The 72,089-nt window shown below is 32.9% G+C and overlaps 1 protein-coding gene across 1 annotated transcript; it reads left to right on the top strand.

The window, feature by feature from the left end:
* Positions 1 to 28,172: 28,172 nt before the first annotated feature.
* On the top strand, positions 28,173 to 51,311 carry RGS21 (regulator of G protein signaling 21). The gene is made up of 4 exons (XM_017951185.3): positions 28,173 to 28,183; positions 32,430 to 32,491; positions 37,006 to 37,172; positions 50,559 to 51,311. Exons 1-4 carry the CDS (start codon positions 28,173 to 28,175, stop codon positions 50,760 to 50,762), a joined length of 444 nt encoding a protein of 147 aa, XP_017806674.3. The 3' UTR covers positions 50,763 to 51,311.
* Positions 51,312 to 72,089: the final 20,778 nt, after the last annotated feature.

Genomic DNA, 72,089 nt, shown 5'->3' with positions numbered 1-72,089 from the left:
AAAAGGCTGAGAAGAGATTGTGTTCCTTTTAAATGTGTTTTCTTTTTCCAATAATGATTAAAAATCATATTCTAAATTTTATTTTTATGATCATATGAAATTTAAGTATTAAAACAGTTTCCTTAGCAGTAATAGCTAACATGTGTTAATGTTTACCATCTAGTGATCACTTTGATAAATGCTTAAATGGTATCATTTAATTCTTAATGTAATAGGTATAAGAACCCAATCCTATTTTCTATATATTATCGATAGAAAAATAAAGGTTTTTAAAGGTTAAGTATCTTGCACAAGAGTGTACATAATCTGTAGCAGAACTCAGACTTTGACTAAAGTAGCCAAAGCACATCCCTATTTATCATTCTACATTTTCTCTAAACAATTACCATAAATTGAGAGTTTAAAAAAAACCTGCAATATTACTTTTACTCAGAATTTACCAGTTGCCTATAAAAACATTGGTAACTTAGTTTTAGATTTGAACTGATTCAGAAAAGTAGTATAAAATATGTTTACTTGGATGAGACTACCACTACTCATAGGTTAAAAAAAAAAAATCAGACTTAAAAGTAAGTCATTACCTCTAATCAGAATTAAAATAACTCATTACATCCAATATACATTTCAAAATGAAATCAAAATCATTACAGAGAATGTAAGAGGTAACAGCTATTATTCTATACAGAATGTGTTTTCTATTTTTTTCCCTGAGCTATCTAGTGCCCCATTTTGTTTTTGTTTAGTTTTGCTTAAAGAACTGGCATACTTATACAGTCATGTATCGATTAACAAAAGGGATACATTCTGAGAAATATGTCATTAGGTGATTTCAATGTATGAACATCATGGAATTAACTTACAAACCTAAGTGGCATAACCTACTACACATCTAGGCAATATGGCCTATTGCTCCTAGGCTGTAAGCCTGTACACCATGTTACTGTCCTGAATACTCTAGGCAATTTAACACAAGAAGTACTTGCATATCTAAACATATGTAAACATAGGAAAGGCATAGTAAGATTGGAAAGTATTATAATCTTACAGGATCACCATAATCTATGTGGTTCATTACTGACTATAACATCATTAGGAGGCACAGATCTGTATTAGTGAAAGCTAGTCTGTTACATATGGCCGAATTTATTACACAGTATCAGCATTTCTCTTTGATTTATTAATTCTGAGAAACTGATCAAAATTTATATGTGAATGTTTCTTCTCATGAAGCTTACTTTTCTTCAGTCACCGTGTGTAGCACACGAGGGACATTAAGTATACAGACACTGAGACAAAAAGAAAATAACCTAACTTTCAAAATTGTTTGGGTAAAGCTAACGATTATGCTAAATATTTTCCTTTATAGATGTATCACATTTCAAATACTACATACATAACATATATTTAACAGAGTTTAGTAAAATGTCAAATAAACTACTTAGTAAAACAATATATTTCTTCCTGCAGTAATACTTAAATCATATTACTACATTTGAGGGTATGTGAGTAGTAAAGAGTTAATTATTCGCAGTAAAACCCAAAGGTCAAGAGTTAAAATGTGACAATCTATTGAAGTTTTTGATATGCCAGTGTTACAGCGTAGAAAATAAATAATATTCAATAAATTAATCATTAATGCATCTAGATCAAAAAATACGATGAGCATTAAAGATTATCTCACTGCAACAGCTGATGTTTCATTGATACAGGAAAGGCTCAAATAATCTGGACAGATGAAATGGTTGTATATTTTCCACTTTCACCACTTCAAGTATATCTGTCCAATTTTAGGCCCATTCCTTTAAAAACAAGACCATAGTTTGATAATTTCCCTTCACTATTTGCTTGACTTGATAAAGATGTTGTTTATACATTAAAAGTTATGTCTTGAGTAGCTGAAATCATAAAATAATAGTATGTAGCTTTCAAGTATTTTAAGTGTCTTCCAGATAAGCTTTGAATCATTGAATTAAAGGCTATAATCCAGGCAGATGTGAAACTAAAGACAAATTTCCTATGCAAACATATATACCATATGAAAGTCATGCAAATACTGCCTTGAGAAGAAAAATAAAGGCTTGTTTTATTTTTGTCCCTCAAACTGAGCTACTTTATCAGAGTACAATTGCAAAGTAAAGATTTACATATTTTTGACTGAAAAAATAATTTCCATACCACATGTATGTGACTTCACAATTTGAAGATTTTAGGACACTGACATGAATAGGTACCAGGTCATTAAGAAAAGAGACTCAGATAGTTGGAGTTATTGTTAAATTTATTATAAATTTGATAGAAACACCACCAAAATTCTTCAAATTAAAACTAACTACAATCTAAATATCTTGATTATGGAATGCATTCAATGGTGTTTAGATATTAAACTTAACCTCAAAAATAATGTGGTTATATGAAGATTGTGTAGAAAAGAAAAATATATGGTAGGGAGTATGTTAATATAGAAAAATTACCACCTGAAAAACAATTCATCTGAAAGAAGCGCAGATTCTGTCATCTATCCTGTCAACAAAGAAGAAATCAAGAGAGCAAGGACAGTGATTTCCCCTGCATTGCATTTGTGTGAGTATAAAGAGATTTAAAGTTTATTATATAAATGAACTTGTTACAAAGATTAAATTGATGACATTTAGAGATAAAAATGCCAAATATTAGATCCTATTCATCAAACTGAGCGAGTTTGGAATCATAAAAGGAAAAAATTTTACTAGCTATTCATTTGGTAACATTTGCGCAAAATAATATATTATCACAGACTGTCAGAGAACTGACACTTTGCCAACTAGTCTGATTCAAATTTGTAAAAAAGATGAACAAAGGATATCAGACTCCACAGGAGGGGAGAAAAAAAGACAAGACATAGGATTATAGAACCCATAGAATTTTACAGCTAGGAGAAATGTAAAAAAAATCTATCTCATACTTTTCTTATAGCCTTTTAGAAAAGCAACTAGAACAAGTAATAATAACATCTTTCTCAAGGACACACAGTTAGCAGGTGGCCAATTACCTTACCTGAAAGTAATGAATTATATAAATAAAGAAAATGTAAGAAAGATGTTTTATACAGTATACAAAACACATTAAATATAATATTACTATTTTTATGTCTTTACTTATATATGGTTCAATGACTTGAGTAGAACTTGATAGGATAAAAGCACTACTTCAACAATGTTTAAAGTTTTAAAGATATATTTCAGTTAGTACTTTCACTATTCTTCAAATTTAATTTTTAAAATAATTTAGAAAAATCCATCTTCATACCACCCTGTCTTATTAACTTATAACTGATAATAAGTTCTTTAAAATTAGTTTATATAATTTTAATTTGTAATTTCATAAAATTTTTAGTCAAAATGTGCATTCACAACTCAAGATGAAATGGTATTACCTTGTTTTGACATTTACTAGTACATGTATTATAGTATATGTATAACATATTAGTGGTTTGTACCATGCCCTAAAACTTATAACACCAAATGCTGGCAACCCTTTATCCTGCTTTCTAAAATTATAGTCTAAAATATTAATAAATATTAATATATTCATCATATAATTAATTGCCTTTTTAAGAAATCGATATCCTGTTATTTTTAGACAATGTCAAAATATTGCATTTTCTAAAAAAACCTAGTCATTAAACTTAGAAATGTCAAGTACACCTGCGAATTTGTTAAGGGGACACTACAATTTTCTATTTGATTTGAAAATAAATCAAGCAGCCACAGCATTCTCGAAGTAACACTATTAATTACTTCTGCTAATTGCCTCTGAGCAATTGGGAAAGAAGTAAAGCAATCTCCTCTGGTTTGATTTGAAGGACATCACAGGATCTCACCCCATCAGACTGCCTCTAACATTTCCCCTCCTTGGGGCTAGACTCTGTCCCTCCCAGAACAGCAAAATCTGTCAGAAGTTTTATACTGAGCTCAACTCTCTGTTCAGGCCCTTCTGCAATGTTGTCCTCACCCAAGATTTGTCTTCTAGCAGAAAAACAGGGAGAATGTCACATCTAAAGGAGAAATTCCTAGGTCAGATATCATTTACTTCTTAATGTTCGCTTAGTCTGTCTTTACTGACGGGTTTTATCATTCAGGAGCCATTCTAGTACTTAAAATGATATTGATTAATCATCATACTCATCACTGTTCAAGCTTGGAGGAAAATAATATCTATTGAAAGAATAAAAAAACTTTTTATTCAACAATTTTTTGAAAAATAACACTTCCAAGAACTATTGCTGATCCATGGCATTATCGCCATAAAAACCAGCTGGTAATTTTTACTTAGAAAGAAATGAAAAATGGAAATAATTTTATGTAGTCATGATGTCCATCTGCAAATCAATAAACAAAATGAAGGACAGAGTAAAATCTATTTTAAGAGTTCAAGAGTGGGTATGGTGGCTCATGCCTGTAGTTCTAGCATTTGGGGAGGCCAGAACGGGAGGACTGCTTGAGGCTAGAAATTCAAGACCAGCCTAGGCAAATTACCAAGGTCCCCTCTCCACCCTCATCTCTATAAAAATAATTTAAAAATTAGTCTGGTGTGGTGTGGTGGTCCATACTTGTAATCCTAGCTACTTGGGAGGCTGAGGACAGAAGGGTCACTTGAGCACAGAAGTTCAAGGCTGCAGTGAGCTATGATTGCACCACTGCACTCCAGACTGGGTGACAGAACAGAACCCTTTCTCTAAAAATCCAAAAAATAATCCAATAAGCTTTTAACATGAGAATCCCTTCCAAATTTTTTATATCAGTTGTTTCAAAATGTTTGTTACTAGGAAAATTAATCCTCCAATCTATGTGTGTGAGTGTGTGTGTGTATATATATATATATATATACACACACACACTTTTCTTCTGCTGCTGTAGATTACCCAAAAATAAGAAAACAAGCAAATAAAAATAGGTATTTGGGAACAATTTTACATGCTGTTTGCTAAGGCTATGTATGCAATTTCCCAAAATGAGAGAAATACCTGAGTAATCAAGCAACCTTACCTCCATATTTTTTAAAAATAATACATTCATTGAAACGAGACACTGGTTAATTAAAAAACAAGATGAGCTTTAAGGGATGACCAGTATTAGTAAACTTCTGAATCTGCCAGTTATCAATTATAATTATTTGGGTTACTTTTCTGACTTTTTTGAGTCATTTTAGCTACTACATAAGGCACTTAAGTGGATAAAATTGATTTTTTGACATAAAACTTCTGCTACAATAGATGTTTAATAATTGATGCTTCTCTTTCCTCTGTGTGCCTGCCACTAGACTGGTTCTAATCCTAGCGGTGCAATTCTGATAAGATTATTCAACCCTTCATGCCTCTGTTTCTTCATCTAAAAGTGGTGACAAAGGGGAGCTGAAGTGGGATACTCAACTGTGTTTTACCTGTGGTTGCTGGAAGTCAGAAGCCTTTGGGTAAAGGGAAAGGATAATGAGTCCACACAGTGAAGTATATTATAGCAATTAGAAGCAAAGGTCACACAGCAATATAGATAGATCTTTTTAAAACCACAATACCAGATGAAAGACATTACAAAACAGAAGGGTAACAACACATACTGAGGCTTTCAGAGGATCGAGGGTGGGAGGAGGAAGAGGGTCAGGAAAAATAACTAATGGGTACTAGGCTTAATATCTGGTGAAATAATCTGTTCAACAAACCCCCATGACATAAGTTTACCTATCTAACAAACCTGCACTTGTACCACTGAACTTAAAATAAAAGTTAAAAAGAAGCAAAATGAAATATATCACACAATGACATTTGTTTAAATTAAAAGATTTGCATAAAAATTGCAACACACATTTTACAAGAATATATGCACAGAGATGTTCAACATCACAATGTGGCATGGGAGGTCGAGAATCAGAGCACCTCATATAGTAGAAACTCAATAAATGCTAATCCTCTAGCACAGACCATGTAAAATGTAAAGGAACGTGTATGTGTATGTGTGAAGGTGTGTTGTAATAACCTCTCCAGAATTTCCTGGTAAGAAAACACATTCAATCTAAAGCAGGGCTAAAGCTAAAGCTAAAACCTTGATTGAACATGACTTTTATGATTTTCTATAGTATTAATTTAACTTCCTACTGCTACATTAGTAGTTTCAGAAAAAAAGAGAGAATAAGAAATAACATGAGAATAAACAAAGCAAATTTAGAATTAACCAATTGACTAAAAATATTTTTAAATTTTTTCAGCTTGGCTGACCTTAAATTAAACATTTGTACATTTCTATGTTTGGACAGCAACAACAAAAAAAGATTCCAAAGACTAATTATAATGTTTGAGGATTTATAAAACTTTGACTCCCCACGTCATTTATAAACCTTGCAATTAGCATATTTTAAAGGATTGACTGTATAATAGATAATATTATGATGACTCTATATTTTTAATTCATCTAATTAAATATCTACTTTGAATTTGAATTTTCAGTTTAATGAAGAAATATCCTAATATTTAAATTCTAAAGCTAAGACTTCATATCTTTAAAATATGTATATTAAAAGCTATTAGTAAAATTAAGTCAATATTCATGACAAAATTATCCTTTTCTGTTAGATTTAGATTTCTATCCAACCCCATGTTTTCTAATAAGCACTTCTTTAGAAACTGAAAGAATAATACACCTTGATTTTCCAGAAAAATAAACTCTTTAAAACTGTCCATCAACTAATGAAACCACCAATTTAATTACTTTTCTCAATCTCGAGAATATAAAATGATCTAATTTATAATTAGTGTTATGACAAGTGCCTAATAAACTTAAAATGATTTGACATTAGGGCTGAATTTTCACTGGAACTGGTGGAAAGTTTTATAACTTGGGGATTTTCTAATCCCCAGGCATACTGATGAAATCTAACTCTAATTTAAAATCATCCTGATCCTTGCTGTTTTCTGATTATAACTTTAGGTACCAAACACTACAAATGTAAATAAATTAAAAACTTATTGACACTTCATAAAAAGGAGCTAATTCTTATTGATTTTATTTTAATGTCATTTTTACTTTTACGTGAATCATTTGTATATTAATATATAATATGAGCATAAGTTAAAAGATGTACCATATGGATGTACAATTAGTATAAATCAAATTATTTTCTCATGAACCTGAGATACTCACACTTTGATGTATTAAAAAGAGCCCTGATCTGAAGAGAATATGCTTTTTGAGTATGTTTTTATTTTCAATACTTGAAATAAATCCTTCATTTTGAGTAGCTCCTTATATTAGAATTGAAAACTATGACCAAAAAATAAAAAACAGCTAAAACCACAAACACACACCCACAATTTTCCCCAACACACACACACACAGATTATAGCAAGTAAATCTTCTGCAAGTCTCATTTTTAAAAAGTAATTTGATGCAGATTTTTCTTACAATATCTTTGTAAACACACAATATGTTCCCAGGAAATTAAAAATGGAACGGCTAATCTAATATCCTGCCCCTTGCAGGGACTGCAGCTGATAACTTCCAGGCAAATTGACAACTACCCAGTCCTTCCCCTTAGGAATATACATGACTTCACAAGAAAGGTATATTCAGTTCCTTTAGAACCTGAGAAGATTCATTTGAATATAGAAGCATGACATTCAAATATCTAAAGTTCATTATAAATTTTGTATCTGCAGAATAAAAACCCTATCATGGAAATAATCAATCTAATCAATCAAATTAATTGTTCCAAACCTCAGAATATTTTTTTCAAACTCCCAGACCAACAGGCCCATCAAATGCCACAGGAAGGCTCTCTTAGGAAGAAATTTACAAATTCACAGTTCTAATCAATGGCACATATGCTTTCATTTACTTCCACAATTATTTTCCCATTTTGAGGTTGGACTCATGATTGTATCCATTTCTATGTAATCAATAAACATTCTCAAACATACTTACAACTGAAATGTTTGTTTCTAACAACCCATTATGTGTTCTAACAACCCCCTTAATTTGTATCTTCTAAATCAAGTCTCCTCATGGCATTACCTGGTTTCCCAAGCTCTTCCAGTAATGCCAGACACCTCCAGCCAGGATCCCATGCTACAGCACACCACTCAACACCCCAACACCATCTCCCCAAATTTCACTGCCTGTTGTCCTATTTGTTCACCTTTCTAAAAGGGTGTCTTAAACTGTCTTAAACTAAGATTCTAATAACTGCAAAAATGTTTTCTCTGTCAAAATCAGCATTATTTAAATTCCCTGATAGTCTGGATTGGATTCTGAAGTAGAAAGAGGAACTCAGTGGGAAACTAGATGAAATCTGAATAAATTTCGGAGTTTAAATATCAGTAATATACCACGGTTGATTTCTGTTTTTAAAAACCTGCCATGATAATGTAAAATATTAAGGGGATGGAGGGAATGGAGGAAGCATCTATCTAGATTTTATATCATCTTTGCAGCTTGTCTGTAAGACTAAACCTATTCCAAAATAGTTTATTTAAAAAAATAAGTGTTGTGTTTTTAAAAGAGACTTCAATGTATTGACACAAAGGATGAGGAAGATGGAAATTGCAGATACAGTGTTAGATTTGCAACAAGAGAAGTTTGAGATGAAGAAAGTGTAGTCACTCCTCGTTTTACCCCAGAAACACAGTTGCCTCTTTCTGCCTTTGCATAAAGTTTGGCTGTGAAGGAAATTCCATTTATTTGCATGGCATCTGCTCAGGCAACTACATAACCTCAGATTTGCTTTTCAGAGTGATGAATCCTGTTGCATTATGGAGTATGGCCTTTAGAAAGGAAGGAGAAGCTGCCAGATGAGCACTTAAGGCTCTGTTGCAGGAATGTTAGGCAAAAGTTGTAATAGACTAGTGAAAGTAAAGAGAAACTGAAATGAATAAATCAGGAAATATGAAGAAAATATATAACATGAAGAAAATAGATAATGGCAAGAGTGAGGGAAGAATGAAAAATGACTCCCAGATTTGCTTGTGTCACTGAGTAGATGATTGAAAAATTGACTGGTAAAAAAAGTTTTAGAAGGAGACATGTGGATAGAGGGCAAAGATGATGAGCATATAGATACTTAGATGCTTATGGAGATTTTAAGTGGCAATGGAAATGATAAGAAGCTCAGAAGAAGGGTTGAACTGCAGGTGAAGACTGGACAACCATCAGCCTGAAAGTGATGTGTATAAATTTCCTGAAGATTACTCAAAAAGTTATTAAGATGATCTAAGTAGAATGCATAGGTTCAGAAAAGGAAAAAAACTAAAGCTCCAAGTCATATAAATGCACAGCCCAGAGATTATAAATCAGGCTATTCTTTAGACAGGTTCAAGTATTATGCTAAGAAATGTATTCAAAAAACTTGTAAGGAAAAAAAAAACTGTTAAAAAACGAATTCTGCCTTATGTAAATGTTTACATCATGTTTCATTGTTCATCCCTAAGAAATATCACAGTTAATAAAGAAGAGCAAATAAGTAGCTAAATATAGATAGAAATAATACACATGTAATCGTTATTAACTGTTTCCACAAACACATGTTTATTTCTCTACAGTCATAACTTCATAAAAACAGCATAAAGAGTTCTCTTTAATATTAAAGGATCAATGGGTCTTGTTACTAACAATATCTTTAGTTATATTTTGGTTGAAATCAAGTTAATGAAACTCTAGAATGACCAATTCTACAAGATATTTAAACAATTTTCTCATTAGGAGAATTTTCACTTCAGTTTGAATACTGATTTACATTTACATATAAATTTTCCTTGTTTAGATTTTTCTATTGAAAGAGATCTGTTTCACAGCAAGATAAGGCATTGGCAGTTGAACTTAACAATTTCATATAGCAGTAGTTGTAGAATTGAGCTGAGTATCAAGAACACGACTTCTTGTTCCCTTAGGAATAGTATTTTATTTCAATGTGAATTTCACATTGGAAAAAAATGAAATAAGGATTATGTTGCACTTGGAAATCTGCACATAAAACACCAAAAGTATTCACAGAGGAATGTGTGTATGATACACTCACACACACATGCACATAATTCTAAAATTTTGGCATTAAAAAATCTCCATCCATAGAAAAAAAATACATTTGCTTTATTGATATTTATTAAACACCACTTATCCTTTCTAACTTCTCTGTTAAAAAAATTTTACATTGAATCCATCAAAGGCAAGCCTACAAAGTCCATTCCAGGCTAACAGATGTCTTAGTTACATGGTAATCATTCAGAGCTTAATTGAAAAATAGGAAATTGGTGAGTCTAAGAGAAGGCTGGAACGGTGATACTCTTTAAGCTATAAAAATCCATTTGGTGATACCATAGTTAAATCTTGGCCTCTTCTCTTGGTTTTTAATTTCCACTATCCTTGGGAATGAGGATGATCTGTCTTGAATATCTTATTTTAGTTTTGTTTTTCAACTTTTATTTTAGGTTATTGCATTATGCTGGGATTTGGTGTACAAATGATTTCATCACTCAGGTAGTGAGCACAGTACCCAATAGGTAGTGTCTATTTTTCCCATCTTTGTGTCCACATGGACACAATGTTTAGCTCCCACTTATAACTAAGAACAGGAGGCATTTAGTTTTCTGTCCCTGAATTAATTTGCTTAGGATAATGACCTCCAGCTGCATCCACGTTGCTGCAAAGGACATGATTTGGTTTTGGTTTTATAGCTGTGGAGTTTTCCATGGTATATATGAAGCACATTATGTTTACCCAGTTGATGGGTATCTTGGCTGAGTACACATCTTTACTATTGTGAATAGTACTACGGTGAACATATGGGTGCATATATCTTTTTGGTAGAACAATGTATATTCCTTTCGGTAAATATCCAGTCATGGGACTGCTGGGTCAAATGGTAGTTCTGTTTTAAGTTCTTTGAGAAATCTACAAACGGCATGGCACAGAGGCTGAACTAATTTACATTGCCACCATGAATAAGTGTTCCCTTTTCTCTGCCACTTTGCCAACATCTGTTACTTTTTGACTTTTTAATAATAGCCATTCTGACCAGTGTGAGATGGCATCTCATAGTGGTTTGATTTGCATTTCTCTAGTGATTAGTGATATTGAGCATTTTTTATATGCTTGTTGGCTGCATGTCTTCTTTTGAGAAATCTCTGCTCATGTCCTTTGCCAAATTTGTAACGGCATTGTTTTTTTCTTGTTGAATTATTTAAGTGCCTTATAGATTCTGGGCATTAGACCTTTGTCAGATGCAGTTTGTGAGTTTTTCTAATTTTAAATTGTCTTGTGATACTAACAAGAATTTTTATTTGATTAACTGGAGACAGATCCTTCAGAAAGAATATGGATCTCTGTATGTTACCTTGCAAAACAGAAGTTGTATTCTATAGGAATTATTTTAATTATTCACATTATTAAGATAAAATATGGCTCTTCTATGACTCATAATTGATACATGAAAGCTATGGATCCTGCAAATATTACAACTTAAGTATAAGGAATATGCGGGGACTGTTGTCTCTAAGGACAAACAAATCTAGGTAACCTTTGTGGTACTAGATTTGTAAAAAGGTTTGACATAACTTTAAAATAATGATGTTTCTTTTTATGTTATACCACTTAATTACATAGCAGTTATTTTAAAATACATTAAGCCATTATCATATAAACAATGGGGTTGTATTCAGCGTTACTGAACTGGATAGAGAAAGAAAGAAGCCAAATTAGACTCTCTAAAAACGGCTAAACAAAATGTGTTCAAATTTTAATTCTACAGCTTGCTAATTTTATGACTTACATAAGACAAATTGCACACCTAAAAAATATGGTTAATAATATTTACCTCAAAGTTATTTTTAACAACTTTGAATGACATAAGGAAAATAATTTCATAAACTTAAAAGTACTTACGTGTGTACTCATTACGTTTGTCATATTGCCTAATCAACATAAAAGCCAAGAAAGTTGTCTTTATTCTGATGAGTAAAATTCAAGAAATTGAATATGCAAAGTGAAATACAATTTTCTCAGTTTTAGAGTATGAAAATGCACACAATGATAGAGTCCTGTCAAAATAAAAAATATTTTATATGCAATATGTATTAACTCAGTTTGTATTTACAATATACACAACTGTTTTCAAACACAATATTCTTCCCAAACTTTGGAACTAGTATCTTTATGTGCCTTAAATGACAGTACAAGGATATAAATTGTACTAGCCACTTTGTTCATAGCAGGTAAAGAATGTCAATAAATTAATGTACAGATCTGCATAATTCTAATATTAGAGACAGTGAACTCAAAAAAGCTTTCCAAAAAGTTCTAATATACACAGGTTCTAGGGCTCTTTTATCCTGTTTTAGAGTATTGTCAAGGATAGTAGACGAATCAGCTTTATGTTCTAATAAAATGGTTTTTCAATGAGTCTTAGAGAAGTCAGCCATTTCCTTCAAAAATAAGAATAGAATGTCTAGAAGCACATAAACTCTTTCAATGTGCATCGAATAACAGAGAAATTGTTAAACATTTAACTGACCTAAGAAGCTATACAAATTACCCAAACAGCATGTGATCTTAATAAAGAGTTGGATATGGGTGTTACTGAGTGGCAAAGAGCAATGAGTAAAAAGAAAATAAATGCAGTATAAAATGTGCAGAGTTCAGGACAATAATAGCCTCTGAAAAAGCATCAGAAAAAGAAGTGACAACAAAATATTCTAGCAACAAGTAGATTATAAAATACACAAATCATACAAGAAATCCGGAAAGTAAAAAACTAGTAATAATGCTAAATCCCAAAAGTCTATACGATTTAAGATTATTGCATTTTAATAAACATTTATTTTTATTATTATTAATTTATTTGTTTGTTTATTTATTTATTTATTTCTTTATTGAGATGGAGTTTTGCTCTTGTTGCCCAGGCTGGAGTGCAATGTCACGATCTTGGCTCACTGCAACCTTCACCACCTAGGTTCAAGCAATTCTCCTGCCTCAGACCCCCGAGTAGCTGGGATTACAAGCACGTGCCACCACACCAGCTAATTTTTGTATTTTTAGTAGAGACCAGGCTTCACCATGTTGGCCAGGCTAGTCTTGAGTTCCTGATCTCACGTGATCCGCCCACCTTGGCCTCCCAAAGTTGTGGGATTACAGGCATGAGCAACTGCTCCCAACCAGAAAAAAACATTGTTAGAAGAATTTGCCATCTGGAAAGCAAAGTTCTAGTAAGTAACAAACTGAGCATTTAGTAAATAAATAAAGTCAGTTATATCCCCTGTTATATGCACAAAATGATGACACGAGCAATGAATTAACATGGCAAAAAATACTCTGACTTCTATAGCAATTGAAGAGTTATAATTTCTCATGAAATGCTTATTATTTTTAAGTCATATTGTCTGATCAAAGTGGAAATCAATAAGGTTGTCTTTACTTTGATAAGTAAAATCCATGTAATTGGCAATGTGAACAATATCCCATAGGCAAAATGAATACTATATTCTCAACTTTTAAAAAGAAGGCATACAAGGCTGCATGTGTCTCTGTTGTGGACATGTGTGATTGACTCTTTAACTGTATCCTTAACCATCACATATGCATGCCAGGCTGGGCATGGCTCTGAGGGCGGCCAGGGACAGACGCATGATACAAAACTATTGAAATTAATACTAATTTGTTATGTAAAATGTATTAGCTCAATTTACAGGATAAGAGGTATAAGAATTAGAGATAAAAATTAAACACAGATGGTTACCTGAAATTTGTTGATTTTATTATTTGTTAAGTGCTTAGTAGTTGAATTAATGTTAGTAATTGAATTAATAATTTGTCCCTATGGTTTATTATGTTTTTCTAAGTTAAATGTTTCCAAGCTTCAGATAAGAATCTTACAAAACAGGTCATCGACTATGCTAGGCCTTTATATTACTTTCTTTAATCAAAATGGCAAAGACTTTTATTTTAAATGATAAAAACTCACTGTTGGAAAAGTTTAGAGAAATAGGACTTGTAAAAGCAAATTGGTAAAGTGTGTCTAATGGGAAGTTTGGAAATAATTATCAAAATATACATTGTGCATAAAATTTGATCTAGAAACCTCATCTCTAAGAATTTATATTGATAAACTACATATGTATAAAATATGTGTACACTAGGACATCCATCACAGTATTACAATAGTGGATAAGGGGAAATAACCCTTAAGTTTAATAGAGGATTGATTAAATAAATCAACAAATAATTTGCAGGTGATAGCTATTATGTTCAAGAATCATATTTATTGATACAGAAATATTAAAGCTTGATATTGAAGTCTCATACATTCATATTGTAAATATGATTAAATTCAATTAACTTACTCCTTTAAAATGTTATACAATTTAAAATTATTTCCCATAGATCAACTTTACAATTCCATGAGCATTTTTTTTTTCTTTTTAAATGACAAGAAGAGAATCAGGGAAGTTAGTATCACTCATAATGATGTAGGTTATAAGTTTTTTGATACAATAAATCACACATTTAATATTAACAGATATTACACAGACTTTAGTGTCTGATATTGTCAGGTTTACCTGGATATAAATTGATAACACCTCAGTGAATTCAGTGATACTGAGTATCTAAAATATATAGAACTGATCCCACTAGTATGAGCATAAAATTCAATTACCTATTCATTTTTTTTCCTTGGATATATGTTAGTTTCATTATGAGCAGAGGTATACTTCATTCCGTTGTTAATTTTGCTTCCCTTAGGCTGTTTCTCTGAGATTAACTACTAAAGCTACATTTTTTTTCTATTTTTTATTCTGATTTGACTATTTCTGATTCTATTTTTGAAAAGAATAAAATATGGAAGTGTCTTAATTTCTCTCCTTATTAAGAGAAAAGGGGCATCTATGTAAATTGTGACTTACATAAGAAAAATAAAAACATATAATGACCTATTACTCTAACTTAAAAGAATATCTGTAACAAAGGAATTAAAGTACTAAGGCAGTTTCACAGATTCTATGAAGAAGAGAGACGTTTCTCAAATGAGGTGTGTCATGCAATTAATATAAAACTGTAGTCAAATCTTTGTGCTATAATCTTACTGCCTCAGGCAATAGTACAGATGAGAAAAGAAGGTCAGCATAGGTAGGGAAAAGTAAAAAAAAAAAAAAAAAAAGAATCATGCTCCAAACCCCAAAAACCTACACACACAGAACAGATATTCTTTGCCTTTTCCACATTATAAGTAGGATTAGGTATATAAGCTTATTGATTTAAACAGAAGTACTCTAATTCAGTGATAAATTTCATCTTGTATGCATGTTGATAGTAAGCTAAAATCATGTGGTGAAGAGCTTCCTAAAGGTTGAGGCAGGAAGAAAAATATAAATTTTTAAATATTTTATATTTCTATATCACATTGTTGTTAATATTATATATCAACTGGCATTGTTATTATATATGAGGTAATATGCTAGGCATTGAGAATAATTTAAAGCTGAATAAATATTTAACTTACCCTTATGCAATAAAAAGTCTAAAAGGAGAAACAAGACATGGTCACACATCAGAAGTACACAAGATAGAAAGTGATAAAGCATATAATAGGTGTTATGAAAGTTCAGAGGAGCAAGGCATCGTTTCCAGTTCTGTGGATCAGAGATGGGAAATCATGCAAGCAAAGCTTTGAAATCCATGGGTAAAATTTAGACAACTAAAGATGGTGAGGTTAAGTCAATTTCAGAGGGAGTTTAAAATACTGACAGATATACAAAATGGTTCAGAATTCAAAAAGGGTGTGGGGGGGAGGGGAAGAATTTTCCTAAAGTAGAAGCTACTTTAACCCAATAAACTTTGAAATAAAATCTAGAAAATCAGGTGGAAACCAGATTCTGGCAGATGCTGAAAGTCATCTTAAAAGGTTTACACACAATTTGGTAAACGACGGAGGCATATAAGATCCTAGGGCAAAAGATAATGAGATCTTATGTTTTTCATTAAGACTCTTTTAAGATATGTAGGATGGATTGGAAGGAGAAGAATCTGGAGACAGTACAATTAGTTAAGAGATGCATTAATCACTAAGAAGTGAGGGCGTGGACAAGGAATGTTGCTGGAGTTGGAGAGTTACAGATAAATGTGAGAGATACCTGAATGAGACGTGACAAGCCATTATCTTCATGTGAAGTTATGTTAATGATAACTCTGAAGTCTTTAATTCAGTGACTACAAGTATAGTTAAGTCAAAACAAAAAAATAAGGATTGAATGATAGACAATGGAAAATGAATTAAGTTTTAGACACTTTGAGTTTGATGAGCTGAGGGGTAACCAAGTGTATCTGTGCAATAGTTGGGAATGTGGCACTGAGATGTATTTTGGTAATTAATTAGGTGATTATGATGTAGTAGATTGTATCAGTGTTTGTGTATGTGGTAGTAACTCAAACCTATGGTTGATGTATATGTTCTGGCTCTACTCAACTAGACTACTTTAAGAAAGACTATAATAGAACACATGAAGCCCTCAATAAATAATAGCTCTACATTCTTGTTAATGTCTGGCTGTATGTAGCCAGGAAAATTTTGTGGAATTTATTTTCTCCCTTGTTTCTGGATCTAAAAGTTGTAAGTGATTTGGAAAAAAAAAAAAAAATTCTATTTTAAATAAACATGACTGTAGCTGGGTGTGGTGGCTCACGCCTGTAATCCCAGCACTTTGGGAGGCCCAGGTGAGCAGATCATGAGGTCAGAAGATCGAGACCAACCTGGCCAACATGGTGAAATCCCATCTCTATTACAATACAAAAAATTAGCCGGGCGTGGTGGCACATGCCTGTAGTCCCAGCTACTCGGGAGGCTGAGGCAGGGAAATCGATTGAACCCAGGAGGCAGAGGTTGCAGTAAGCCCAGATCGTGCCACTGTACTCCAGCCTGGTGACAGAGCAAGACTCCATCTCTAAATAAATAAATAAACAAATAAATAAATAAATAAGACTGTGTGTAATTTAAACTGACTTTAAAACATATTATTCAAAAACTTTGACATACTTAAAAACCTAATGAGTGGCACAATGAGAGTAACTTAAAAATTAAGGTACAGGTATTTGATAAAATACTGGAAGAGTATGAAAATCATGAGTTAGAAAAATAACATTTTGAAATATTTACTACTTTAAATATTTTGTCAAAATTTAGATACAGGGGTCTCTACTTTTGTTAGAAGATTGAAAATGTATTTATCTCTTTTCCCTTGAGACCATTTAAAAGTAATGTTAAACAAATGAACATTGCATATATCCACGATAATTAAGATATTTAGAGAACGGTCTTAAATAGAAATCCTTTTCAATTTTGGGGAGATTATTTGATGCAAAAAAAATACAACATGGAAAATGAAGTAGAATCTTAGACAGACTGAGGGTTTACCATGGTAAAAATTGCTAATAAAGAAGTAAAATTCAGGATGTTCATGATCTAACTGATAAGCATAAAGTACAGAAAAACAGAATTGAAAGGAGAAAATTATTTCTTAAAATAATGAAACAGAAATTCCCAGATCTGAAGAACATAAAGCTCCATATTTAAAAGATAAATCAACCTAGTGAATGAAAAAAGAACCATGTAAAGGAACAGAATCAAAGTATCTCATAACACCAGTAATACAAATGCAAAGAAATGAGAATTATATGGGTTCAGTAATCAGTAAGATTGGATAGAAAAAGGCAATGAAGCAATACCATCAAAATTATAAAGGGAAATATTTTTCAGCCTAAAATTTAATCCCTGCCAAACTGTCAACTGAATACCAATAGGCAAAAAAAAAATAAAAATAAAAAAAATAAAAATAAAAAATCTTGTTCTAAACTTCACACCTTATATTTAAAAAAAATAGTTTTAAATGAATCATAGATTTAAATGTAACTCTAAAATGGTTAGAGTGTAACAGGAGAAAGTATTTAGAATCTAGGACCTGGGGAAGAGTCATTAGACATGACATCAAAAGCACAATTAATAAAAGAAACGACAATAAATTGAACTTTACCAAAATTAAAAACCTTTGTTCTACGAAAAAGCCTGCTAAGAGAATGAAAAGGCAAACCACATACTAGGAAGTAATATCTGCAAGCTGCGTATCTAATAAAGTGATCATGCCTACTATACATAAATAATTCTCAAAACTCAATGGAGCCTGTGCCTCACGCCTATAGTCCTAGCTACCCCGGAGGCTGAGGCAGGAAGATGGATTGAGCCCAGCAGTTCAAGGCTGCAGTCAGTGAGCTACAGTCATGCCACTGTATTCCAGCCTGGGTGACAGAGCAAGATACTCTCCTCCTACCCAAATGTCTCTAAAAAATAATTTTAAATAAAAAAAAATAAAACCTCAACAGTTAAAAATAATAGTAACTAACAATTAGTAAAAAAGGTAAAATACAAGAGGCACTTCACTGAAGAGAACATATAGATGGCAAATGTCACATAAAAAAAGGGTCAACATCACGAGCTGTTAGGGAATTAAAATTAAGACCAAAATGAGTTATCACTGCCTATCAGAACAGATAAAAATGTCTTTAATGATAAAACAAAAATTTCATTAGGATGCAGAAACAGTGCACCTGTCATACACTGCAGGAAGCATATAAAGTGATAGTCTCTCTGAAAATAGTTTGGCAGTCTCTTAAATACACACACACACACACACACATACACACAAACACACATACAAACACACACTTACCATAGGACCCATCAATTGTAATCCTCCACATTTAATCCAGATAAATAAAATGTATGTCTATACAAATACCTACACTAGTCATAGCAGCTCTGTGTGTCATAGATCAAAACCCCTAAACAAGCAAAGTGTCCTTAAGTAGTGAATGATTAAATTAACAGTGATACACACATACTATGAAATACTACTCAGCAATAAAAAGGCAAGGGCTATTCACATGGGAAATGATGCAGATTAATCACAAGAACATTATGCTGATTGAAAAGAGCCCATCTCAAAAGGACATGTGTGGTATGATCGTATTTTTATAACATTCTCAAAATAACAAAAAAGAAAAAGAGATGAATGGTTTCCAGGGGTTAGGGATGATACAGAGAAGGTACTATAAGGACATAACATGAGGGAGATCTTTGAGGTAATGGAATAGTTCTGTATGTTGACTTCATTGGTGGTTATGTAAATTTACACATGTGATAAAATGACAAAGGACAAACACATACACCCCAGTGTCAACTACTGGTTTGTTACTGTACTATAATTATATAAGATGCAAACCATGCCAACCACTGGGATAGACTGCGCAAAGGGTCTGAAACTTCTCTGTTCTGTCTTTACATCTTCCTGTGAATATATAATTATGCCAAAATTAAAAGCTGAAAAAAGTAAAACATGTTGTATGACTTAAAATTTAATTCAAAATTATTAATCCTTTGGAAAAAGTTTAACATATGGCTCTCTAAGGACATCGTGATTATAAAAAGATGTATACATAGCATTGCCTTTGGGTCTGCATGCCTTTGCTAATCTAGGCTACATTTCTAGACAGTGAACTTTTCAATGTAAGTGTAGTAGAAAGTATATTTGGACTTAAAGATACCTGAACTTCAATTCCATATCCAGCAGTTACTAATTTAAAAAGTGTATTTGTCATGTAACTATGAGTAAAAAATCTTAATGCTCACTTTAGGTTATCACCTTTAAAGAAGAGATAATAAATAGTTATATGCTATTACAGTCAAGATCAAATACAGTTTATGAAGTATTTTCCGTTAACAGTCTTCCATTTTTGTTTTAGAATTGAATTCTATTCTGTTCTATTCTAATCTATTCTATATTGGGATTCTATATTGAATTCTATTTCAGGAAGAATTAGATCTTTTCATAGGACAATGAGTACAGTATACTTTTAAAGTTATACCATCGAAGGTCACTGGACATTGCTTCTAATGCTAGCTTAAAAACTTGATAAAATTAAAAAGAGGCCTCTGAACTGTGTTGTAATATATGTGAGAAATTTGGGACAAAAAGAAAAAAAAACACAGATGCTGAAGAGAGAAGAGCTATTGAAAATAAAGAATGAATTGCAAAAGTTTAAACAGACAGTAGGAAATATGTGGTATTTATGAGTGTGTATATTTAGCTAAGAGAACAATCCCACAGAATAAACAGCATGAAGCATGTGAAACCATTTGTTAAATCTGCAAAAGAATGTGTTCCATCTCTCTTTTTCTCTTTCTCCACTTTCTTTCCCTTCCCCCAACAAGACTGCATTGACAAGTCTTTTAAAATAAACCATAATCCACTTGCCACTTATGTCATTACAAAGCTTGAAAGACTGCCTAATGAGTTTGCACAAATCCTCTTTTTAACATGTATTTCATATACTCTTCTAATTAAATATTTATCACCATATCTGGACCTACAAATAACAGTATTAAGGTATGATCCTGAATAAACCTGTTCATTGTATTATCCTCACAGAGCTTAGCTTCCCTTAAAAAAATCATTTCATAGGTCATCAGGATAAAGCTTGCTACTTTTGTTCTTTTGTTGCAGCAAAGGATGAACATAATTTGAATTTTTAAATTGTGAAAGAACATGGATTTTGGAATCAGTTAAACCTGTTTGAATTCTTTCTCCATCACTAAAACTAAGTAACTTTTGGGAAGAAGGAAATGATTATCTGAGCTTATTTTCTCACATATATAATGAGAATCTTGGAATTTTTAAAAGAATGAAATTAGATATTCTCTTTAAAGCTAGTATGCAGTGTGTTGCACATGATAGCAGCTTACTAATAGAGATCACTGTCAATAATTTTACTAAAGAACCTCTTCCTCATTTTTGGTTACTCATTTTTTTTAGTATGTTCCTTAGTTTTACATACTGTTTTTCTACCTACCCATTTCATTTATTCATTTTGCAAATATTCACCGGACATTCATATAGTGCTAGGCACCATGCCATATGCTGTGAGATGTACAAGACTGTATCTCTACCTTGGATAAGAAAAAAGACCAGAACACTGGATATTGCAGTAGAAAATATATAATCAGTAACATCACAATGCTACCAGCTGAAGGTTATTGATAGGTTGGTTCTTTGGAGAACACCAAAGGCTTCTAAGAAGGGATAATTTTTAAACTAAGCCTTGAGAAGTTAAAGAAGACAAAAACTGGGTAAAGAATTCCAAGTAGAAGAAATTTCAAGATCAGAAATAGTTATAAAACAGTGGAACTTTCAGGGAATACCAGGCAGTCAGTGTGTCTGAGAGGGAAAACAAAAACACAAACACCTGTGTTTTAGAAAAACAGTTTACATACTACCAGGCCAGCATTTTAGACTTCTAGGTAAGCAGCCAGAAATCAACAAAAATAAATTTTTTTAGTTGCTGTTGAACGAAGTATATTTGTTGTAATAGCATCCAGATTAACAACCTGTGTAATGTTCTCCGTGTAAAGCATATTGTCTAAAAATCAATTAATCGAAAATTAATACACGTATGACGTTTCCGAATTTCCTGTAACCAGTCTATAAGCCAAGCCTAAAGCACCACTAATCAGATGATTAAAAGGCTCAGACCAGGCACAGTGGCTCACACCTGTAATCCCAGCTCTTTGAGAGGCCAAGGCAGGTGGATCACCTGAGGTCAGGAGATCGAGACCAATCTGATCAACATGGTGAAACTCCGTCTCTACTAAATACAAAAAAAATTAGCCAGGCGTGGTGGCGGGCGCCTGTAGTCCCAGCTACTCAGGAGACTGAGGCAGGAGAATGGCGTGAACCCAGGAGGCGGAGCTTACAGTGAGCTGAGATCGTGCCACTGCACTCCAGCCTGGGCAACAGAGCAAGACTCCGCCTCAAAAACAATAAATAAATAAAATACAAAAAATTAGCTGTGTATTGTGGCAGATGCCTGTAATCCCCGCTACTTGAGAGACTGAGGCCAGAGAATCGCTTGAACCCGGGAGGCAGAGGTTGCAGTGAGCTGAGATTGCGCTATTGCACTCCAGTCTGGGCAAGAGTGAAACCCCGTCTAAAAAATAAATAAAATAAAATAAAGTAAATAAAATAAAATAAAGTAAATAAAATAAAATAAAAGGCTCAAGTAGTCTAAGAATGATAAATTCAATGGAAGACGTGGTTACTGTCTGATTCCTGGCAATGCACATATTAGATGACTTCCTGCCTTCTTTATACTGTTTAAGAGAGAGTTATTTCAGCAATAATCTACATATTAAGAGAAACCCATTTAACCTGTCAAAAAAATGAATGGTTGAATATCCCTAAGTATTTGGATGTAGTAGATACATATAGCTTAAATTTGTGTTTCTTCCATTTTTTATTAGGCATCAGTGTCCCAAAATATTAAGACAATCTTAGTACCATCTCAAAAATTGTACATTTTTAAAATGCTAGAATTTATAAAGAATCGTTCCTCTCAGTATGTCAACATTCCACTACCCAGACGGTGGTATTACTTAATAGAATTGTACTACCTAGACTGTGGCATTCCATTGAGCTAATTTCTTATTAATGTTTTTGTTAAAAAGTTAATAAAAATTTGGCTAAGGATGTACATACATTTCAGTTAAAATACTTTTTTTAAAATTATATTACTTAGCTTTATTAATATCTCCCATGACTGCTACTCTGCCTTGCATATTTTTGCATTGAATACTGAGGTCTTCACCAGACAGTAAAGACAGGAAAGGTTAGCTCAGAAGAATAGTTTAACAGATGCTATGTATACACAATGGCAACACAGAAATGTAAAACACAGGGGAAAGGGTCAATTAAATGATTATTTATCTTTGTGTTCTAAAAATATTCAGCTACAGTAAAGGAAAATTGCAACAGAGCAAATGATAACAAATATGATGATGACTATGAGATCACAATGTGAATTTAAACATTCTCTACCTCCCAAAAAGCTGACTTTTAAATTTATACAATACTTTTATATCTATCATGCTAGAATTTTAATTAATTCATTGAGGTATATGAATTCATTAAAGTGAAAAAATGTTATTCACTTTCAAAACATAACAAAAGACATTTTTACTTACATCAGAAATCTTGAACTTCTAAATATTTTATTTTACTAAGGCAGATATTTCTTTAACTATCAATGACAGTACATGTTCTAAGAAAACAAAGAAAATACATTTAGGACATACAGTCACGAAGTGTGACTAGCAAGTAATGCAACCAATTTATCAACAAGCATACTAAGAACTATACGTCCAAATGAGCGTTATATTTCCAAGCAGCCACTTGGGGAGATCAGACACATTTCAGCGGTATTGTCATTGCTCAAAACATTTCTAACTTCTCCATTAGAATTGCTCTCAGAAATAACTGATGAACCATACACAACTCAGGCTCATTGCTTTATAAATTGAACCTCATATAGCAGTAACTTGAGGCAAAGCAGAATCAAGAAAATATAATTTTCTTTTCCCATTTGTTTATAAAAAGAAAATTAACTTTTAAATTATTTAGTCCTAAAATAAACCACTTATATAACCCTATTATACAATTCTAAGAAGACAATTGTAAAAAAAAAAATTAATCTTTCCTTTCCTATTATAATTTGAATAGAAACATAATATGGGCAAATAACAATCAGTGTGATTTTGTGGTGAACTGTCCTGCTCATCTAATCTCATTCTTGTTGATCTCCTTTGCTGTGACCTGTGCAAGAGACCATCTTAACAAATTTCACAGTATTTTATCACTCATCATTCTCCTTAACCTGTCTGTCATCTGACCTCTTGATCATTCTTTCTTCTTCCCAAAAGGCTGTGAACAGTGTTTTTAAAGGAAATTCCATGCCACTCTGTACCCTTAGCTTTTCTCTGGCTTATTGCATTAAATCTTCATCCCTAGTTCATTTCCCTTTTCTATTCCTAAAATATAAGTGTTACTCTACATTCAGCAGTCACTAAAGTATTTAAATATTTATTGAATAAATGAACATTTAAGCCCTCAGTTCTCAGCTCCGTTTTTCTCTGTCATTTCACCTGTTAAACTAAATCTAACAGATTTAACTATCACTACCACTTAAATACCAAATTGCCCCCACTCAATCTTGCTCCAGCCCTTCTCCTTTCTAGTTATACAAGCCTAAGCAAGTTATTTCGCCTCTTTGAGTTTTAGTTTCCTCATATTTAAAATATGAATAAAAATATTGACTATCTCATTGAATAATAACCAAAGAGATAATGCTCAGAAAGTTTCTGACACATATGTCTGAAGCATTTTAACTATTATTGATTAAAATGCTCAATTATTTTAACTGCTATGGTGTTTTTTCCACAAATCTTTCATGACATTCTCACTTGGATGTCATACAATCAAATCAGCATTTTTTTTAATGAACATTGTTTAGCACTTGTATCAAGATAAAATATGATACTTTTGCTTAAATTATGCAAGTACCAGAATTAAATTCTTATTAATTTTTTTATCCTACCTTTAATGATGAAGTATAAATAGCAGTAGTTTCTTAGGTTAATAGAGGGGTTTCATGTAGATTTAAATGCTCTATATTGTCTTTGAATATGCCTATAAAATTACTATGACCTCTGACAGGAAAGTTAAGCAAACTGTGTCTAATCGTTCTACATATCTCTAAACTTTTTTATGTATTGATTTTCCTAACCTTGTTTTTTTAATTGATTGCCATGATCATGAGTGGAATCACCATTCTTTCAAGTTACCAGATTTGAAATCTGTTCCTTTGACCCTCTTAACCCCATCTCCTCTGCTGAGACATAATACCACTGATGTTTACTGTTCCATCCATCTATCGCCACCCTTGTTCTCTCATGTTTGGAACAGTTTACTATACTTTTTAAAAATGTTCTTAAACTTTGTTTTGCAATTTCAAGGAGAAAAAACTATGTTACTTTTTAAACTAGAAAGTTGACTGCAGAGTCCAGTTTCCAAAAATATTACAGCTCTAAAGTGGTTTATGAGTATAATTTGTGTCATGAACTTAACCCATAAACTGAAAATAAAAAGAAATACCTTCCATGATTCTGCTAATTCCCCTTTACCTTTTAAACTAGTTAATTTTGTAACTGACAAATAAAATTTATATATTTATATATGTTTATATATATCATATATATTATGGAGTTAAACATAATCTTTAACTTTCCCATCTGCCTCTCAGTCTTCCAATTATTCCACACATACTCTCATCATGTTAATTATCCAGAATGACCAATTTTATACTGTCTGATTAAAGTTTTGAATTCCTACAGCACCTATCTATGATTTCTTGTACAAGTATTTTAAAATATTGCAGAATAAATCTCATATCTTTCCACAGAAATTCCCATTGATTGCATGACAGTACTGTCCATAAGATCTCCCATATTATTATCTTAACCATGGTTCTGTGAATGTCAAATGAGGAGAAAAGAAACAAAATAAATAAGCATATATAAATAATCCTATGTAAGATGTATTGGCTTGCTATATTTTCTTTCAGTTTCACACAGTAACTTTGTGAGATAGGTATTATCAATACTATCAGTAGCAAAGAGACTGAGAAAGGTCAAGGTTATTGTCCAGGATGAAGAATCCATATTTGCATATGAGCTTGTTACTCTTGACTCAAAATTTATGCCTATTTTATTATTGACCTCCCTTCTTCTAAGGAGGGTTTTGAAGAGGGGAGTTCCCTAGATGTATTCATTTTCTATTGCTGTTGTAAAAAACTGCCACCAACTTAGTTGCTTAAACAATATACATTTATTATCTCAGAGTCCAGGGGACCTGTATTAGTCTGTTCTCATGCTGCTGATAAAGACATACCTGAGACTCGGTAATTTATAAAGAAAAAGAGGTTTCATGGACTCACAGTTCCACCTGGCTGGGGAGGCCTCACAATCACAGCTGCTGAAAGGCACATTTTACATGGCGGCAGACAAGGGAGAAAGAGCCAACCAAAAGGGTAAACCCCATATGAAATTATTAGATCTCATGAAACTTATTCACTACCACAAGAACAGTATGGGGGAAACCGCCCCCATGATTCAGTTAGCTCCCACCAGGTACCTCCCACAATACCTGAGAATTATGGGAGCTACAATTCAAGATGAGATTTGGGTGGGGACACAGCCAACCCACATCAGGACCAGAAGTCCAAAATCAGTCTCACTGGGTCAAAATCAAAGTATTAGCATGGCCAGCTGCTTCTGGAGGCTTTGAGGAGACTACCTCTTTCCTTGCCTTTTTCAGCTTCTAGAGGCCACCTACATTCCTTGACTCTTAACCCTTACTCACATCACTCCAACATCTTGTTTTCATCCTGAAATATCCTACTACTAGACATTAACCCTCCTTTCTCCCCTCTAAAAAGGTCCCTTATCATTACACCCAGTCCACCAGGATAATCTAGGATAATCAACTTCTCTTTTGTCACATAAAGTACTATATTCACATGTTCCAGGCATTAGGACACAGACATCTTTTCAGGGGAGGGTTGTATACTTAGCTTATCACACTGGGCATAAGTTCTGAGAATGGAGCCTAAACTCATTGGACTGAAAGCTGATGGTATTTAGATGTCCCAACAGTATCTATATGGCATTCTTTTGTCAAGATACATTGAATGCTATAAAGCATCATTCCACCTAATAAGAAAGCTTATTTCCTCACCTGCTCATTGTATTATGATTTATTTTGATAAATAAAATCTAATTCTGAGTTGTTTTTTAAACAATGAAAAGAAGATTGAAAGGAATGGAAAGTGCACACTAAACAAGTAATAATTGTGGTTTGTGGAAGGATTTATGAGAAAAAGCATGCTTGCAATTGCACTAAACTCAAAATAGAAATTTAAATTTTTGTTTTAATATAAAGTAAGCCTATCCCTGGCTCCTATTTCTTAAAGACTGTGCATGTTTTTGTTTTACCAAGAGGGTCTTTAAATTTTGACAGTGTATTTTCCAAACTGTACTATTTTCAAGCATATATTATAAAATGAATACTTCATTATCCCCCCTGAGCAAAACAAAAAGTCAAAATATGTTTAATGATTCAGTTTTTGCTTATCATAAGAACATTACTTAATGGAGCTTGAATTAACAAAAGGGATTGAGCTAATTGATGATTTCCCTTCTTAATGATGCACCGACTTTTTAGGTCATTTCTTCTACTTCTCTCAGTTTCATTAGTCCAGGGCCACTCATACTAAACATTTCTATAGATCAACTAGGGTATTTCCATGCTAAGTCAAGGAGAAGAACATTTTCTACCTTCTTCTGACTCCTTTCTCCCACCTGAAAAACTGTCAATCTTTCAATAGTCTTTAATTGACATTGAGGGTCATAAACACATACCAGTTGAATTTTACCACCAAAGAACTGTATTACATTGAGATAAAAGCTTGACAAAGCATGAAGTTATAAAACTTTGACTATAATTAAAATTGCCAATATATGGTCTTTGTTTTGATAAATATATTAGCCTTATTACATTAAACATTGCATTGCATAAATATTGGCATAAAATGACATGACATCCATGGTTAAAAGAGAGAAATATATGTTATTAAGCCATAAAACCTGCATAAATTTCAAAGAAAACTGCAATGTCTTATATTAGAACATTTTAGTTCATGAATAAAATTGCTTAAACATATATAGTTGTTTAAGATAAGTATATTAAATGTAGAGCCTTCCTCAGATTTTCTGAAAATCAAGGAACAAAGGAAAACAAAATGATCTTTTAGGCAGATTAAAGACTCAAAGGTGAATATTAATTATATATATATATCAAATATGTATATCTTAATATATATTGATTTAACCTCCTGTGAACAATAGTTGTCTTATAAGCAGATGAATATGAACTTCAGACAACAAACTTTCAGATGGAATTTACTTCAATTATGCCACAGACTCAGAGAAATGTCACATTTATTCAGACTTATTTATTACTTAGAAGTTTAAGTGCTTTGACCAATGAAAAGTTAATAACAAAAACAAAAAAGCTGAGAATAGCAGGATTTAAAGAATGCCAATTTGTAACCCAGGGGATAGGTATTTGCATACTAATTGTAATGTTCCTGCTGTCACATTACCTTCAGCTTGAAGATCAGTCAGAAAGAGAAACTCGGCATCATCTGTGACAGACAGTGGAACGAAAAATGCCAGTGAAGTGAGTTGCCGTTTCCAGCTATTTTTATCTCCGAAGATGTACAAATGAAACACTTGAGTCTTCTTTAGTCTCGATGTTTTATTTCCCTCATTTATGATATATACACTAATTGTTGTCTTTCTTCCTGATTTTTTTCTCCTTTCTCTATTGATTTCTTCTTTTCGAAAACATATCAAGAATTTGTGGTTTACTTTTGCAATTTATTCTTTATGTGGGCTAAAGGAAGGTTATAAAGTGGAGAGAGACCATTGTGCTTTCTTTATGTAATTTTTTAAAAAATTATGAGATGGATTAGAGACATAACATATACATGATCCTTGCAAAAATTATTATCACAATGTTTATTGAAAATTTTTACACGGATATTAAGGGCTGGGTAAGGAAGCAGCTGTCACTTCCTGGAGCACATGGACTCCTTGCTTGAATTTTCCATTCTCCAGCACACTGCTAATTGAGTGTGAACAGCTAAGTTGTTGGATTCCACATTTTTTAATGCAATACAACTGGTTCTAGCTGGCACAATTAGCAAGATAACTGGTAGCTTTCACGCAGTTCCCATCTGGCCTGGCTCTTCTCTGGACATATAATATGGGTACTGCTGGCCTTGATGGCACTTGCTTAATGAAGAAAATAGAAAGGAAATCAGCCAAAACCCCATGAAATACTAAGTGTAATTTTGGCTTCAGATACACAGTGACTTTTCATGGCAAATCATACACAAACAAAACCTTACTCTGATTATGCATCACAATTTTACAGTAAATATACACAGAAATGAAAAGAGCCAGACAAAACTTCTGTTAAAACTCAATAAAAGGAAGAAAAAAAGAAATGAGGGAGTGGCCATTGTCCATTTTTTTCAGATAGCACATATCAAGTAAAAGTCAACCAAGTCAGTAGAGTTTAAAATCAACCACCCTCTTTTTTCCCCAACTTTTATTCAATAGATTTCTTTCTTAACATGTATATAGTTACAGTTTTTAAAAACAGAAAATGATATTTCTTACTCCCATCTACCATAAGAAATGCCCTATTTTTATCTGATAGTGTATAAGCTTTAAGAATATCTGTTTCGTGTAAACTTTCAATTGAGCAGCCAGTTACCACAATTTAACTATTATTTAGAGGAAAAATAATATTTCTATAAAGTATGATAAATCTCTATTGCAGAAAAAATAACTTTTCAGATAGTTATTATAAATGTTATAAAACATGAATTAAGTACAAACATATATGTATTAACTTATCTATTTAAGAAGTATGAAATAATCTGGGTTAAAGCAGACACAATTGTGTTTCAATTCTAACTCTGGCCATTACTGTCTGTGGAATATTGCACTACTTATTTGTATCTCTGAGCCTCTTTACTCATTGGTAATATTGGAATAAAACAGACTATTATTTTCAAGGTTAAATGAAATAAAGTATATCATATGCTTAGCACAATGTGGTATACATTGTAAACATCCAATACATAGTTGTGCATTTTGGTGCTATTATAAATAATGTATTTAGTTTATTCATAGATACCATCAATTTGCTCTTCCACAGAATTACAAGAAACCCCAAATTTTACTATTTTAACTGGCAACAAACAAGCATTACTCCTTAAAATAGTTACATTTCACCTAATTTCTGAAAAGTAAATGCTGTGTTACCTCCAACTCTTTCAACATCTCAGATAGTCAAAATGTAATCTTCTGGATAAGAAATAGGCTCTGAAGGAATGAACTGAGGGCATTCGAGGCATTGTTACATACCAGCAGAGGTACTCCTTCAGAGCTGATGGGCAATTTCTTCTCTTTAAAACAATGTCAGCATTTTGTGGACCTTGATTAATACTAGGATATGCCCATATCCCTAGTTCTATTATCTATAGTATTCCATGTCTATATCTATCAAATATCTATAACATTTTAGCCTCTCTCTGTAATTCAAACATTAGGAATTTTTCTTTTATCCTTGGTTCTACACCATCTCCCCCACTTTGCTTTTTTTCTTTTACTGTTTCTCTACATTAATGAAGACAATACAAATAGCTATTATTTATGTAAACACCTTCATTCTATAAATACTCCTTTATATCCAAAAAGATCTTCATGGAATATGCCTTTTTGCTTTTGGCTTAAGTAAAACCTGTCTGTCCTTAAAGGACATTGCCTTCTAGAATGGATGTCGGTCATTCTCTCCAACCTCACATACCTCATGATGATCCAGTGATGTGTTCACATTATTTTTTGTCTTTTCTTGCCCAGAACACCCTATGTCTTCGAAGCTAATACAATTTAGCTATACCTTTCAATACTTTTTATCATTGTAATTTATCAGCATCTTGGAGGACATTTACCATCTTCCACTGAAGGCTTTAATATGTGTCAATATATGGGGTTTGGTCATCTATTGTTTGTTAATATGTTTAATATTTCATAGACCAGGAACACTGTTCTTGGTGCTAGAAAATAACATTTAGTCCTGTCGTCAGATAACTTACATACTAATGGGAATATAAATGTTCATCTTTGAATGAATTTGTCTAGATTTTATTTTTCACTGTTTTTTCCTGGATGCCTGTTCCTCATTCAAAATGGGCATTCTGCATGGCCAGACTCCTCTCTATCCTATTCATTAGCATATGTTCCACAGGTCTAAGTACCTTTAATTTGAATACCCTGCTTGCAACCAAATTTTAGTATACAAACAGGAATATTTTTAAGCATATGTATTTTAAGTGACCATATAACTTTAGAATTCCTACAAGATCTAATATTTGAGTTACATGAAATATAACATAAGCTTATTTGAGTAACAGGCTATAGAGTACACAAAATCTCTTCAATGTAAAATTAAATGTAGGATTGTGTCTCATCCTCCATTTATGAAAGACAGAAACTGAACAACCCAAATTTTGTGTCCACTTGAATGAAAAAAAAACACTATTTCCAAATGGTTTCACAGGTAATTTGTGTCCCCAAGATTTAGTAAGTCAAGGAAGAAAGGAAAGTCAGCTGCTTACAACAGGAGAAGGAAATTTGAGATTGGAAATGTGAGTAATGGAAAATAGTAAAATGAATTCTTAGCTATATTGCCCTCTCTGTGTGTCCTCAATGAGGATGACCATTATTAACTGAAGATGCACTACAACTGCATCAGTAGAGGAAAAACTATAAAAACTGCAGCAAATTAAAGAAGTAATACAAAAGCAAAGGAATCATTTCACACTAGCATATTTAAGATTAATCATCTTGCCGTGCAAATACAAAAGTTTTATAAGAATTGCAATATATGAGTTTTTCTCTATTTTATTATTGATAATTTCAACACAGACTTTAAATTGGACCCTCTCTTTCCACAACTAAGTTATTTGCACATCACAGCTACGTAATCCAATGTGGTTTTATTTCTGGGCAGTAGATGCTTTCTACGAATAGGGACTTATTTCATCAGGATCTTTGTTTATTTGTTAAGAGGAATAATGTATATTTGCATCTCAGAAAATTTCTATCTTAAACCTGATTTATTATTTCTACATCACATCCCCAAAAGTAACCTTCTTCAGAAGACTTAAGTCTATAAATTTTTTGACTGCTTTGGAAAAGATATTACTCTGTCTTGACAGATTCCTAGATTTAAATAAATCAGCTCAGAACTAGAAGTATACCAGTCTAAAGAGAAATAAAGGCTGCCTCAGAGTAGGTAAAGACTTTTTGAAATATTATGAACAAAATGTTTTCAAGTTCATCACATGCTAGAAATTCTTAAAACTTTTTTGAACTTTTTTGAGATGCATAATTATGAAATAATCTTTACACCATAAAAACTTAGAAAGTAGTTTATTCATCACCTTTGCTAATATAAATTTTGACTAGAGTAATGTCACATAAATTAACAAATAATCATATTTGTTAATTTATACATACAAAAAATACTCATAGTTGAAAAGAAATTCACCATTGATCCACAGAACCAATCTCTTATGCCATTATTAGAATTTAAGAATTTTCAAATATTATTAACATTGTCAGCTAGATTAAAAATTTGCTGATGTCCAATTACATCCCAATTTATGTCACCATAGCTATCTACTGTAAATAGCACTATATAACTTTTTGACGTTTGACTATTTGACTAGCAGCATGAAGTTCATTTGCATGATGTAATTCAAAATACACATAACTCAGATATTACTATTGGTTAGAGAAGAGAAAGATCACAATGCTATTGTCAAGGGTAGATGCTGTTTCTACAGGTCACAAACTACGGAAGCAATGACATGGTCTGAAAATATGGACACACTTTTAGCCAACCAAGGTAAGATCTAACTAATAATAGGCTTAAAAATACAATAATTAAATATAAATAATTAAATTCTGAAAGTTGGTAACATATCATAAAGTATGAGTTTAGTCAATGAAGTATAAAATTCTTAATGATCATAAATTCATAAAAATCCAAAATCTAAATGGAATCAAGTTGGGTCTAAAATAAGTTTATAGGAACTCTGTACATTAAAACAAAAGGAAAATTCAAACTAGCAAGTGAAGTTTTCCATTTCCTTAGACTTACTTTAACTTTTCTTTTTTTTAATTTTATTTTAATACAGAGTCTGACTCTGTCAATCAGGCTGGAGTGCAGTGGCATGATCTCAGCTCACTGCAAACTCCACCTTCCGGGTTCAAGCGATTCTCCTGTTTCAGCCTCCTGAGTAGCTCAGATTACAGATATGCACCATCATACTCGGTTAATTTTTCTATTTTTAGTAGAGACAGGGTTTCATCACATTGGCCAGGCTGGTATCAAACTCCTGGCCTCAGGTGATCCACCCACCTCGCCATCCCAAAGTGCTGGGATTCAATTCAGGTGTGAGTCACAGTGCCAGCCCTAGACTCGCTATACATATATATATATACACATATATATACACACATATATATACACACACACACACATATATATATATATATATATTTTGAGATGGAGTCTTGCTTTACCACCCAGACTGGAGTGTATAGTGCTATGATCTCTGCTCACTGCAATCTCCGCCTCCTGGGTTCAAGGGATTCTCCTGCCTCAGTCTCCCAAGTAGCTGGGACTACGGGAGCATGCCATAACACCCAGCTAATATTTGTATTTTTAGTAGAGATGGGATTTCGCCATGTTGGCTAGGCTGGTCTCGAACTTCTGACCTCAGATGATCTGCCTGCCTTCACCTCCCAAAGTGCTAGGATTACAGGCATGAGCCACTGCACCCAGCTGGCTCGCTATAATTTGATGTACATCATGACTGCCTTTGGTATAAGTTGAAAGAAACATACAAACTGTTGAAAAAGTTGAAAATTTAAATAAATCACTTGTTTCATATGTACAGTTGGCCAAAACAAAAGGTATTTTAAAGTACTTTATATCAACTGTGTTATTCTCACTTTCAGTGAATATAAAAACATATTTAAATGTATACGTTTGTATTAGTTATGTATATGTGTGAACATATATTTATAATTGATAGAGTGGTTCAGCAAGGTAATTTTGGCCAATTATAAATAAAACATCCTAGTCTTTAATAAGACATCTTAGTCAACACAACTTATATACAAAATAATCATTTACAAAGGTATAACTTCTGCTTGTGTTACAAATAATCTGCAGTTCTATCTCATCTGAAAGGGGAAAAATGGCACTGTGAAACATATAGAGAAAATGTTTATAATATAGTATTATTTGTATAAATCAAATGGCATTTTATTTTAAATTCATGAAGAATAAAAATTAGAATATTAGAAAAATATAAAACACAATAGACCTGAATAAATTCTTCACAGCTGCTTATTTATGTATAAAGTTAGATTGACTTAGATGAATTTAGATACTATAAACATATTATTTCTAAGTGACTAATTTTTGAAGTATAAACATCAAAGAATCAACAGAACTTCCAGAATCCACCTAAGAGCATATATTGAAGAGATGAGATTGTGGAACTGCAGTTTATTAAGTGTTAAATGGCGTATTTTCTTTCTCCTTAAGTGTATAACTAATGGGACAGATCAAGTTTGCTAAAGGGCTTACTGAATCATCTCTGCATGTTGTGACCCAGAAGGCTTCAGAGTAGTGGAAGTCCATACAACAATACTATAGAGGAGAGGCAGGAAGGGTGAGATGAAGGCAAACTCATTCCTCTGCATATCTTCTGCAATTTTATATTTCATTCCCACATGAAATGGAAAAGTCATATAGGCATCTGAACAGTTGTTTGGTTTTTGCTTTTTATAATACCAGAGAAATGGCAAAGTATGAATGCTTTTTAATGCTTTAAACAGCTAAAGGACTCACCAAATTACCTAGTTGTTTTTGTTGATTTGCAGACATACTTTGCATGTACTAAGCATAGGCATTAGCCTAGTTTTCACCCCATAATGCTGACATATTCCATTTAACACCCTTTGTTGATACTAGCCAGTAAGCATTCCATTCTGTGGAGAGTGCCCTCAGATAGTAAGTTTAATTTTATGTAGCATATTACTTTAAAATCATTTGGCATCTTTTGAACATTCAAACTGTATATATAGGAGAGTAAATCAACAAAATATCATGTTCAAGACAGAGATAACTAGCCCCAGGTTTAGTTGTTTAAGTTGTTTATTTTGTTCCATTGGGTCCTGAATCAAGCTACGGGAAGAGGAAAGATATTAATTTTTAGTTGAGAGTAGCCCGTCGTTAAAAGTGGAGAGCAGGGGAAAATAATAATTGTATCTTGATCTCTAACATCCCATCTCTCTGGGATGCATTTAGAAAATCCTCCTAGGGAGAAGCTCCATATGCCTTGATGATGCACATATAAAATATTGCCAGGCATGAATCAACAATATTCTTTCTTTCTGTATTATTGAAGAACACTTTATTCTCTATAGAAAAATACATCTTAGCATAAATTGTGTTTAGATCTCTGAAATTTCATCATTGTTTGAACTGAATTCAAGAAAAATTTTAATTGAGTGTTACTAAGAGGATTTTTATAACCTAAATTGGTGTCACAGAAACTTCTTGAATGTATTTTTAAATGCAAGGAACGTGAAGTTAATTGAATTTTTATATAGTGCTCATATATTAACTGCATCCACACTATCCAGTATTTCAACCAAGAATGTTAATTGGTACCTGATAACCTTTTGCAATGACTTGTTATTTCAAACTTATTTCAAATAACTTTTTAAAAAATCCGTTAAATCTATTTTAATACAGTGTTTTTAGACACTTTAATTCTGCTCCAGAAAGTCCTTTTCTATTTTATCTTTATAAACTTCACTTTTACATTCTGCAGGCAGCAACCCATGAACAACGAACTTAAGCCTCTTTTCATTCACTTTTCTCATTGTTTTCTATTTCTGTAGCCAATTTGGCCTATCCCCTGCTTTTCCATAAACTTACTCCTCCTATACTTTGGAACTTGAAGGATTAACTCTCTCCGCCTGCAGGAAAGGAGCAGCTGCTTGGAGCACATGCAAAGGGGGCCTCCCTGGCAGGTGGAGGAGTAAACCACCAACGTTTTGGAAGGCAAATTTCTCTGAGTGGCAAAAGTGCTGACATGTTTTACTCCTCAGAGAGATATACATTCTCAAAATAGAGACAGCCAGAAAAAGGGTACAAACTGTGACACTGAATAACATGACCTAAATGTATTGGTTTAGTTTTGTCCACAGTGGGAATATGACAATGATCTTTCTGACCTGTTGTCTAACCAGAGGCACTTACCTTCTCACATAAGCTCTGGGTATACCAAAGAAGAATGTTTCCTGGCCCATTTTGATGAGGAAAATAGAGAAGGAAGGGTCTAAACAAGTGGTCACAGTATCAAATATCTTTAGGAGTAAGGGATATAAGTGTAAATTTGACTGAAAGTAAGATAAGGGGAAGAGGTGAGACTCATGGAAATCATAGACTGAAAGCCCTGCCTGTTGTTAATTGCATTTAAAAGAGCATCATATCATAATCAAGCCAAAGTAAACATGCCTGTGAATAAGTGAGTCCATTTGCAGTTCCTGATCTAAAGTTTCTGGAGAAGTACATGCTAAGGATAATACCTGGGAGGAGGAGGAATACCATAAACAGGTACCACAAGGGAGAATGGGAGGCACCAATGTTTTGCTTAAAGCAACATTGGAGAAAAACCCTAGGTATTTGTATTTACCTTATGGAATTAAAGTTGCTTGTTGCCACATAAAGGGGAGAAGCATTCACATCAAATATGTTGCCAGTTGCTTTCTTGGTTTTGAGACTGAGTTGGCCTATATATTTACCCAAAACTAATAAAAGCTAGCGCTTCCTCCTTTGCTTTAAGCCCAAACCAATACAATTTAACACTTTAGCATCATATTTTGTTTCTGCACCAACTCATAGCAACACAGATATTTTTACCCTGAATTTAGTATAACATCATTAATATGACCTGAGCTTAGTGCAATAAATCTTAAAAGCAAAATCCGTGGGGCTTCCTGTGAAGTAACTACCATCAAGATCTCCTAAACATAACTTCTAGATTTCTCAAATACAGAAAGAAAAAAGTACAGGTGTTCTTTGTTAATGAAGCTAATTGTAGAAATAGATACACATATATACATATGTTTTGTGTGTATATATATGTTAACAATTACTGATCCAAAATAAAGTTTTCTAAAGTTAGCAACTAAAACATACATTACATTTAGGTGGAATGATCAATATTTGCCACTGAATACCCAGTAAATGCTCATACTATACAATGTACTCATTTTGGTCATATTACTACTCTGTATGCTATTATACAAAACTCTTTCTCATATATTTCATAGCTGGTCTAGATGCTTTTCGAACATTTCTGAAATCAGAGTTTAGTGAAGAAAATGTTGAGTTCTGGCTTGCCTGTGAAGACTTTAAGAAAACGAAAAATGCAGAAAAAATTGCTTCCAAAGCCAGGATGATTTATTCTGAATTCATTGAAGCTGATGCACCTAAAGAGGTGAGTGAACTACTTCAGAACAGTGAAGAGTCGTCCCATAACAGATCTGCTCCCAATTAGAAGACTTTAAATCCATCTAAAAGATAACCAACTTCTCGCTATGTGTTTAAATAGAAAATGTCAGTAGCTTCCAAGAGAAGTTCCTTAAGATGATTCTCTTTTTTTCGTTGATTCAGTAAGTATTTTTCAACACTTATTATGGGCTAGGTATGACTAATATTTCTGTCTCTTTGGAACAATACTCAGGCCCTTGAAAAATAATGTCTAATATCTCAAACAGCACTAAAGTCAACCCAATATAAATCCTACTTCAAAATGCTATTGAATTTCCAATGTAGTTTCTTGTTTTTCTTTTGCTAAACTAGGAATTAGACAAAGTCAATATGGATAGCATTCTTGAATATGTAAAAACAAATTAATGTGTGTGGATTAATTGAAACAAAATGATATGTTGCTTGCCTTTATTTCTTTGATGGTAAAATTGAGCCAAAGATGTGCAGCTCTGTATCAAGTGATCAGGACTCACCTGTGCTGCTTAAAGATCAGGAAACTAGAAAGAGCCTTGGGGAGAAACCTGCAATGATTCTGGTAACAGCCCCCAAAAGAGTTTTATGTGTGGAATATCTCATTTACAGTTGATTTAATTTCCAGAGCCAAAACCATAATCATTTTTGAATCCTTTTAAAATTTTAACTGTAAAATTTAAACAATTGACATTTCTAAACTGCTTTGGATTTCTTGCTGAATATATTACATAAACAAAGAGTGTTAATGTATAAGTAACCTACAAACAGGAAGCTCCATTGAACTACTAGTACCAAACAAACTACTATTACTAGTCATCTTTCCTACAGAGGTGAAATGTTGATATCTGTATAAGTGACAGTTACTATATATTCTGATCCAAAATGAGGATTCATGGTAAGAGAGGATGGTTGTACTCACAGGAAAAAAAGATAGACTCGATGAAATGCAAACATTTTCAGAAAATATGAGACAAAGTTAGTTACCATATTACTAGTAGTTCAAGTTTTAGATAGATATTAATTACTGCAGCATATATTAGTCTAGTATAACATTAATAGTCACGTGAACCATTGAAACATGGCCTGGAATTCATGGGGGTGCATAAAGAACTTTAACTCCTGTGGAGCTATTTCAACATTTATATCCAAGTCATCATCTAAGAATCAATAAATAATGCTGGAAAATTGAAAATGTTGCATGTAAGATTTTTCAGGTTGATTGATGTGTCATTTTGCTTTGAAATTAACCCTAAAGATATCCTACTTATTGTTACAATGCTCTGAAAGACCTATTTTTTCCTATGTTATGAATTCATCTAATTAACAGTAGTTGCTTTAGGATAATATTTTGAAACATTGTGTGTGAAAAATCTTCTAACACAAAATGTCATCTTTTAATTATAGCTGAATTTAAGGTTATAATATATCATAAACCATCAATTTTGATAAAATAGTTTTATTTATTTTCCTAACCTTTTCTTCCAAAATTAATTTATATTGTAATAATTTAACTAAATAGTATAGCTATTATTTTGGGATATAAAACTTCACAGCTTTTTATAGATTGTCCATCTAATTAATTTTGATAAAACAAAATATAATTAAATTGATAGCTGCTTTTCAAGTAATAAATTATAGTCTTTCCTTGAAGTATCTCTAAAAATGCTATATTACCAAATTAATTGAAAATATGCAAGTGTAAATATATATACCCTATGTTGATATATATACACACACACACACATATATATGAAATACTTATTCTGTTTCCTATCAGTTATTATTAGTTGTTTCCTATTCAAATTGCTAAAGGGAGTTTGCTTGTTATATATTATACCAATTGCAATCTTCAAGGTATTTCTCTAAAGTTCATCAGTTATGTGTTAAATATAGTGATACTATTAGTATGTTTATTCATTAAACTGATTTTTTTGAGTATCTGTTCCCACAGTGAAGTTACAGAGTAAAAGAAGAGAGAGACTGACATGTAATAAAACTAGTAAAATACACAATAGGTGATATAATAATAAAACTTCATTTAAAGTTCATTATTAGCATGATAGGAAAGAGTAATTTAATCTACCTGGAGAGTTAAAGTTAGATTTGCAATGTGGTTCACACATGAAAAATGAGTAATATTTTATGAAAAGAACGAATGAAGAAATACTATTTCAGCACTGAGAGCACCAATGTATAAAGCTCCCTAGCATTTTCCAGAAATTGCAGGCATTTTGATATTGCTAATGTGAGTAGAGGAGTTGGGGATGAGGTTGGATAGGTAGGCAGCAGTAGAGATAAAGAAATGATGGGAAGTATTCTAGCTATATTGGGTAGGCAGACTTGACAAGACTCAGTGACATATTTGCAACAGATGGAAAATATGATTTGCACAAATGGAAAATTAAATCAAGAATGAGATTTTATGTCTTCTCCTTTAAAGTGTTACCTTCTCTCCAGTTCCCAAATTAATAGGGTGTTAGTATGATGTAACAGAAAAACTAAAGTTTGGAGCTATCTAGACCTGGGTTCAAATCCTGATCCCTCACTTGCATAGTTTTGTCATAAGCTATTTATCTCTCTGCTCAGTTTCCTCATCTGAAAAAGCATAATAATACATTTACATCGAAAAATGAGAATGGTACATAAGACATAAGATAGTGTATCTAGGGTTTACATCATGCAGAACAGTTTTTAAGGAATGTTAATTCCTTTCTTTCTTAAACAAGTCATGATAAGTGCTACTGAAATTAACTATTGAAACAAACCTTAGCATATTTCTAACAACATATGTAGATAAGCAATGTCAAGACTTGAGAGAAGTGTAAATGTGAACATATATTATAAAAATGGGTTTGCAAATTGGCAGGTTCAAATAAAAAGAGTTGCTCATCGAATAAATTGTACCCAAATGGCTTCAGGAGAAAATACAGCAGAAAAACAAAATCATGACCCAAGTATTTGACTAAGTGACTTGAAAATAAGAAAATTATTAGAGAAACAATATATATTTTTAAACTATCTCTACTTTGTACATACTAATAATGTGTGAGTGGCAAAGAAAAAAATTCTTAAACTTGTACTTATTTTTGCTTCAGCTTGGATCACTAATTTCAGATTATTATTGAATTTTCAAGAAAATATTACTTAACTTTGAGAAAATAATCTTTAAAAATTAATATTTTCATATCCAGCTAAGAAATTAACATCTTTTAAATACATATTATATTTATGTCATCATTCCTCTATATTGTAAGGAAAGTCATACAGGATGAAAAATATGTCATTAAAGGGAAATTTTTAATGTTGATTGTCATTCTATGAAATTAGAAAATAGTATCAAATCATATCATGGTGTAATGTTTAAAAATTATATAAATTCAATTTCACACTATCAACAATCCAGAAAAAAACACATTGGTAGTTTTTTAAGTCAAAAAAACAGGACAAAGTGTTTATTTCTTAAATGTATCTCCCAAATGTGAGGACACTGTGTCTCATAAAACAAAGAAGAAATTATAGTCATAAAGGAGAACACATCTTCACGGGTCTGTGCAAGACACTTCTTAATATTTGTGTTTGGCTTCTTTCTTTTATTTTTGATGCAGCACAATGTTGCTTATTGAGTCACATTATCTTTCACATCAATAAATGTTTTTTATTCTGTGCCTAGTCACATCCTTACAAGATAAAATCCCTCCATGGAAGGGAAGCTCAGTTTAGGGAGGAAAACAGATAACAAACACATAAGTATGACACAATGTATTGCTGTGCTAGGCAGCTCTTGATAAGGAAATGTAAGAAACTAAAATAAGTAGAAACCTTAGCTTGATTCTAAAGAACCTTTCAATATAGTTGGGTTAAAAAATAAAAGTGTATAGAACTAGAGAAAATGGCAAAGCAACAAATGATTAACTGCAAAACAAAGATGAAATTATTTTTATGCTACCTGGAAGGATATGATGATTAAATACCAGTGAGACAGCAGCATATTGAGATAAGGCCTTCATTATAAATAAGGATAGTTTTAAACTGAGTCTTAAGGGAAGAAACAGATATATGAGTTGTTGGCAGAGAAAAGCCCAGGAAAATAGGCATCTAGAAGTATTTTATCCTGTTACTGTGATGCCAATTTGTATTCTGCATTTTATATTCGTATTTTTTCTTTGTATTTTTAAATGCCACTTCCTCTATATGTTGATGTTATTTTGAGTAGCGTATTTCTGCTCTACTAGTGACTGTTAGCCAACAGTGCTCCCCCAACTACAGAATCATCTCTGTATATAATCTGCTTGCTTATTTGTTAATTTTCTAGGTTTTTGTTCATTAATCAATACTTGAATACCTAGTATCTGCTAAGCATTATGCTGGTGCTACTAAGAAAAAGACAGCCATGGTCCCTGAGTAGATCCTTCCCCATATTCTGGTAGGAAGACACTAGATAAAAAATAATCATTACAATAAACTTCCATGAGTGTCCTAACAAGGAAATATAAGGTGAGATGGTAGTTTGCAACAGGAAAATCCAAGTCTAGAGGATCAGGGAATATATTTCGAAGAAGTAACTGGTAAGCTTTGACCAGAAATTTGACTGTACAGGGAAACAAGACAAGATGGAAAGAGAGAAGGATAGGCGAGGAAGAGGAAGAAGAGCCAAGCAAAGGAGCCAAGCAAAGGACTAGCCAGTGCCTAGAAGACTGGTTCAGCAGTGAAAGAAGCCTAGTATTGTGTGTGTTCAAGTATAAATTGAGGCAACTGCCCCTTCTGGATCCCAATGATTTCCACATTTCTATTCATTCCTTCTAGCAGAGATCTCCTTCAAAAGAAGAAAGAGAGACACAGAAAGAGGGAGGGAGAGAGAAAGAGAAAAGGAGATCTAAAGAAACCATAATATCTGTATAGAGATTTTACATAGATTATCTCATTTGTTCATCATGTTCACTTTCTTAGGGGAGTATTACATTCATTCACATTTTAAGGTGAAAAACTGAGGCTTAGAGATAAAATGATGAGCCCTGCAGTCATTAAGATCCATGGAGAGGGTGGTCTTCAGCCCACACTTTTAAGTTTCAAATTTCTTCCCCTAGATCTACCACTCATTTTAAGTGTTTATGGCATAGCCTGGGATACTTGAAGGTTTATGCCAAAGGCAGAAGCATAAAATTATCTAGTCACATACAATATATCTTCCTAGCAAAAGTTTTGTTTCTCTTCTCGTATTCTAATTTGTGTAACTTCTTAGATTATGAAGCCTAGATTCAAATATGACATTAGAAGGAAAAAAGTGTCCGAAGTATTTCTTCTAATAATCTGCAGAATCATTCTGTGCTTCAAAAAATAATTTCTGCATTTCAACTCAAAAACAAAAGGCTCAGGTGTTCTTTAAACTTTTATGTCTCTGTGCCACTTAAATTGACCTTAGTTTAGCATGTTGGAATTGGTGAAGGGAACAGGTCAATCTGATTCCCTTTCAGCTGCTCCAGCATAGCTGCGGCTTTTGTATATCTATTTTTAGCCATCTGTACACGTTATGATTTCATATGTGTCATCTCCTTTATCACCACAGAAATCAGAGAAGCATCTGGTTTCTATTCAGTTCTATCTTTGTTTTGACTACTTGTCTAATTAATCAAGATGGTTTTGAATTATATTTCTCTCATTTCTCTTTCCCAATTTAAGGTGTTAATCTTACCTCCCACCTTGTATCATCTATTTCTGCTTCCAAAGCCAATGACAACAAAAGGATACAGTCTTGTGCAGGGATGAATTCCTTCTAGATGTTACAAACTTTGTTATATTCAACTTTAATAGCCACCTTTGAGAATACATTTTAGGATATTCATTTGCTTTTAATGATGCCAAAATGAAGTAATACTTGAGGTGTTAGTGGTGATTAAAGGAATTATGTAACCAAAAACATGATTATAGATGGCCTTAATTTGAATAGTAATTTTTAAGCTCTGTTGTGAATGAGGTCTAAGATGCTGTCGGCTCCATTTTTGTAAGGCGTTTTACTTATGCATGCACACACCCTTTGCATAATGACAGTCTCCTGCTACACTATACATTCTAAATGAGGAAAGGCTATCTAATTTGAATGTGAGAGCATAGTTGAAAACTTTTCATTCAAATTATGTAAAAATACATAAAGCACAGATTAGGGTCACAAGAGAGCCAACAGGTACAATTTAAAATGTATTCTTTCCACTAAAGTCATTTGTTGAAAGCCAAAAGAATTTAAGTCTGCTGGTATAGAGAAAATAAATTTGGTTTGCATCACTTTCAGTTAACAAAAATCACATGCGTATTAAAACATCCTGGGTCTTCATAATAAAATTGTTTTTACACAACTACCTGAAACATCATTCATAAAGCAGTCATTCATTTTAATGCAGTGGATTGTTGTCAATGTCAGCTGTGTCAAGACCTTTTCAAAACTGACAGGATTTAAAAGCCTCTAAATGGTTGTGATGACATCTCAGCTGTCATTTTCTAAGAACCACAATCCTGTGTCTTGTTTTCTAAGATTGGCAGTGTAGTGGTTTCAGAAATCTAAGATAATTTATGACCTTTTGAAAAATAAGCAAATAAAATATTATGTTTCACAGACATAATATTGAAAGTCATTGAAACCAAAGGGTATCCATACAAAAAAAATAAAATTAGCTATTTATAGCAGTAAATAAAATACACGAGGCACTGTTTATTTCATTAATTGATATAATGTTCAGCCCATGCTCTGTAGTTCCTAGTTTGACATGCTCACCAAAGTCTAAGCTTCTCTGGAGCTTCCAAGCGGCTCAGGAGTACCTTCAACATGCAACTGCCAAGTATGAGTTTCTAGGGGGTCACCTCCTGATGGAGTCCCACCTTTAGTACGCTTCAAACTCAGTATTTCCTCTATCTTACTTTTAGAGATAGAAATGCATCCAAGTATCTTCTGGTAGAATACAACCAAAAATCACATTTGAGAGGAGTGCCGAGTTGGGTTGGGAGTGCAATTCACGGACATGTCCCAAGGAGTGACTCTATTAAAGGAAGAAGGAAGAAATACGTGTGTGTGTGTGTATGTGTGTGTATTTATATATATATGTGTGTGTGCGTGTGTGTATATATATATATATTTATTCCAGTTTACCATTCCATGTGCAAGGCTCCTCTTTAATATTTCAGAGTTACATATAGAAACACAGTTATATATAACTCTCTCTATATATATAACTCTCTCTATATATATATATAAAATATACACACATAGTAAGTTACATATATTATTTAGTAAGATATGTATATCTATCTTACTAAAATGTCAAGGGAGTTGAAAAGAAAAGATAAGGCACTCTTGATAGCATAGTTCCATACATCACCAGAATTGACTTCTAGGGGCATTTAACAAAATATAGGATTCCCTCTTAAAGGAAATATCTTAAATTGGCTTCTAGGACTGAATTTGTTTCTCCCCTACTGACTACTCTTTCACCATTTCTTTTCCTGTTTCTACTCATAATCCAACATGTATTATAAATAAGAGACACTCCTCATCTATTTTCTGCTTATACTCACTCTCCCGATGATCTCCTCCAGTTCTATGGCTTTAAAAGGGAATCTCAAACTTAACAAATTTAAATATGAGTCCTGATTTCATGCTCGAAGCTTTCTCCAACCCAAGTTCTCTCTATCTCTGTTAATAACAACTCTGTTCTTCCACTGTTCTGGCTAAATAATTTGTAGTCATCCCTCGGTTCTTCTCTTTCTCATATACCCTATATTCAATCCATCAGCATTTTCTATCATCTCTTTCTTTAGATTATTTCTAATATCCAGTTATTCTTAAAAAGATGTTCTGCCTTGCGCTAGCTCATAACTATTCAATCACAAGTCCCATTCATTCTACTTTCTGAATAGCTTTGAAATCTATACACTTCCCTTTATTCTCTGTGACATTACCAATCCTAATTCACTATCAATTGTCCACCTGATCTTCTGGCGTGGTATCCTAATTTTTCTTTCCTTCACCCACAGCCAGCTATTACACCACATGGGAGCCAGCGGTGCTTTTTCAAAAATGTGGTTACATTAGTCCCTTACATAAAATTTTCCTCATTGGCCTCAGAATAAGTAAAGAAGTCCTTACAAGACCTACAATGTCCTACATGATTTGGCACCTTTATGCCTTTTGTGATTTACCTTTCTTCTCAAAACCCACAGGGCTTCTTCCAGTTTACCATTCCATGTGCAAGTTTCCTCTTTAATATTTCACAGTCATAGTACTACTTGAAAAATCAGCTTAAAATTTCATTTCCTTCAGAAAGCTTTTCCTTAGGGAAGCAATTTTTTCTTTTGGGTTACTGTTTCAAAATCTGTCTTCTTGATTGACTTTTTACTTTAATCATCTTTTATCTTCAAATCCTAGCACAGTTTCTAAGCACCTACTCCATAAATGCTCCAAGTAAATAAATTGAAAAAACTACTAAAAATAAAAGATAGCTTTCCAAAATATGTTACGACTTTCCCCCCAACACCACCAAAAAAGGATAATATTATCCATCTTATATGGGTGTGTGATATTTAGCATAAAGTGGCCATATGAAAACTTAGCACATCAGTACTAATGTTTAATTAAAACAACATTATTTACAGTTAAAATAATCATCTTGAAGTACTCTTATTATTATTTTAGAGCTGATGGTATTGTTCAAAATACTTTGCCATGGGAGAAGACAGAGTCACTAAGGAAAAAGTCTAGAAAGAAAAGACTTGAGGCAGAACTTGGGGAATATATATATGATCTGCTTATATTTTTAAAAGACCTGTGGAGAATAAAAAATTAGTAAAAGAAATAGAGAAAAGACAGAAAATAGAAGACATCTTAATTCCACATCATGAACTATTGAATTCATCTGTAGTAACAAATCTTTCTCTGATAATCACATTGAATACTTAACATTATCAGAAGCTTTTGTATTCAAATCTGTTTAAAAAATCAATTCTGGAATTTTTTTTTTCTTTTTTTTTGACAGAGTCTCGCTCTGTCACCTAGGCTGGAGTGCAGTGGCATGATCTCGGCTGACTGCAACCTCCAATTCCTGGGTTCAAGTGATTCTCCTGCCTCAGTCTCCCAAGTAACTGAGATTACAGACACCCGCTACCACGCCTGGCTAATTTTTGTATTTTTAGTATAGATGGGGTTCTACAATGTCGGACCTGGTTGGTCTTTAACTCCTGGCCTCAGGTAATCCGCCTGCCTCAGCCTTCCAAAGTGCCGGGATTACAGGTGTAAACCACCATGTCTAGCCAATTTTCTGGAGATTTTAAAACCAACACTGAATATAATAAAAAAGAAATTATAGTGACTTTCTGTGAACAAGGAAGGCTTCTCAGAGGATATTCAACTTAAGGTAAATGATAAAAGTAGAAGACAATCTGTACAGGATATAATTATGGGGGCAAAAGCAATTTTAGATGGTGAAACAGTGTAAACAAAAGTTTTAGGTAAAATATTCACTTTGGGAACAGAAAGTAGTCCAATTTATGTATATCAATAGGAAAAAGTAGAAGTTGATTTCAGAACAACATATTCAAGTCAGGGTGTGAAGAATCTCAAATGCCACAGTGAGATGTTAAAGTTTTCTGTTATAGAAAATAATGGATTTTCAACTGAACTTTTATATGATGAAAGTTATATTCTGTTAAAACCGATTTAGTAATATTATCTATTGTGTTCAGAAGGGAAAGATACTGTAAAAAGAGGTATCAGATAAATTATAAATTCCATAACTTAGGGAAAATGTTGGTTATAAAGCCCTAAGCTGGAGGAATAAGAGTGAGAATTAAAAAGACCATTGCGAAATTAGAAAATAAAAGAAAGAATTTATATGCATATGTGCATGTACACACACACAAACACACAAGATAAGTGATCATAGAAAAGAGAGGTGTCAGAGACAATTTCTACGTTAGCTTGAACGACTTTAAGAAATACAATTACATTTACACAAATATGTGGGTGTGATGTTTTGTCACTGACATTAAGCTGAACTGCCAAGACACAGCTTTATAAGACTACTGATTATCTCCTGAGAACAGCACACCTTCTCATTACTTAGCTACCAATTGCTGATGCTGGCAGTTCCTTGGTAGGAAACTAGGCAAATCAGAAAAATGGCAAGGATAGGTCAGAAGTACAAGGTTAATATATTTCAAAAACAATATTAATTGGCATTATTATGTTGAAATTGAAGAGTTCTCTCTAAAATTTAAACATGATTTTGAACAAATATGGAACCATTTTTTCACTTGCTTATACATGTATTTATTGAGTCCTTATAGTGTGCGAGGCATAAGAAAGGATGTTCAAAATGTAAATATTGTCTAAGCAATGCAAAATCCCTTGACAGATCAGAAAGAAAAAAAAATCCACACGTAAACTTCAATGTTAGGTGTTAAATTTAGCCTTAAAGACAAAAAGACTTGTGAAAGACTTAGGATAAAAGGCATGACTTTCAGTTAGATTGAGATATTATGAGAAAAGTTTAAAAGTAAGAATATACAAGAAATGTAAGTGGAATTGTCTAGCTTGATGAGAATACAGGGTACACATAGAAGAGAAGAAATATGTAAGTAGGTATCACATTGTAAAGGCCATGAATGCCAAAATCATGGCTTTGGACTTTTTAAATAGGGAATGAGGAATTATTATAGGTGTTCAGTTACAACAACAACAACAGTAATAATAATAAGTTAGCACTGTTTGGCAGGCACACCTTGGCCATGCTGTCAGTAAAAAAACTCCCTTGATGAGTGTCTAAACAGGTTAGGTTCCTCTACTTAACCACTAGGGGAGATACAAAGTTAAATAAATCACAGATTATGCTGTTAAAGACTTAACAATATAGTTAATTGAGGAAACAGGCTACATATATTCTCATATTCCCACACCAGGTAAGTTTATGAAACAGACTATAGTAGATGTTTAAAAACTGCTACAAGATCTTGATAATAGCCACTATTGATTCCCACTATGGGACACTATATATGTTCATTATATAAGTTATCATTCCACTTCCTGACACAAAACCTTTCAGTATCTTTCTATTGCTTCTAGTAGGAAAATAAGAAGTCCTGAACATAGCACACAAGCTCTACAAGACCTGGCCTGGATCTCCTCTTACAACTTTATAACAAAAATTCCTTTCTTACACCCTGCACTCCAGCTATTCAGGTGTAGTGGCTCATTAGAACCTAACAATGTTTTTCTTGCATTAGGGACTCTGTGTTTATTTGTTTATTTTTTCTACCCTAAGTGTTTTTCCCCAGATTCCTAGAGCACCATCTTCTTCTTATCTTTCAACTTTAAATCTAAAACAACACCATTTATTTAGTTGTTGGTTTTGTTTCCCCAAATACAGCAGCATCTTGTACATAACAGACACTCATAATTTTTGTGAAATAATAAATATATGGATCATCCTGCTTTAATTCTTCTATCACTGGGTCAAAAACTATCAATAGCTTAAAACTGAAGAAGCAGAAACTTGGAAATATTAAAGTAACTCACCCAAGGTCACCAAAGCCGTAAGTGTTAGAGGACAGACTTGAAAAGGATCCCCAAGTGTTTCCACTGCCCTGCAGCATCTTCCTGTATGATAAACGGGCAACTGATTCCAGGTTTTCAGGCTTCTAAGATTATTTGGGCATTTGTTTTGGAACTTTGATGAGGGACTCAAGAAGGTAATCAAAGGAAGAAAAGTGGAGGTATATTCTGGGATCACTGAGTAGCTGAAGTCCCAAAGGAAAGGAAAGATCTATGAGCAAATAGTGGCCTTTTGATGATTCTTTTCAAATTACTTATTTTCTTTATTATTTTCTTCCTAGAATAATAATATTAAAATAGTTTGATATTCCTATGTCATTTAACCCTTAAAACATTTTAAGATAGGTGCTATTACTATTCTCTTTTACACTATGGAAATTGAAGATGTAAGAAAATTATAGAAACTACTCCACTCATACAAACAGCAAGTAAGCAGCTGAGGAGTAATTTGATTGCAGGTGTCTATGTTTATTGTTTAACCTCAATTTAATGCACCATAAATTGTCATTTATAGTTCCAGAATCCAAAATTCTAACATTTTTACCATCTCCTGCATTTTGCCAAGGGACATTTAAATTCCATTTAACAAAAATTTATTGATTGACTATTATGTGGTAGGTATTCTGCTAAGTGCTAGAAAACAGAATGATGAATAAGACAGATACAGAATCCGCCTATGGTGAGCTTTTAATTTTAAGATTAAAATCTCTTCTGAGCCTGGCTACGGTGGCTCATCCCTGTAGTCCCAGCACTTTGGGAGGCCGAGGCAGGCAGGTCATCTGAGGTCAGGAGTTCAAGACCAGCCTGGCCAACATGATGAAACCCCATCTCTACTAATAATACAAAAATTAGCCAGGGGTGGTGGAGCACACCTGTAATCTCAGCTACTAGGGAGGCTGAGGCAGGAGAATCACATGAATTCAGAAGGTAAAGGTTGCAGTGAGCCAAGATTGTGCCATCGTACTCCAGCCCGGGTGATAAGAGCAAAAGAAAAAAAAGAAAAAAAAAAAAAAAAAACCTTTTTGAACTTCATGACTATTTTCAGTTTAAGTTAGATAACTTGGATATAAACTTTTCTGCTTCTCAGAATATATCCTGGAATATGTGGGGATCTTAGTATCTCCACAAAAAGGTTTGGAGAATATATAGAATATAGAATAGAATAGAATAGATCTCCATTAGACCTCACTGGAAATGCGTATGTGTGGTAATGGTAAAGAAACAGGTAGATTATATGTAGATATATGTTCCTTGGGAGAGATGGGAATCAGTGAAGAGGGGATGTTATTTGATCCATTTATCAAACAAAAAGAAACACAAATTAGAAAGAAAAGCAGTGTTGTAAGGAACAAAGGAAAATATGGAGAATGGGAATGAGTTGGTATAATCAAACCTAATACATTCTAGTAATAGTTCTGCCTATGAAAATGACATTTTATGTACTCAGGTCAAAGTATTAGAAAACAAAAGGTAGGTGAAAAAATGTAAAGTCGCAAAATGTCTTACTTGCTTTTTCACTTTGTCTTTTTAAAAAATAAATCTCAAAATAAAGTTTTACCACTATTTCCTGTCAATACTACCCTTCTCAAGCAAGGAAAAATAATTAAACTAAGCATGTATTCTGCATTCTAGAAAATGAATACATGACCTTTCTGCTGTTTCGCATCTGATTAGCTTTGTGTTTAGAAAGAATTTCAAAAAATATGTATGTATATACTATACATTCTTTGATTAAACTAATCCAATGATATGCAACTTTATTTTCCACAGATTAACATTGACTTCAGCACCAGAGATCTCATCTCAAAGAATATTGCTGAACCAACCCTCAAATGCTTTGATGAGGCTCAGAAATTAATCTATTGCCTCATGGCCAAGGATTCTTTCCCTCGATTTCTAAAGTCAGAGATTTATAAAAAACTGGTAAATAGCCAACAGGTTCCAAATCATAAAAAATGGCTCCCTTTTTTGTGAGGAAGGTAAAAGTTAACTAGTCACTGTACTTCAGGGCTACAATATTTTAAATACACAAGCACAATGCATTGTCTTTTGTTTTGTTTAGGATTTAGAACACATTTTTTGCCCATGTTTTATACATCAAGCCTGAATTTCTAACTCATTTGTTTAGAAGGTATTTGCTTTACCAGCTACTTAATCTCCTACAGGGGGAGTACAAAGAAAGTTTATGGAGATACAATATAGTCTTAAACCAAAACTGAATACTCTTATTACATTATAATGTAAGAAATTGTACATATCTTCACGTGGCAGGAAAGACTTTTGAGCATCATATACACAATTTTAAATACCATTGCTTTATTCAAAAAAACTCACTTTTGTAAAAAGAGAATTTCTGAACCAAAATACTAGCCTTCATTTAACATATTTAACTGGTTTTTTCCTACAATTTCTTTCCAACTATTTCTAATAATTTGGTGGTTATGGAAACTGCTATGCCTCTCAATTTTTTTTTTTAAATCACAGAAATGTATACACATTTATATGTATGTCTTGAATGCACCATAGACTAAAGTTTTTAAAATATATCACTTGGCTCAATTCAATGGCATCACATATGAAATGTGATGAGTTATGTATGAAAAAGGCCTCAAGGGTGGGAATACTGATTTTCTTATATTAACAGAAATGTAAAAGAAAGTGGAAGACTAAGGAGCATGGATAAATCCTTATAAGATGAAATATATAGCAAGTCATAAAATTTAAAATTTTGCAACATTATCTACTCAATTGTGGGGAAGCATCTATTCACTCCTTCAGCACTGATACTTGTTTATAAAACCCAAACAATTTTTTAAATGCGTTTATTTTGAGATGTTCCTAAAAATTGTTTAATTCTATATGTAAATATCCTGTGATAAATATGAATAATTTCATTTCAATATGAGAAGCTGTAAGGATTCAACAGATCTCCCATGTTTCCATTTTCTTTGCACAGATTTATTTATCTGTATTGGTATTTCTACTTTTAGATTGTTTGAACATTAAAAAATGGAGGAAAAACAGCATGGCTTATTTTATGTTTTCACAAACTACTCATTTGATACACAAAATTTTGTCTCTCCTTCGTCATGAAAAATAAACATTTAAACATATGCAAATGGAATATTCCCTGTACATTTGCAAATTCTTTAAAAGAAGACATAAATAGAAATTGGTTGTGAAGCATTCAATGTGCCTTAAGGTGCACTTAGTGGAAAATAGCTACACTTTTTAACATTTATTCTAGAGATTCCAACCTTAATTTACTCTCTATTTAAATGGGAAACTTTAAAATTATTCTCAGAGAAGAAATAGACTTTTGAGGATAAAAGGAATCTTAGAAATTAAAAGCACATTCCCACTTTTAGATGTGAAAAGAAAAAAATCTCAGTTATTTCCTCGGATCATAAGGCTGGTAAGTGACCAAGCTGGTCAGAGCAGTGGTTTTCCCACGTGGGCTCCCTGCTCTGACAGAAGAGTGTAGTCCTCTCTACAATTTAGAACTGTTCTGAGGTCTGGAATCTAAATTCCAACTAATCCTCAAATACCCAGACATGATCTCTTTCATCAGGTATTTCAATTTTCTCTTTACAGTCAGTTTGCAACTTCTTTCTCGTTACCATACAGCAAGACTTTATGTTTAATGATTGCCTCTCAAGTTTTCTCTAATGATGTGAAAGAAGACACAAATCAAACTTTCACTACCTAGAAACCATGGTGCTTGATAGTACCTAAAAAAATACGGCTGGTGTCAAAATGGTTTGTTGAAAATTGGATGTTAAATGACCTCTAATAGAATCCCAGCCAAAGACCCACAATAACAACACCTACCTCCTCAACTCACTCCCACCCTAAGTGACAATTCTAGGTATTCTGATTAAATAAAAGAAAACAACTACAGGTTTTTGAATACTTATCAGTGAGGATTTTTAATAAAATATCAGATGTACATCTTAAACACGTGGTCTCTTTCACGCCATATGTTATTTTATTTCATCGGTTACCATTGATGAGTAATTTTATGGATGAAATTTTAAGTAAAAAGGATTAATTTGCAAGAAATGAATAACAACATTAACATTCCTTAAACATGTATTTAAATATTCAATGATTGTTTAATGTCATTTCCTAAAAATGTTTCCATCAACTTTAAGAAATGAGGTGCTAACATTAAAAACTAAGGTAAGCAGTAAAACATTAATATGATTACAAGATATTTAAATTGAAATGACCCTCTAAGATTTTTCCAAGTACAGTGCTTTCCACCTCCTGAAAGTTTCCACAGAATGTGTTTTAATGAAATTTCTGCTCGCTCTCCACTAGTCAGACCTAAAGAAGTAAAATGGTATATTTCTAAGATGATCTTACCTTTTTAACAATGAATTATGGAACTACAATCCATGAATTTATCTAAAATCCTTTTGAATTTATTTATATTTCAAGTATTAATAATTCCATCAATAGTGATTCTTTTAAATATAGTTTCTTACATTTGCCTAGAAAGGATCTATTTCTGCCTCAAGATATAATCAACAAATTTTTTTCTAATGCTATATTGTAAAAATCTAAAATCTTGAGGGCATTACAAACATAATCTAGTCTCCAACTTTCCCTTCCCAAATTTGCTTTTATTTTGGGGAGTTTTCTTCGGTCTGTCTATATGTGGAATTCATTCTAACCACTTTCATTGTTTTAGTTACTTTGCTCTACAGTTTTTAAAATTCTGTGTGGTATAGCAACTATGTGTACTCAGGATATTGTTGATGAAAACACATATTGATATAACAAAAGAAGAGAAAAAAGTGTTTTCAGTTTCTTTTGTAATATCTTTTCTAATGAAGCTTAGTATCAACCTGGCCTTTTATACCATAGTAGCATTCTGGGCCATAATTTTGGAAAATGGTCTAAATTTCTTTCCTGAAATTTCAAGGAAAGTTTACGTTCATTATCCTGGACTTGAAATTTAGATTAAACTTTCTTTTCTTTGTCTATATGGAAGATAATTAGCCAATATTCCCAATCATGTAGGCTATGCCTAACATAAATAAATAATTGTGGGAAAACTTAAGAAATGTATTCTAAACACAGAAAATTCTCCTTAAAAACAAAACCAGACAATTTGGTCTCAGTATTGCTACTCTCTACATTTATTTCCTATGTAAAAGTTATATCTTAGTTTTCACTCACAAAATCCCTATATGACAGTTTCACCCCAATTATATCAAATGTGGGCCTGATTTGCTTCCCAACCACATGGCCAGGTAATTTATTTCATGGTGATGCCAACTAATTTAAAGTGAACTCATTTCATAACTGTGAAAAAGGTGGGATGTTGTCACAGCAGTAATCAATTATTATATGAAGAGTCACACAGTCTAGTTTCCTCTTATTGTTTTGTCAGATTTGCCACTGCATTTTAATGGGCAATGATTAGGAATGAATATTAAGTGATAACTTATTTACCTCGGCTATGCCATTTTGGAGAAATTTTTGTATGTTCTGTATAAATACTACTTATAGAGTGTGTTGAAATATATAATGTCTATGTATAATTAATACTAATAAAGGAACATAGTATGCTTCCAAACATAACAGAAAGTGGGAAAATAACATTTTCTTAAAAATTCATTTTTTTAAAGAAATCACATTAGCCTTTCTTTTTCTTTTAAGAAGCAAAAACAGGGCTAGATATCTGGAAAAGAAAAGAAAAAAAAATATATATATATATATATATATGTCCAATGAAGTTTAATCAGCTTATTGGGTAGCCATTGAGTATTTATGATTTGTGTTATATCTAGAATAAATTCAGCTATGAATATTTCTAAGAAACAAAAATTGCTTTATTCAATGTACATGGTTTTCTTGGGTGATGATTGTTTAATTATTCCTGAAAGTTTCACATAAAACATAATTTCATTTATTTCTGTTTTCACAAATAAGGATTTTAAAGCAATTAATTCCTTATGAATATGATTTGAGTTCTTTGTTCTAATACGTTTATTTCTTTTGTGCATTTAGGAAAATAAGCTGTAATATTTAGATCATTAATTTTGTAAACAATGATGGCTTAGAGATAAAATATAATAAATAGCTGGCTCTTTTTAAAAACTAATAAGAAAAACGTTAAATTTTTTTTAACTTGGATATATTAAATATTCTTGCATTTACTTCTTATAGATTTTAATTAAAATATCTTATTTTTATAGTGTCAGTTTTAGGTTTAAAGAAGTAAATATTTTGATCATGATACCTTTAAATTGTTGTTTTTATTGCGCGTTTCAAATATATCACGTTTTCCCCAAAGATATAATCATGAATTCAAAATTATAAGTTTTTTCTTACATATTATGAGGAAAAGACAAAGAAAATGCCTATTATTTAGCAGAAAAAAATAAATTTATTAATCACTCAAAGTAATGTTTAATATCTGAATATGAATCTTTTATGACAACATAACATAATCCATGTAAAAGACCAAGAACACTGTAAGAGAGATTTAAACTGTTGGAGTTATGATTGACCTGCTAAAAATTTTCTTTTAAATTATTGTTTGCTGGCCAGTGATTCTCTAGATTCCTTCGCAGGTTTGTTTGTTTTTAACCTAGAAGCAGTCTTTTAAAAGAGTAAATAAACCCTAACACTAGAATGTTAAAGATTGATTGAAATTTCAATCCATGAGCCTTAACTGTGTTTTAAACTAAATAATACAGAAACTACATCTGGGAAAATGGCTTTTAAGTGGTAGAAGCCAGTGGAAATTAAATAGTATTATAGTACCTTAAAGTAAATGTAGAACTTTGTTGAAAAATCTAAGGTTACATGTATATATGAATATACACATATATTTACTTAATGAACTCTGTTTCTGTTTAAATTTTTGTTTTTTGAAAGTGTTAATGGCATATATCACCTGGCTATTTTTAAGTCTATACAAGTTGTGTTTCATAATATCTCCATTTCAAAAAGGAAATGAAAGCAGCATTAATCAAATCAGAAGATCTATTTTCTAAATCAATAACTTTGAAAAAAGAGACTAAATATAAGTAAAACATACTTCTTTTCCACAATTAAAATGCAGTCATTAGCCCTGACATGTGAATGGACATTTCTTAACTCAAGTTTGAAGGACTATGACTATAAATGCCTAAGCACTCAATAACTACTATCTGACTAGTTGAGTTATAAGAATTTCTCATTGAATTAACACTTCCGACGTAGGCAATGTGGAAAGGCAAAAAAATATTTTTAAAAGTCTTTCAAAAGTGCACAGTAAGCTAAAAAGACAGCATTTGGATAACAGCTCACAGTTCAACGTATTTTCACAGAAGAAAAGTAATTCTATTTTCACGTAAAATATGCAACTAAACTACAGCATAAATGTTAATTGCAGGATAGTGTACGTGGATATAAATATTGGTAATTCATATCACTATATATCAATGTATAATTGTAAAGACAGGGACTAGTTAAACCAGAGTCAACAGAGACTTCACAAAGAGAAACTGTAAATTGATGTGTGAAAAAATGCAAAGAAGAGAAGGAGAATTCTTCTCATGGGCAAAGCATGCAAAAAGCGTATGAAACCCCAGTCTAGTTGTGGAGTCAGTGCTCAGAATCTTACAGTAGTTGCCTCAATTCTTTACTTGAGAAAGGAAAAGAGTTCAGCTATTTAGAGCAATAGGTACACCTGCTCCCCCATGTCTTCCGAATGCCTCACTAAATGCACCCTGGATCTTTGGGTTGATTAAGGAGAGAAGAATCTCCCTGGGAATGGGCTTTTATACTAATTAACCCCAATCAGCAACATTGTCTACTCAATTATTTATGTCTCATTCATCACTGGAACCTATTTATGAAATGCGAACAAATTTTATTTAAAAAACATTTATTTTGAAATGTTTCTAAAATTGTTTCTTTCTTTAAATAAATATCCTTTGATAAATAGGAAAAAATTTCATGTCAATAGGAGAAGCTGTGAAGATTCAGCAGATCTTCCATGTTTCCATTTTATTTGTACAGATTTATCTGTATTGATATTTCCACTTTGATATTGTTTGAACAATGAAAAATTGAGGCAAAATAGCATGATTTATTTTATGTTTCCAAAACTATCCGTTTGATAGGCAAACTTTTGCTTTATATGCAGCACATGTGTTTTCAAAATTAGATGCTTCCAAGTAGAGGCCTGGTCACAGCCAAACACACCAATCTCTTGCTATTGCTTCACCCACACTTAATTGCATAGCAATTATTTAGCAATTCACCTTTGTTATGTCTTTAACAAAGCCATAGCAAAGCATTCAATTTCAACTTCATTGAATTAAATCTCCCCCTGCACTAATTTCATCTCATTGCATATTATTTAATTATATCATGCAATAACAATAATTAAAATTTGCATAAAGAAGCTTGAGGAAAAAGAGAAACATAATGGTTGTTGATAAACCTACAACTCTACTGGTATCAGCAGATGAGCTCTAGCAATAAGAATTCACTATTCCACAAACATGATCATTAAAAAAATGGAGAATCATAATGTAAAATCTAGACTCTAGATGATAATGATGTGCCAATATAGGTTCATCAACTGTAACAAATATACTACTCTGTTGGGGATGTTGATAATGGGGAAGCTATGCATGAGTGAGGACTGGTGCAAGAAATCTCTGTACTTTCTTGTTAATTTTGCTGTGAACCTAAAACTAGTCTAAAAAATAGTCTTTGAAAAATCTGGGGAGAATGGAATAACCCTGAGAGGTTCTTAATTGGAGTTCTGCTAAAAGAACATCTAGACTGACATTTAAGATGAGCAAATAAAGTCCACTTACTGTCTAAGACCATGTTGTATTAAAACCCTGAAAGAGTTGATAGTTAAATAGGAAAGTGGCAGACTGCCCATTTATTGTTGAAGTTTAAATATCTAAAAGTTAAAAAGTTGATTCATATACAAATATAAAATAAAGACATGTCAATAAGATTATGTTCTTCATTAAGGAGGGAACCAGCAGGATAGTAAAGCTTTTTCAAAAGAGAATGAGACTCAAGAACTTACAGCCAATTAAAAGATGCTGAAATATTATTACAAAGTGATATATGGAAATGGTTAATGTCTTAAAGAGTAATACCATTATGTCCTTTAGGGTTTTGTTTCTTGGTTTTTGTTTTTTGTTTTTAGATGGAGTCTCTCCCTGTCTCCCAGGCTGGAGTGCAATGGCGAGATCTCAGCTCACTGCAACCTCTGCCTCCTGGGTTCAAGCGATTCTCCTACCTCAACCTACTGAGTAGCTGGGACTAAAGGCGCTCACCACCACACTCAGTTAATTTTTGTATTTTTAGAAGAGATAGATTTTCGCCATGTTGTCCAGGTTGGTCTCGAACTCCTGACCTCAGTTGTTTCGCCTGCCTCAGCTTCCCAAAGTGCTGGAATTACAGGCATGAGCCACGGTGCCTGGCTGGGTTGTTTTTTGTTTGTTTTGCTTTGTTTTGTTTTTTAAGCAGACAGAAATCATTGCCTCACCAGCAGACAAAAATCATTTGTAATTTATTAAAATTCTAGTTATCATCTACCTTCACTGAGTCTGAATCCTGATCAATAGTACACAGTTAAATCAAACAATGCTTCATTCCTTTAGAGCAGGGGTAGACAGATGTTTTCTGTAAAGGCTCATATAGTAAATATTTTAGTATTTGTGAGCTATGTCAAGTCTCTGTCACATATTTGTCTTTCTTTATCTTTTTTTTTTTTTTTTTGCAACTTTTTTAAAATGCAAAATCTATTTTTAGCTCAAAGAATGAACAAGCATGGGATTTGGGCTGGATTTCACCTGTGGGTTAAAATTTGCCAACCCCTAGGGGCCGGGCACAGTGGCTCAAGCCTGTAATCCCAGCACTTTGGGAGGCCGAGATGGGCGGATCACAAGGTCAGGAGATCGAGACCATCCTGGCTAACCCAGTGAAACCCTGTCTCTACGAAAAAAAAAATACAAAAAATCCGGCCACTCACTCCAGTTTGGGCGACAGAGCGAGACTCCATCTCAAAAAAAAAAAAAAAAAAAAAAAAAATTTGCCAACCCCCTACCCTAGGCAATAAAATAATCCCTGAGTGAGTCTGTGGCACAATGTTTTATTGTGACACTAAAAAAAAAAAATGCAGTTTTCCTTTGCCTTATTTCCAAATTTTGGATAATTTGTTAACTATACAAATGAGAAAGCAGAGAGAAAAAAGAGTTAAGTAGCTAAATGTCCCAAAGCAAGCTGCATGGCTGGGACTTGAGTTTGACCTTAAATAGCTTACTCTGTCATTTCTCATAATTACATTGATGCACATACACAAGCACATTCACAAACATACAGTTTTGGTGAACTATTTTTCAAAGAATTTATTTCATATTCTTATTCCTTTTACATTATACAAAAATATATATTTAGTAAGGAGTCCAGTTGCTATTGTTTTTCACTGTTATGTTGGGTAGTTGCAATCAGAAGCTGTTCTTTAAGAAGTCAATGTCTAAGAGTAAAAAGCTAAAAGGAAAAAACAAAGAAACCTGAAATGAAGAGTAAAAGAAAATGAAGAAAGTAAATATGAAAATAGTGGAAACAAAAACCAGAGATGAATCAAGGGAGAAAAAAGCACAATAAATCATATTTTTGAGAGTAAAATCTACTAAAATACTGATTCTTGAGAGTAAAATTTCATTTTCCCACAATGAAAATAGCCAGTCCCTGACAGCACATCCAGGCTAATCTATGAAAGGTAGGGCATTGAAAAAAGAAAACCTATGAAATACACATAACTCATTAATCTCAAACACATTTCTCACTATTAACATAATAATAATCAGACACTGACTATTATAAATTAACATTAAAATGTACTAAATTTGCATAAGAATAATACTATTACATCCCACTGCATTTGCATTTCTCAGATAATTCAAAATTCTGAATATATAATAACAATATGATTATGCTGAATTACTTTATTAAATCTATAATATGAAATAAAAGATATTTAAATATTTTGGTATTTAATTTATTTTATGAAATGCATACATTGTAAAACTGTATTTGAGTTATCTAAAATCGTTGTTCAAATTAGGCCTCACAATAGTTTTAAAAGAATAATCTCAAACTTATAATTTTTAATATTTCATTAATTTGAAATAATATAGCACTAATTAAACATATATAAATGATCTAACTTCTAATATATAATCATATTTGAATTGAAAAAATTTTATTAAGTATGAGCATTTCATATACATGCTTAGGAAAAATATGATTTCTTAGGAACATGAAATAAAAGGAAATAATTGAAGAACTTTATGTAGGAAGTATCTGAAAATCTTTTAATGCAAAACGTTTAAGATTACTTTCCTCTCAAGATTAAAATGTTAAACTTAGAATTCTAAGTACCAACTTTTTGACAAAAAGAGGCAGTGTACTGGCTTTCAAGAGCTATGCAATACATTATGTAAATATAATTTTACTCTTGCTATAACACTGAATAAATGCACATACTATATTATAATGAAGCATTTCTTCCTAGTAGAATTCTAAACTTCCATGTAACAACTCAGACATTAGTGAACATATGTTACAAGTATGTGTTAAAACCAAAGCATAATTAATTCTACATCTCAGTGCTTAATATATCTTACCTTACCATTCTTCCTTAATGTGAATGATATATTACCCTATTTTCAAGCTAACGAGTTAGCCTTCTACAATTTCGTGAATACTAGCAGAAGACACAGACTCCTAGAACTGGAAAAAAGATGTTATAGTTCACAGCAATAGTAATATACATTACTATTAGTAATACGTATTACTAGTAATAGTAGTCAGAGCATCAGTAACTTCCAGTCCCAGTTTCCACAGGGTGATGCTCAGAGGGTCAGGTGACACTTGTAAACTCTGCAGCTTGCATTTCAAAAGAGAAAAGCTAAGCTTAGAGTACCTGAATCTTTTATAGTGGGCAGTAAACATACCTATCTTCTGCTCTGGAAAGAGACACTGTGCCTCTTTCCAAGGCCATTTGCTATACAAATATTCTCGAAAAATTGCACCAAAACCAAAGCAGTCAGTGCCTCTGCTTGCAAAATGGGCAAAGACGTGAGAAGCCTGTAAAGAACTGTGTCCTAACGACCACCCAAAGAGTAGAATATAACTAATCTTATTTCAAGGAACATGGAGAGAATGCTCAGACATTTTGTTGTGTGAATTGTGACTATAGAGGCACATTTGACCTTGCAGGAAGCCATTCCCCAAGAGCAGGAGATAATAATCGACAGAAAAAGGTAGTAGTCATCTTTTGTTAGAGAAGATATTCTCAATGAAAATATATTAAAGTACATTATTTTGTATGAGATGAGATTTTTCTCTTTGAAAGCTCTTCAACAGGCTGCCTACAAATTGTTAAGAGAAATGCCCTGTGAAAGAGGCACGTATTTTCTAAAGTTGGTAATACTTTGGGCTAAACAGATTGCATTTAAAATAAGTGTCACAAGTGCAATGACTCAATTGAAACTTTACTGCTCTCAGATCTACTGTTTGCTGTCTTCTAACAAGAAGTCATCATTGTAAATCCTAAATTTACCATACATAGTTTTAGTTATATCACACTACTTGTGGTTCCGTATCGTAGTTATGCAACATTGCAGAAGAGCAAGGTTGCCCACTTGAAAGTCAGCTTCATGTACTGTGTTGCTGTATTCCTGAGAGCCCGTTGCTGTGGTATAACAAAGCTGTAATTCCCTTTGTTTAAATCATCTTGTGTATATTTAGGATAATACAAAATTCTAATATTATACACATTTTGAAAATAATTAAACACCTTTTCCTCTATGAGTGGCACAAGACAGCTGCCTATCAATTTGCTAATCTATCCAGTACACAGATATAATTTATGCATGCACTAAATACACTACAGTAAGAAGTTTTAAGAAAAACTATAATCAAAACAATGCATTAAAATTAGTTTTATTTTTTGGTGTTAAAATTTTAAAATTTATGCTATCTGTACTCCAACATTAACAAAAATCTCCACAAAATGCAAAAATGTCTTAAGTAAATTGATATGTTGATGCATAACATCTAAGAATGAGGATGAGTACCTGCAATAAGTTTTTTTATGTATTTTTATTTTGCTGCTTATTTTGCTATTATTTTCTTCCTGCAGAGTTTTTACTCTCACCTACCTAATCTGTTGTTGGAATGTAAGAATAATCCAAGTTGACAGAAAATGAATGAAAAAAGAGTTACTGCTCCAGTCTGTATATGTATCCATCCATCCATTCATCCATTTGCTCAGTCATCTAAATGGTCCTTTCAACCATTAAGCAGTCTAGGAAGTAACTAACCATTAGGTTGTTTCCTAACTGTGATGGATAAAAAAGTAAATAAGAGGTAGAAACTTATTTCAATGGGTTAAATAAAATATTACTTTCACTGATCACATTATAGGGAAATTATTACAGGGATTCACTGATAGAGGGCCCTGTGGACATGTGTATCAATGAAGTGAGGCAGTGGGAAGTTTAAGAGAGAAAGAAAGACCTGTAATCCCAGCACTTTGGGAGGCCAAGGTGGGCGAATCACGAGGTCAGAAGATCGAGACCACCCTGGCTAACACGGTGAAACCCTGTCTCTACTAAAAATACAAAAAATTAGCTGGGTGTGGTGGCAGGCGCCTGTAGTCCCAGCTACTTGGGAGACTGAGGCAGGAGAATGGCGTGAACCCGGGAGGCGGAGCTTGCAGTGAGCCAAAGTTGCGCCACTGCACTCCAGCCTGGGCGAGAAAGCAAGACTCCGTCTCCAAAAAAAAAAAAAAAAAAAAAAAGAGAGAGAGAGAGAGAGAAAGAAAAATTGGGTGTGTGTGCCTATGTGTTTGTTTGGAGTAGGAAGAGCCTCTAATGAAAGATGAGGGAAAAGTTATGCTTTAACTGGTCCTAAAAATCTACCAGACAGAGTGATAGGGCATGAAAACGAATGGGGGAAACTCATAGTGATGAGTTTCCATACTCTTTGCTCATACTCTTTGCTTCCAAAGGTATGGAGGAAAGAAAGGAGAGATGCCCAATCAGCTCCACATTTAAATAAATGATTTAGTCTTATGTGTTGGCATTCATTGGTCTCCTGATTACTATGGCTGAATCTGAATGTGGAGATATGATGTCCCTAGATATTCTACCACTCCTCTCTACAAGCTACACATAACAAATCAAGATTATAGGTATCCACACAAAAGAGAAATAGAACTTTTCTTTTTGGTTTTGCTTTGTTGCCTGATGATGTGCCACCAGTTGGCGGTATTAATGTTCATATACTCCAGAAATCTGTATTGAATACTTGATAAGAGGCACACAGTGAGTTCGTTTCTAGGAATACAAAAATGCATAAGGTAGGTAGGATATCTGCTTCTTTGGAAAGTACAGTTGAGTAACAGGGAGAAAATTAAACAAGCCCAGGACACATTTGCTATGAAAAGAAAAGGGCAAAGTTCGAGGAAGAATATATCAAGTTCTTAGGCAGGGATGGAGAGTTCAGATAAATCTTTCCAAAAAACATCTCACATTCTGTGTACAGGGTAAAGAACAAGCTTTGAAGGAGTTTAGTTTCAGCAACAGAATAACAAAATCAAAATTTTCTTTTAGAAAGATAAATGTATATAGTGTTGAAATGCCTTGGAAAGGAAGAAAACTTCTGCTTCCAGATGTTAAATAAAATGTTCATCCAAAATTCTATTGACCATTATATTCTATTTCTTTGACCTTCTTTCTACATGAGTGATAAGCTCCTCCAGGGCAAGAAATGTTCCTTTCACAAAGCAGTTTGACAGCATTTCATATGCAGTAAACACATTTTCAATACTCCTGTAATGTCTAATCTGGAAGCAGAAAACACAACAAACTGAATCTGGAAGTGTCTGTTTGCTTTCTGTAAACTATATATAAGTTGGTCACAAACTCTAAAAGTGCTTACAAACATGGTTGACATGTTTAAAAGCACCTTGATTTTGTTATCCTTTCATGGTCCATGTGAAATTAAATTTTTTAAAAAAATCAAAGTTTGACTAAATGTCTGTAACCAGTTCCTTAAATATATCAAGTAGCCTCTCTCTTGCCTATTTCCTTGGTCCTGTTCTCTAGAAGGGTGGGGTCATGAGTAGGGAAACAACTAACAAAACCACATTTCACAAACTAAACACATGAAACTCTCCAGGTAATCGCCAGATGAGATTCCCAGTGGGAACTGTATATGGGTTATAGAATTAGAATGAATGTTTCTATCATGGAGACAGTAACCTCCTACCTGATCATTCCACATCAAACTTCATACCATTGGGGGGAAATTCACCCCTAAACTTTCACCCAGTTCAAAGTCTAAATGTGGGAAGAAGTGAAAGAGCACCTTGGTGGAAAATCAACTGCTTGCTGCTAATTAGGCTCCTCCACAATCCCCCAAAGAAGTCCAACTAGCCAATTAAGCTTAATTGCCGCACACCAGGGCCTTGGGGTCTGGCCCCTACAGAGCTCACAGCAGTGGCTACGAGGACTTCTTTGCCCAGAGCAGGGTTTCAACCCCACATTTCTCAAACTAATCTCAGTGATACTTTACCCTAATATACTCAAGCTGAGAGAGGACATACTCTATCTTTAGAATGATGCCATATTATTTAGGATTGATTTCCAGTTAATGTTCTGCTCTGAATTTCAATATATGTATGCCCTAGTCTTTGCTACTTATTTAAGTTTATGATAATCAAGAGAAATGCCAGAGAAAAATACACTCATGGGAAAAGATGAGTGTAAAATTATCATTATAAAACCCAAGATATGTGATATAATACAAATCAGTACATATTATTTTCTTTGTTTCACACTTAAAACATTACTCCTTGACTGTAATTTAGAAAATGTTCCAGAAATAGTTGCTGGAATCTCAAATAACCTGCAGATAAATATGTTTTATATCTCTATCTTCATAAAAGTATGATTTTCTGTTATCCTGTTCTTCCTCTAATGCTTTTCTCAGGATCCTGATAACAGATTTTCAGGATATAGTCTCCATCTAACATTGACAGGAGTAAAATCGCAAACCTGTGCCTGACTCACTCTTTTAGATTTATTTTTATAATTAAGTTGCTATGCCTCCTAGTCACCATGACAGCTTTCTGCAATGCCTGAAAACACGCCCTTCCACTCTGACACTCTTATCCTACTCAGATTCCACTATTTGCATTTAAAATAATGAATGCTGAATTTTATTCTTATTCAAAGCCTTCTGAAAATGGGTTTTTATCCAGGTTGCTGCTGGAGTGTGAATAATTTCCATACTGCATTCATTAGTCATAGAAACAAACAAATATGATTTATAGGAAAAGATTGAATCCGGAGGCTAATTTTCTTCTATCTGTTGGTGTTACTGATTTCTTGACTTCCATTTTCTTTAGCTCTAAGAACACAAATGATGTGTTCTTAGAACACAAAATAACTACTAAAATGTAATTAAATAATTACCATCTTTCAAGAAAAAAATTGTATGTCAATTGAGACAGGAAAAATATATTTACATGAGAGTAATACCAAAGAAAAGTGAGAGAGAAAGAGAAGCATCAATGCCTTGACAGGTAGGAACGATGAAAAAAGGAAAAGAACAAAAAGAGAAAGGCTTATTATGTATATACTATACTAATTATGATTATAAAGAATGCAATGCATTCTACCTTACATTCTTTTTGATTCAAGTGTCATTACAGTCTAATTATATATCACATTTATATATTCTATACCTTAACAGTTTCTATATGATGATCAATTTGGTCCTAAGGTTTTTTATTCTCTAAAGTTACATGAACACGTAAACAGAGAAAAGGGGGCAGGAAAAAAAAAGTGACATCATAAAGATTATTTTAAATTGATACTTTCAAGCTCTAGTTAGTTCAATAAATAATATTGCAAGTAAATTCTTGGAAGAGTTAGGAGAGAAAATGAAGTTTATGAATAGATATGCCTTAAACTTTTTTCAGCTAAGCAATTAATTGTGTATAAAAGCTTCAAGAATATTGAGCAAATTTGCAGAAGAGGATAAAATTGTATCTTTTTTATAACTTAATCAGATATTGTATTAGTGTGTTAGGGCTGGTGAAATGAAGTGTCACAAATTGGGTGACTTAAACAACAGAAACTTACTGTCTCAGAGTTTTAGAGGCCAGAAGTCTGAAATCAAGATATTGACAGGGTTGACTCTGAGGGCTCTGAAGAGAGACTCTGTTCCAGGCCACTTTCTCTGACTGGTAAATGGCCATCTTCACATATGCACAATGTTCTACCTGCATGCATGCTTGTGTCCGAATTCTCTCCTTTCATAAAAACGTAAGTCATATTGCATTAGGGGCCTCCTACTTTTATGACTTTATCTTAACTAGTTACATCTGCAACAATACTATTTCCAAATAAGTTCACATCCTGAAGTACTGAGGGCTAGGACTTCAACTCACCAATTTGGAAGGATACAGAATTTAACTCATAACAGGTAAAAACCTATTTTAATTGGAAAAATATGTAAGTGCATAACCAATATTGATATATTATTTTCATTTTAATGTTACCTGAATAAATTCCTATTTTTCATAATTCCAATAATACTAAATAACCTCCCCCCTCCCAGTTTTAACTATATTAAAATTAGGTAAATGTAAATTAACATCATTAACTTATCATGATCAAAAACAAGTTAGTTTGCTGTTGTCAAATTACAGTTCAGAATGTGAATGTGCTTTTGGCAGCTACAGTATTATTTCTTTTGATTTTAGTATGTTCCATAGATAATTCCTATTTTTCCACTAGCTTTCTCCATTTGAACTATGGTTAAACATTTGTATGAAGAGACTACTATATCAGTCTGAGTCTGATCAGGAGAGAGAAACTGAACAATTTGGACAGGAAACATTTAATATAAAGAATAACTAACTATTGCATTGGATTGGAGTAAAAATGTATTTGCTAGTTAGATGTAAAGAGAATTTTAAAAATCCAAAATTAACAAATATAAGGTGCAACTATTACCTCTAGAGTTGGGACAGAACACTTAAGGAAGGGCTCCCACAGGAACAACATTTAGAACCTAGAACTGTGGCTCATTTTATGACAAAGAAATCACTGTAGTACTGTACCAGTAGAACTTGCCAGAAACAAATTCTTTGTAATGCCAGGTAAACCTACTCATGGAGAGACATTTGACCAGAGACAGTCTGCTACAGGACTGCCTAATGTGATATCAAGGGAAAGCTGCTAGCTGCCATGTACTCAATGATCCAGGCATTGAAGTTGCTGTACACCCTTTATTTGCAAATCCTTAGAGCCAGCTACCAAAGGAAAAATATCTAAAAAGCTCAGGTCCATTTTCACAAATAAGATAAAAAGGGTGAATTTTGAGCTTAGAGGCAATAAATTAATAACCACATCTACTAAATCATTACCACCACCACTTCATGTACATATCATTTATATATTGAGGACACTGTATTATTGCCTTATTTGTCAAAGAAAGTAAAGAACTACTTGTTCACAATTGCTTATCCTCACTCTCCACCTCAAAATGATTTGAAATCCAAATGATTTTTATTTTTAAAAATCCTGGTACAATCTAACAAGAGTATATTTATAGTCATTATTTCCCACTTATTTGAACAGCCACATATGTTATTATAGAAATTTGATTTGATTCAAGTTTGTTTCTATTGATTTCAGTGATTTCCCCATCCTCCCTTGGGAAATTATATACTTTTCAGTGTATGTACTGCGTTATCTTTCTCAAACCTAAAGCTATGGAAAATATCTGGCCCTAGGGGTTTCAGATAAGGGATTGTAGACCTTCTACTTGGAACCATTTTGATCTCAAGTACAAAACCAGATATGGGAAGGTGAAATCAGCAAGATGACAGAATAGGAAACCCTGAGCTTTGTTAATCTATAGAAACAAGACTTAACAATAATATACAGTCTGAAAAGCCTTGTAAGAACTTCAGAAACCCATTAAGAAGTCGTAATACCCATGGCAAGCTCAAACACAAGGCTAATCACATTGAAGTAGGTAAGAAAAGTAACTTAATTTTAACTGCATCAGCCTGTCCCCCAAGCCAGCACAGTTTATGGTTGAGAGAAAAATCCCAACTTCCATCGTCTCTCTATGGAGGGAAAGAGAAGATGGAAAGTATATCCAACATTCTGGCTTTTCAGAAAGCTGCCCAAGAGATTGGTGTCTGTCTTGCCCAACTCAATGGGAAAGTCATATACTTTAGAAGCACAGGGAGCACGGACAACAAGAGAGCCCAGTGGCTCATGGGAGAACTATAGACCTTGTAATACTGTGGACAGAAGCCAATAAAGTCCACTGTAATTGGGAGAAAGTGGCCAGTTCATGGTTTCCTCCTTAGGAGGGATGGAGAAAAGTGGAATGTGTGTTTACAATATTCTGGCTCTTCAGGGGGCTTCCCAAAGAACTCTTTTCTGTCTCACTTCACTTGACTTCAAACACTGATGAAAGAGGAAAACAAATTCTTTTGTGAAAAGATTAATAAAATCAGAAAACACTTATCCAATCTAAGACAAAAGATAAAAGACTCAAAAACAGAAAGAGGAGACATCAGAACTGGTGTCACAGAAATAAAAAAAGTTCATAAGAGACTACTATGATTATACCAATAACAATTCTATGCCAACAAATTGGATAACATAGAAGAAATGGGTAAACTCCTAGAAATGTACAACCTGCCAAGAGTGAATCATGAAGAAATAAAAAGGCTGAAAAGACCTATAATTAATGAGATTGAATTAGTAATCAAAAATCTCCCAAGGAAGAAAATCCGAGGATCAGGTGGCTTCACTGCAGAATTCCTCCAAACTTTTAAAGGCAAATTAACACCAATTCTTGTCAATCTCTTCCAAAAATATGAAGATAATTAAAATTAAACACTTCTGAACTCATTTTATGAGGCCAGCAATACCATAGTACCAAAAGCAGACAAAGATATTACAAGAAAATTACACACCAAAATCCCCGATGAATATTGATGCAAAAAATCTTCCGTAAAATACTAATAAACCAAATGCAACAGCATCATTAACAGGATTATGTATCATGACCAAGTGGAAATTATTCCTGGAATGCAAGGAAGATTCAATATATAAAAATCTGTCAATGTAATACAACACTTTAACAGAATGAAATGCAAAAATCACATGCAATCTCAACTGATGAAGAAAAAGCATTTGACAAAATTTGGCACCCTTTTATAATTAAAAAAGAAAAAGAAAACTAATGAAACAAGAAACAGAAGGAAATTACCTTAACATAGTAAAGGCCATATATCAAAAACCAACAGCCTAACATCACACTCATGGTGAAAACTGAAAACTTTTCCTCTAAGGTCAGCAACAAGGCAAGGATGCCCACTCTCATCACTTCTACTCATCAAGTGCTAGAAATCCTAATCAGAACAATTAGGGAAGAAAAAGAAGTAAAAGTCATCTAAATAAAAAAGGAAGAAGCAAAATTATCTGTTTGCAGATTACATTATTTATATATTAAAAAAAATTCCACCCCCAAACAGAAAATTGTTAGGACTAATAAAATAATTCAATAAAGTTGTCAGATAAAAAATCAATACACAAAAATTAGTGTGTTTCTATACACTAACAATAAATAATCCAAAAAGAAAATTAAGAAATAATTTCATTTATAATAGCATCAAAAAGAATAATATACTTAGTAATAAGCTTAACCAAGGAAGCAAAAGACTTGTACACTGAAAACTGAAAAACACTGCTGGAAAATTAAAGACACAAATAAATGGAAAGCCATTTCATGTTCATGGATTAGAAGACTTAATATTTTTGAAAAATTTATACTGAAGCAATCTGTATGTTCAATGAAATCCCTGTCAAAATCCCAATGGCATTATTTTGCAGAAAAGAAATAAAAAACAAATCATTAAATTCATATGGAATCCCAAAGGACCCTGAATAGCAAAACAATCTTGAGAAACAAAAGAAAAGCTTGAGGCCTCATAATTCCTCATTTTAAAATGTATTATAAAACTACAGTATTCAAAACAGTCTGCTACTGGTATAAAGAAAGGTATTAGACCCATACAACCAAATAGAGATCCCAGAAATAAACTCTGATGCATATAGTTGAATGATCTCCAACGAAGGTGAAAAGGCTGCACAAAAGTTATGATGGAAATAAAATGGGGGAAGGGGACTCTTTAACAAATCGTGTAGAGAAAACCAGATATCCACAAAAGAATGAAGTTGGACCCTAACCTCACACCATATACAAAAGTGAACTCAAAATAGATTAAAGACCTAAACACAAGACCTGAAATTATAAAACTCCCAAAAGAAAACAGAATAGAGAAAAAATTCATGACTTTGTATTTGGCAATTATTTCTTGGATATGGCAACAAAAGCAAAAATAAACAAATGAGTATATCAAAAAATCTTCTGCTTAGCAAAGAGAAACAACCAACAGAGTGAAAAGGCAACTTCAAAAATGGAAGAAATTCCTACAACTCAACAGCAACAGAAAAAAAAATCTAATCTAAAAATGGGCAAAGAACAAAAATAGACATTTCTCCTAAAATAAAAATACAAATGGCAAACACGCAAGTGAAAAGATGCTCAAGCTCCCTTACATTAAAGAAGTGCAAGTCAAAACAAAATGAGATATCGCCTCACAACTGTTAGGATGGTCACTGTCAAACAAAACAAAACAAAACCGAAAATAGTAAGTGTTGCTGAGGACATGGAGAAATTGAAACCTCTGTGCACTTTTGTTGGGAATATAAAATGGTGCAGGCCCTATTAAAACAGTATGAACATTTCTCAAAAACTTAAAAATAACATTACCATATGATCCAGTAATTTCACTTTTAGGCATGTATCCAAAACAATTGAAAAAGGGATCTCAAACAGATATTTACGTTACCCATGTTCATTGCATTATAGCGGCAATATTTACAAAAACTCAGAAGTAAAAGAAACCTAAATGCCCATCAGCAAAGGAATAGATAGAGAAGATGTGGTTTATATATAAAATGGAATATTATTCAACCTTTAAAACAAGAAATCCTGATAGGAAGTGAGGTAGCCAGTCACATAAAAAATACAGCCATGCATCATATAACCAATGGAAATATGTTCTGATAAATGTGTCATTACGCAGTATAATCTTTGTGCAAACAATATGAAAGTACTTACACAAACTTATTATATGTGGTTGATACAGTTTGGCATCCCCACCCAAATCTCATCTTGAATTCCCATATGCTGTGAGAGGTACCTGGTAGGAGGTAATTGAACTGTAGGGGCAGGTCTTTCCCATGCTGTTCTCATGATAGTGAATAAGTCTCACGATATCCAATGTTTTTTTAAAAAAGTTTTCCTGCACAAACTCTCTTGTCTACTGCCATGTGAGAAGTACCTTTCACCTTCCATCATGATTGTAAGGCCTCCGCAATCACATGGAACTGTGAGTCCATTAAACCTCTTTCTTTTTTAAATTGCCCAGTCTCGGGAATGTCTTTATCAGCAGTGTGAAAATGCACTAATACACTGGTATAGCCTAGTGCACATCTAGGCAAAATGACATAGCCTATTGCTCCTAGGCCACAAACCCATACAACATGTTACTGTACTGAATACTGTAGGCAAATGTAACACAATGGTAAGTATTTGTGTGTCTAAACATAGAAAAGTATAGTAAAAATGCAGTATAAAAGATTTAAAATGGTACACCTGTGTGGGGCACTTACCATGAATGAAGTTTGCAGGACTGGAAGCTGCTCTGTGTGAGTCAGTGAGTGATTGGCAAGTGAATGTGAAGGCCTAGGATATTACTGTACACTCTGTAGACTTTATAATCACTGTACATTTAGGTTACACTAAATTTATTTTAAAATTGTTTTCTTCCTTCAATAAGAACAGATTACCTTAGCTTTGGACTTTGTAAACTTTTTCAATTTTTTTAAAACTTTTTGACTCCTTTGTAATAACACTTACATTTAAACACAAACACATTGTACAAAGTTGTACAATGGTGCAAAAACATTGTCTTTCTGTGTATCTTTATAAGTACTTTTTTAATTTTGGAATTTATTTATTTAAACTTTTTTGTTAAAAACTGAGACACAAACACATACATTAGCCTAGGCCTACACAGGGTCAAGATCATCAATATCCTTGTCTTCTACCTCCACATCTTGTCCCACTAAAAGGTCTTCTGGGGCAATA

The sequence above is a fragment of the Papio anubis genome, chromosome 1 (assembly GCF_008728515.1).
Source record: "Papio anubis isolate 15944 chromosome 1, Panubis1.0, whole genome shotgun sequence".
Taxonomy (NCBI): domain Eukaryota; kingdom Metazoa; phylum Chordata; class Mammalia; order Primates; family Cercopithecidae; genus Papio; species Papio anubis.
Note: the sequence above shows the minus strand (reverse complement) of the source record. Positions and strands in the feature narration are given on the sequence as shown.

Coding starts and splice junctions, on each gene's coding strand:
- RGS21 (XM_017951185.3), top strand. Junction 32,492..37,005: donor CACACTTTTAGCCAACCAAG/GTAAGATCTAAC, acceptor TATATTTCATAG/CTGGTCTAGATGCTTTTCGA. Junction 37,173..50,558: donor AAGCTGATGCACCTAAAGAG/GTGAGTGAACTA, acceptor TATTTTCCACAG/ATTAACATTGACTTCAGCAC.